We start from the raw sequence: 72,089 nt of genomic DNA, 5'->3' as shown, positions 1-72,089 counted from the left end.
AGTGTCAGGCACATGGCGATTATTTAATATGTGCTGCAATAAAGGAATAAAGTGGGTTTCCTCCTCATGGGTTAAATGATTAAAAATGAATTAAATGGATTAAAATGACAGATAAATCAATTATACTTTATAAGGATCATACGAGATGTTTTTATCAACATACAGTCACAGTTACATAATCACATCTGTTAGAAGGCCAGTTTCCCCTTCTTCATGGACCTCACATATGCTGTTCCCTCTGCTTAGAATACTCTTACTTTCTCTTCATGTCATTCCAGCGTAAATGTGTATTCCTTAAAGAAACTCTGATTGAGCACCTTTCCAATCTTTATCACACTAGTCTACGTCCCCTGTTATAAATCCCATGGCATCTATATGTTGTTTTCCATTTTATTTATATAAATTATAATTAGAAAATATTTAATTATTTATTTAGTAATTGTCTTATCTACAAAACATTAAGCTCCTTGAATGCAGGGGCTATATTTGTTCTATTCACCACTGTGTTCCCAGGCCTGGTATATTGCCTTGCCTATAGAGAGTATACAATAAATATTCCAAATAAGGAACTGAAAAAAAGTCCCTAAAGTAAGACATACTTCTGTTATCTACTTATATGCACACATTAAAAGGTTACATAACTATATCTCTTTTCAGAGATAAGCTGAAGTATACGTTTTCTTACATAACATTTCAAGGAACACACTGAAATCTCATCAGTTTGGACTAAAGAGAATAGGGGAAAGAAAGGTTCTTTTAAATATGTGGTAAATTTCAACTTCGGGCTTATTCCAGATCAGTTTAATTCAACATCTACTGAGCACCTACTTTGTGCCAGGCACTGTCCTAGACTCAACACAGGGACTATGAACATGAATACAACATGGCACCTGACTTTGAGATGCTTAAAGCCCTTTTATTCTGTCTCTAGCACAGTGACTGAGCCATAGGAGATGCTCAATGATTCTTGTTGTTGTTATAATGAATGAGTAAATGAATAAACTAGTGTTTTTAATTAGAGATCCTGCAAGACTATTTTTAATGGATTCTTTACAATTAGGAACACTCACCCTACAGAGATCTAGATCCTCAAAGTTCCTCAGTCTTTTTCCTCCAATCAACTAAGTTAAAGTTCCCCTCATATATTCGAGATTCCGTAAGATTTAGCCATATGAAGTTACCATTTTTGTGCATCAAAAATGACTATCAGCACTTCACATGTGTCAATCTAATACTTAGAAAATCCACTTGCTAAGGATGGTGCCAGACCATTAAAGTGTCTATATTTAAATGTTCCAGATTCCAAATGAAAGAACTGTTTTCCTTATCTTGGCCTGGGTCTCCCTGGCTTATACCTTCAGAGCTATTCAGAAGGGTCTGCTAAGCCCACTGCTTCTTACATTCTCCCTAAAATCATAAATTCTGAGAGTGCTATGCAGAAATAATATGTTTTAGGATCACTTATGAAAGTTTAGCATTTTATAGCAAATTAATAAAAACCCAGCACAAAGTAAATGTACACAAAATAAAGTAGATGTACATTCTTTGAATGAGAACTAAGCAGCACAGCAGGTATTATTCACATCACAAAGAAATCACCAGTTGGTAGGGATGTAGGAGCTTGTGGGATGGTGGTTGGTGAAGTCCCTTCATATCTGGAATAAGAGTCACCTGTTTGGCTCTTGTCCCTGGGTCTTTAACTCCACTGCCCTGCTCCTGTCCCATGGGGCCAATGCCCACAGGCCTGAGCTGTCCTCTGAACTGCCTAATCCACAGCCTCTAAGACTTTATTGCTCATGCCACCCTTACTCCATTTTCCAAGCAAAATGGTGTCACTAGCTCCCAGCGTCTTGCCTCAACTCCTGTCTATGGCGTAATTACACTGCTAAAAATCTCACAACCATATTTCTCTAGCAGGATTGCCCTAGATTTCCCTCCTTAAGAGAGACTGCATTTTCTCTGGTCACTCCGAATATCATCTCAGGATGTTGACAGAGCACTAGAGATCCAACCCCCAGCACTACCCCTATTTGTCTGATGTTGTGTATGTACCTCTCTGCTATTTCCCAGTCCCAGAGATGGGTGATTTTTGTCCCCACAAAAAAAACCTGGACAGAAATGGGGATGGGAACACAGGATCCTCTAAGTCAGGTTCAAAGGTCATCTAATATCATCATCAAACTTAGGCTCCATTCAACTCCCTCTTCACACTTCCTATTTCCCAGGCTTACTGGAAAGGTGGAGGAGAAGCCAGATGAGAGGGGGGAAGCCCAAGACCTTGGGTATTTTTATTAGGCAAGAGTCAAGACTGGCCTCGACAAACAGAAGGGTATTGTGTAGTTCAAGGCCACCACAGCTATAGAAGCCACTGTCACTTTAGCAAGAACTCTGACCTGGTTTCCAGGGAGAATTGTTTGTTGCTTTTCCCTATAGGTATTGTCCTTTTTTGTCCTCCAGAGAAATAAATCCCTGCTCCCATTGCACAGGATTTAACCTTCAGTTTGAGTCCTTGGTCTCTTCTCAGCTACCAGGTCCCACCTCCCTCTCAATCTTTCTTTTTCCTTGTTCTGTGACACTTGCTGAATGAGGCACACAGAGTTTGCAGTCACTGCAGTACACCTTGTGATTGTGAGGTAACTGGGTATTATTATCACCTCAGAAAGTCTTCAAAATTATCATGAGGAAGTGAGGCATTCCTCTCCTGGCAGGTATCTGTGTGGTCAGATAAGATGACTGCTACATTGCATTCCAACCATGTCATTCAGCCATTCTTCCATAGTGGGCACTTCCATGAAGACACTGAGGGATGTGACAGTCCAAAGCGCTCACCTAAAACAGAATTCCAAACAGAGAGTCTATACTTGGGTTTCTAATCATCAGTCCGTATGTAGTCCATCCACCATTAAGGGCTAGGTTTCCTCTCTCTTTTGTTTTTCTTCCTCCTGCCCTTCAGGAGTTTTAAGAAAGTCCGAGGCATCTTGTAGATGGTGACAAAAGTATTCATTATCAAAGAGAGTTCTTGTCACAAACCCATTTTGTCATACACAGTGTAAAGCACAAATATTAATATGCATGGCTTTATGAGCTAGATTGGTTGGGTATAAACCTCAGCTCTGCCAATTTTTAGCTTTTTAAACATGAATATGTTATTTAACCTCTCTATGCCTCAGTTTTTCATCTACAAGGTGAGAATTTTAACAGGATGTAACTCGCAGGTCACTGCGAAGACTAAACATACAGCACTTAGAACAATGCCTGGCAAAAGCTGACAAAAAATACATTCTAATACTATTGATAATAGTAGTAAAAATAGTATTTGCCTCAGAGTTTTCCTGCGGTGTTTCTCCTACGTGAGAACTCACTGAACCTCTTGAATATTACCCTGAACCCTCTGAGCTCTCTGGAACCCGAGGCTGGTTTAGCTGAAAGTGTCCCATACTGGAAGTCAGAAGACCTGGGACTTTTCGAGGCTACACACATACTATTCACGAACAACCTACCACGGGCCAGTCCTTGTGCTAGATTCTTCTCCTGTTATTTTATGTATTCTTCACACCGGTTTCACAAGGTCGCTATAATTTTCCCCATTTCACAGATGAGGAAAAAAGCTCAGAACAGTTTAACCACTGGGCCAATGTTACCAAGCCGAAAACACTGTTCTGTCAGGAACCATTATTAAAATCCCAGCACGTGGTTCTAAGGGAGAGTCACTCAACCTGTGACCCTTAACTTCTCCTGCCTGTAAAGCTGTCATTTCCCTGCCGTGTCCATCTCAACGGGGTGAGAATCCCAAGAGAAAGCGTTTATGCAAGTCGGCTGTAGGCCGTTAAAGTCAGCAGGAATCGGAACCAGTATTGTAAGCACAAACAAGCGCCTGGAAGAGTCAGCAGGCGACTCCAACGCCCGGGTAGACTCTGGATCCCACCTCCTGGCGGGACCCTGAGGGCGGGCACTCGATTGAGTGGCAGGAGTACAGGCCAATAGAGCTGCGGGAGGCGGCGGGGCGGGGCTGCCCCCGGGCCGCGCTCGGACTTGTGGGAGGGCAAGCGGGCCCGGGACCCGTCGCGGTCTTTAGCCCCGCGGAGCGTTTGCTGGACCCTGGTGTGTGGGGTTTTATCAAATACCCAGGCGCTCGCAGCCCGCGCTGAGAGGCCTGGCCTCAATGTGAGGAGACTGGCGAAATCTCGTTAGCGAGGACAGCAGGTTGCTGGCGAAGTCACGACGTGGTGCAGGTGGCCTCAGCTGGCTCTCGGGTTCTGGAATCCGGGTGTCTGGGCAATTGGTGGTTGTGATCAAGACCCAGGGGATCCCGGCCTTCTGCTTCCTCTGTCATTCCTGAATGTTCCAGGCCCTACTGGAAACTAGGGAAGGCTGGGGAAGGAGCGGGGATGATTTTTCCTACCGGAAACACATTTGCAGTCATCGTAGAAGGAGAAATGCGGGAACCGCATGATCTTGGTTGTCAACGTTCTGATACGATCCAGCCCCATTGCTTCTTACAGCTGCCACCACCATTCTCTCACGTGCTTTTTATCGCCATAATTCTGACTGGATTTTCCTGCTCCAAGATTTGCCTGTTACTGTCAGGCCCACCGGGGCCCACAGTGATTGGTGTTAAATGGTCAGGGCGTTCCCCTGCATAAAACCCCTCTGTCATTTCTCATTGCCCTCAGGATAAAGGCCTGATGTTGAACGTGGCTTTCAGCGCAATAGAGGTTCTGGCCTCCTGCCCCATCCCCCTCTCCAGATACTTTTCATTCCCTTTCCCCAGTTAAGCGTGTGTGAGATAAAGAAATGAATGAGTTATTTCTTGAACTGTCAGCAATATTGTCAGAAGAGAAATCCTCCATAATTTGAAAACTCATTGTGTTCAGTAATCACCTGAGTTGGAGAAGTCAGCTCTGCCCTGAAATCCAAGAAGCCTCAAATCTAGTTCTTGCTTATCTGCTCATTTTATTGTGTAATCTGCCACATATTTCTTCCAGTCTCTGTTACTTTATTTATAAAATCGAGCCAGTGAAGTAATGTGTCCTATTATTTTTACTTTTTCAAAGTACTTCAAAGATAAATCTAACAGTACATGGAAAAGGATTATAAATTCAGAGTATTGTTAATATATGTCCATTATACCCAGGTACATTCTATTAATTACTTTTAAATCTTTTTCTGGGTCATGTAGAATCTCTATATACATTGTGTAATACCTGAGGTTTATTTTTATATCAGGTATGGACTTAAAGCACCCCACAGGTACCTTTTCCTATGGCTGGATCTGAGGAGCGGGCCTGACTTGTAAGCCTTGTCCACTTGTGCTCACTAGTTATTGTACTTAACAGAAGGACCTAGAGAGAAAGTTAAGATAGAAGATGCCAGCTAAGGAATCCTGCCTGGATAAAGAAAAGATGGCTCTGTCTTAAGGAAACCTTGAAAATTAATTCCTTTTGTGCCACATATAATGATTGCCCTCAGAGGAACTGGAATAGCATGTAAAATATTAGAATGTGGGATCATGGGCTGTTGTAGGTCATTCTATATTCTTAATCACCTCATTGTCTCTGCCTTCAGTGCCCTTTCCCAATCTGGGGTTCCTCTCTCCTTTTCTTCCCCCAGCCTCCTAACATATATCTTTCACTTAGCTAACTCTCAGAAGGTATAATAAATACTGAATGAATCAATGAAGAAATGAAAGGGTGATGGATGGAGGGACGGGGGATGCATGGATGGACACCAGTGGACATGAAGCCAGAAGATCTGGGTTCTTATATGGATTAACACAATAACCTTATGAAATAAGTAGAGAGAAATTATTGGTCATATTTTACAAATGATGAAACTAAGGTTCAGAAAGTTACATGACTTGGCAGGGTACACACTGTTCAAAAGTGACAGAGCTGACCTTAATTTTTACATTTTTCTTCCCACAACATCATAATTCCCGAAGGTAAGAAAGACTTAAGTTCCACATTTTAGGCTGAGAACAAGCTGAGAAAAGAACATTGATATGCCTGTCTCCTTCACCTCCTCCTCCCCTAAGCAAGTGATTTCAGAGGCACGCCAGTACTTACAGGCTAATTTTAAAGACAGGTCTTTAAAGTGACACCTGTTAGGAACGTGGTAAAGAAGAACTAGACATAATGAGATTTCAGCCCATTTTTGCACCTCCTTCTAATGGAAGATTGAGTACAGTTCTCTGCTTATGAAAGGAACCTGTTTCCATGGCACAGGAGGAACTGAGGGAAGAAAAAGAGAAAAAAAATGGTAAAAGCATATTTTCTCAGAATCATTTCTCCAGATACACTAAACAATTCAAAAGGTAAAGGCAGTTCAGTGAGGAGTATGGCAGTACGTGAGTTCTGAGAAATAGAACAACTCTTTAGGTCTCATCCAAGGGACAAGATAAATGAGAAACTTGGGCTTGAAAATGTTTCATTGAGCTCATGAACCTGCCCTATTTCATTTACTGTGGCTCAAATCTCTTCATTTAGACCCTGAAACTAGACTTCCTGCGTTTTAAACCCCGGCTCCACCACTAAAGTAGCTCTTTAATCATGGGCATGATTCTTTCTGTCTATTCTCATCTATAAAATGGGTATAATAATAATGAACACCTTCCTTGCAGGTTGTTGTGAGAATTAATGAATTCGTTTATATGAATACCCTTTGATCAATGTCTAGTATATTGTAAGTGCTATTGTCACTAACATCATTACAGCTGCCTCTCGATAATTGAAGCGGGGCATATACTTTAAGGCTTTATTATCAATTGCATCAAAAATGGAGGAAAAATTAACAAGATTACCTGGAGCACTTTTACACATCTGGCCTTCCTCTCCATCTCCTATCTCCAACCTTCTGGAAATTCAAACTCAAGAGGTCTATGGTAAGACATACGGATCCATATTTTGAAAGAGCATATCTAAAATGCTTTCTTTCATCTTACAACCCAACCTAACACTCCACTGGAACCCCACTTTAAAGGATTTCTCTGGAGGATAAAAGATATTTTTGCTGCATGAGGATTATCCAGGTAATATAAACATGGGCAGGGCATGTACATATTAGTAAGTCCATCTCCCTAGCTAGATTGAAACCAACCTAAGTTAGGATTCAAACTTTTTCTGCAATATGATAAACCGATGAGCCTGCCTCAAACTCACAGATGATATTGTCATGATGATACTCTTTCTTAAGAAACTAAGCCCTGGTAATGTAAAGTTTGGTCATATAGTATTGTGTGCATTAGGCTGCAACCAATTTTTTTTTACTTATTGATCTATGTGGACATCCTTCCAGGTTCATGTATATGGATCTTATTCTTTTTAATAACTGCATAATATTCCAGGGTATATAATTTCCATGTTTTCTTTAGCCTTTCTCTATTGCCGGAGATGTGAATTGTCTGCTACCAGATCTTAACCACCAAATATTATGCTGCAGTAAACACCATCCTTACATACTTGGGCTTTTTCTTTCTTCTTAGAACAGAATCAGAAAATGTAATTGTTGGATCACAAAGTATGTACATTGTTAATTTTATTTTATTTTAAAGATTTTATTTATTTGAGAGAGAGCACACACACACACACACACACAAGCGGGGGCAGGGGCAGAGGGAGAAGCAGACTCTCTGCCGAGCAGGGAGCCCGAAGTGGGGCACAATCCCAGGACCCCGAGATCATGACCAGAGCTGAAGGCAGATGCTTAACCGACTGAGCCACCCAGGCGCCCCTACATGGTTAATTTTAGATGATATCACCAAAATGGTTGAAAGAGTTCACCCCTGCCCCTCCCATGAGCTTCTCCTGAGCATATTATGTGTACTGTGGGAAGGGGCAGGCTGACCTGGAATACCTTCAAATGGATGCAATTGTGAGTATAACAAGACTACGATTCATGGTTTGTGAGGTATTTTGGATTTTATGGATCTGCTAAAGCCTTATCAGATTACATGCCACCTTCCCTTTTCTGACCATAACTGAGTCTGGTGTGGCTAAATTTACCACCCACCATGGCATAGCCACAAGCATTGATCTACCTTTCATCCTTGTTCTTAGATTTATATGATATCTGCTTGAGGGAGAGAGGGAGTGGGTGGGAGCAGATGCAAAAAAAAAAAAAAAAAAAGAGTGCAGAGGCAGATAAAAGGAATTGTGGGAGCAGAAAATCAACCACAACCCAGAGACCACAGGAGAGAGGTCAGATGACAGGATAGAATCTATTTCCTTATTTTCATGCTCTCTTAGCTCAGAAACATTTTCAGCTTAATAGCCGCTGACATTGATAACACCCTCCTGTAATCTACCGCAAATCCAACGGACTCTGTTGTCACACTTCATCAGCTGTGTTATAATTCCCAATAACTGGCACACAATTGATGTGCTATCCCTGAAAAGCTGGCCCCAAAATAAATGGCTTCAGAGGGTTTAATGATAAATCAGAGGCATTCTGAATGGATTCTGAAAGTATTCTAAGTCAGTACAAATCCTCCCTGGGATCCAATTTGGCTGGTTCATTACCAGTTCTATCTGCTGCATGCAAAAAGATGATAAACAACATTGTAAAGATGTAGATGAGATTGGCTTTTGTGACCTAATGTTTCTGACGAAGAGAGAAGTACATGTTGTTAAAATGAGAAAAACGCACCACAGCCCACTGGCAACAGATTATTATAAGCTTCATTTTGAACAGGAATCATTTGTGATTTTATTACCTTGGAGACAAAGGCCTGGTTGCTTTTGCCTTTTATAGTGGCTTAATTAACCTTTGTGCACAGAGATCTGGTACACCTACTCCACGAACTAAAAGCCACTTTAAAAAATTGAAAGCCACCCGCTATTTCTGATAGACTCAGACAGAGATTCTGCAGGGGCATATAGTGGTGAAAGCCAAAGTTTCCAGGACCGGGCTCCCGGGGATGAATCCCAGCAAGTGCTTAACTTCTCTCTGTCTCAGTTTCTTCCATTTGGAAAATGGGCTAACAGGAATTCGTTCCTCATTTCTTTTAAGTGGCACTAAGAAGAACCAATAAATAACCCAAATGTGAAAGGGATAAATGACCAAATGCAAAGAGGGAAAGTTTAATTAATCAATCTAGCCTCAGAGAACTCATTAAGAATCATTAGAGTTTGGCTGTCACTTCAGGTTAAGAAATCTCCATGTAAGGTATTGGAATTGACAGTAGAGTCTCATGTTTCTGTTCATGGCCTTTGGAGGCAAGCTGACCTGGGTTTAAATTCTTGCTCTGCTACTTAGTACCTGGGTGACCTTGGTTTCCTCACTTACCCTATGGTGATTAACTGGAGGACTGTATGTCACCCAATGCATACCCAATACCATGTGAGGGCGTGATGCATGGCTCTGTGTGATTGATCAAAAACAAAGTAAAGATTTTGTTTCTATGGTACTGAGTTATCATTTCAAATTAAAGGTGATCTAGCTTAGAAGTGAGGCTCCTGGATCCTGGTCCTGACGTCCTAGTCAGCTCCCAGCTGTACCTTGTATATTAGGTGTAAACTTGGGGAATTCGCTGACCTTCCCTGTGCCTCAGTTTCCTTATCTGTAAGTGAGTACAGTTAGGGTACCCACCTTAAGCGATGTCCCAGAGGACTAAAAGGTGCCCAGCTCACAGTAAACACTAGGTAAGTGTTGGATGTTACCAGGCACTTCTGTGCATACAGGTGGAGAAAAGTTTGGGAACCAGGTAGAACAGTTGCTACATTTCTAAAACTAGAAATCCCTACCATCTGCTTTTTCCTTCTAATGTCATTACTTGCCTCTAAGAGTATTAAGCAAAGAATATTCTGGTTAACCGAGAACCAGAGTTATCAGGACACTCATGAATTGAGATTTTCTGTGTAATGTGCACTGCATTAGTAGATGTATAAAAGGGCAGACCCAACTCTGTGGGGACTGAAACTTACATAAAATGGGGGCCCTCTTGATGAAAGGAAACACAAAATCACAAACACAAAAATGGGCACAAAGGCGAATACTTAACAATGAGGAAAGAAAGCCCAACAAATCACTGGTTCAAGCTGGTCCTGCACGGGAGGCAGATGAAATGCAGATTGCGGAGGATGACCTGTGCATGGGGTGGTAGTCTAGGTGGTAAGAACAGCAGCTGCAGGAGTGGCAAAGTGGATGACCAAATTGACAGTCCTCTCCTGGAACAGAGGTCAATAAAATTAAATCCACCAGTCAATAAAGGCGATTTATTACATGTAAGCTAAAGGTAATTTATTTTCCTTTTTGAAGACTTCACAGTTAGGGGCACCTGGGGGGCTCCGTTGGTTGGGCATCTGACTCTTGGTTTCGGCTCAGGTCATGATCTCAGGGTCTTGAGATTGAGCCCTGGGGTAGGCTCTGCACTCTGCAGGGAGTCTGCTTGAGGTTCTCTCCCTCTGCCCCTTCCTGCCCACCCCCACAGGGATGCATGCATGTGCACTCTTTCTCTCTCTCAAATAAATAGATAAATCTTAAAAAAAAAAAAAGATTTCACAGATAAAGAAATTTATAGATGTGTCTGAACCAACATTCCAACATTCCAGTTTGGGATCAGGAAAATACAGTCCTGGGTTCCCTTTTAAGTTCTTAGACTTCATCTCAAAAATGATTCTCTTGCAGTTCTTACATGGATGGAAAGGGGAGTCTGGAAGTGAGTACTCAGGGCATGTCAAGACTGCAGTCCCTTTCCCTTCTCTTTCATTTCTCTCCTGTGCTTGAGTTTTCAAGTGCTCTGTGGCTGGGAGAGAAAACATGTGTTTAAGAATTTGTGTGGTGAGTCCTCCACGCCCCACCACCCCCACCCCACACACCACTTCTCAATATCGTCTGGACAATTTTGGAAGGGTTGAGGGTATTCTAGGAAGTATTATCCTATACCCACAACTACTGGAAGGGGGACAAAATCTGTCTCTATCTCTCTCATTTCTTTTTCTCTGTCTTCCTCACCTATGACTACATCCCCCACCATTCCAAAATCCTACACGGATACCAAGTTAAGAAATCACTTACTAACTAAGAGCTCTGGAATAACCCAAAACATAAATAACTAATGGTGAAATAATTTTGGATGCTGTGACAGGAAAGAGGAAGTCAATATGGGGGGCTGCAGGAAGGATCAGCTTCCAGGCACTTGCCAAATGACTCAAAAGCCATGCCTGCCCACTTCTTTTACTCACCAGGTCATTGCTGCTCTTGGAGATAAGCTGATCCCTATATTGGGCAGTGCAGCGGGTCAGCTCTGCCAGAACCAGTGAGGGTGACATGCCCACACCAGCCTGTCCACACGTCCTCCTCTGCCAGAAGCTACAGCACATTGAGGAGGGTTGTGGATTCCAGCGTGGGTCATCTCAGAACTAATGCTTCCTGAAGTTCAGGATTCATCTAAATAGTTCAGGGACAAGCAGAGAGGTAGGAACAAATTTGGCATCAGGTCCTTGATAATAAATAAAACTTGATTCTGCTGAGTGAGTCAGAGTTCCATCTTGTTAACAAATAGGTATAGTAGCCATTTATTCAAATAGTCATTCAACAAACAATTCTTAACACATGCCAGCATTTTATAGGTAAAAGTTACAAAGAAAAAGTTCACAAGTTTAATTATAAAAACGTACAAGTATACCAGAAACAATATAGTATAATGTGATTTTTGCTGTAATGGTAAATAAATGGAACTTCAGGGAAGCCAAGAAATAAGGATGATTGTGTTTGTATACATGGGCATGTGTATGTAGGGGGTTCTCAACCAAAGTAGGGAAACGTGATTTTGTTTCATATGTAACCCAAGGATCCATGAGTCTCCTGACAAGATAGCCCTTTTCCCCAGTGAGAACTAGCTTCCTCTTTCCCACCTTCCCATCAGGGTCACCTTCTAAGACACTTCCATAAATCCAGGTCACCCTGATGACTTTTCCTTTGAGAGGCTTCTGTCCTACACACCGAACAGCAGAAGTCATGCCATCATTGTTGTTAGAGCTTTTGTTTTTACCCCCTTAAAGGTGAGAGGTGGAATAAAATGGAGTCTTACAGATCTGAGTCTCTTATGGCGCCCACTTACCCAAGAAGGTGTGAGGTGCAATATGGAGACCAGGAAGACAGGTCCCAGGGAGTGATGGCCCACTTGGGTTGAAGTTTTGCACATCTGTCAGTCAGAGGGTGTGCCCTGGACAGATTCCTTGATTGGGTTGAAGTTTTGCACATCTGTCAGTCAGAGAGTGTGTCCTGGACAGATTCCTTGAATCCCACCTCCCTTAAGTGCCACAGGTTTCATGTTTTCTCTTTTACCTCAAGGTTGTGATTCTAAGCCATGAAAGAAGCCCTGAAAGGATCAAAAGGCTACTTCAATCATGCCAGTCTCCAGCTTCTATGTGAATGGCAGCACAGGTATGTGGGCATACCCCTTCTTTCCTTGCCAACGCAGCCGGGCCAAGTAACCTGGCCACAGTGCCTCAGATAATTCAGAATGAGAATTAATGAAGATAAACAAAAAAAGAAAAAGAAAAACTTGCTTTGGTTTAAATGATCTAAGCAATGTGAAAAAACAACTTTTAAATTTGAATTTTTTTTATTTAGATCATCCATGATTTAGGTCTTCTTGAATGCCTCCCAGTAATTTTTTTTTCTCCTGCTCTGAGAGATCATTTCTAGCCCATTCTGAGGGCCCCAGCAGCTCTGCCGATTGGGCTCCCTTGTTGTGCTGAGGCATCCACCCCTTTGCTTTCATTGTCCTCTCGTGGCAGATTTTTGTGAAGCTTTCTTGCTGGTCAGAATCCCCTTCCCCAGCACTTGGCAAGAAGGGGCTCTCCTCTGAGACAATGGTTGGGTTCCGACATAGTAGTCCCCTGGCTGCCGGCCTGGAGACTGTTACCACCACCACACAAGGCCAGGGACCACTCTACATTGAATGGGTAAGAATGTTCGTGGTGGTACTTAGCATCTGGACTGTAGTTCACCATCTGGGATAGAAAAATGAAACACAGCAGTCCTGAGCAGGAGGGCGCACATCCATGGAGACTCAGAATGTGTCAAACACGGCCTCTAAGGGAAAGGGGACAGGGAGATATGGGGAGCAAGGATGTTGTTGCTTATGAGCTTTAGGAATTCAGAGGGAAAGACACTGTTGGAGAAATGAGTGCAAAGAAGCCTAGGGATGCCTGAGTGGCCCAGTCGGTTAAGCATCTGCCATTGGCTCAAGTCATGATCTTGGGGTCCTGGGATGGAGCCCCACATCCGGCTCTCTATTCAGTGGGGAGTCTGCCTTTCCCTCTCCTTCTGTGAGCTCTCTTCCTCTCTCTCAAATAAATAAATAAAAATCTTTTAAAAAAAGAAAAAAGAAAAAACCAGCAAGAGGCAACGAACCCAAATTTCTGAGACTGATAGACAGCTACTTCTGACTTGAAGCCACCAGCCCTCACAGATCTCCCCTTTCCTGAACTCCTCTCACATTTTCCATCTTTATTACATGTTTTGGCATTTACACCATACTCTGTCTTATGTTGCTTCCCAACTGTGGTTTCATGTAAATACATGATTTCTCCCCAACGTGAATATAAACTCTTGGAGAGCAAGACCATGCCCAACAACTGTAAAAGGGATGAGTGAAACCAGCCTTTAAAACTTGCATATGTAAGAGACACAGTACAATTCAGTTGTATCATGCATGGAAATAAATAATAAGTATTGTAAAGAAGCCAACCAGCACTATAAAAAAGCATTCTTTATGTAATTTCCTGGCCCAGAAACTATTTTTTAAAGGATTTTAATAATTATAAATCCTAAACATACACTCAAGTAGAGAAAATAGTTTAGCCCTCATACAACCATTACCCAGAGTCCCAAATTTTCAAGTTTTCACCACTCTTGTTTCATTCATTCTCCCCTTTACCAGAGTAATTTAAAAATTTTAATCACAAATCCAGATATGTTACTTATCACTATGTACTTCAGTATGCATCTCTAAAACATATGAACACTTTCTTTCTTAACCACAATGCTTTCATCAACCTGATTAGCATCAATTTAAAATTAACAACAATGCCTGGATATCATCTCAACTTCCCTGATAGTTTCCAAAGAGTAAGAACATCATTTAAAAGAAGGCCTGTCTCTCACCCTATAACAGAAAGTCATGCTGGGAACTGACAAGAGAAGGCAGCAATTAAATTCAAGGTCAATTCTTGTTTGGCCATACTAGCCAAGTCTGACAATCATAGTCACCAGCTCAAGTAGGACTGGCTCAGAGTCCAGCTTTCTGGAAAGGGCCTGGTGGGTCCCAGACAGCTAATGCTGTGTAGAAATGTGTGTCCAGCATAGGGGCCATCTCTGGGGCATGGAATGGGAATAGAATTCAAGGGGATGTGATAGCATTCAGGGGGGCTATGAATTTAGATGAGAACCTTTAATGGAAATTCACAATTTCTTTCAACTATAAATATGGACAACAAACCACAGAAATATTAGTATCTATGACTTTGCCACCAACAGAAATGAAAATATTTTAATATTATATTAAGGTCGCAGATTTCATCAAATATTGTAAATACCCATTATGACTTTAAAACAATGTTAATTATTTTCCCACCTCTAGATCTTGCTATATTCGATAAGAAAGCACATATATTCCTATATCACAAATTTGGCTTATTTTGCTTTTTTATTATTTAGATAACTGCATTTTGATATACTTGATTGCCTTTGTAGTCCCCAGCATTTATACATTTTAAAACACTATTCTGGGAAGGAGTCCACAGGCTTCACCAGACAGACTAAGGAACCCATGGCACAAAGAGAAAGGTGAAGAAACCCAGAAAGCCTAAGAGCAGCGAAATGGAGCAATGCCACTTGCCACCTACCTCATGGAGTTTTAAGTCCATCCTCACGGTGTTATGTTAAATCCTAGGAGTGTCACATTATCATGGCATGAAAAACTCAACCAAGCTTTGCTAAAGGCAGAGGGTAAAAATAGCCAACCACTGCTGAGACCACATAGAACCATAGTCTTTATCTGCAAATTCACCAACCTTATTTGCTTCTCACTGGCTCATGAATATTAGCATTAGGCAGTGAACTGCATGTAACTGCCTTATACAGTAACCATCTCTTTAAATTTTTCAAGCAGCAAAAAAGCTCTTTTGCAATTGTGTTTGCTTCCGGTAGCCAGAGCAATTTATCGGCCTTTGAATTTCATATTTACATCTGGTGTAACTTTTGGCAGGAGTGTGTTAACAACCATCAAATGTTAAAAATGGCTGGCAACCATTCACATGAGCTCCAAACTGGAAATGACCCATATGTCCGTCAAGAGTAGAATGAATTCAGTAATTTTTGGTGCACGCTTACCAGGGCATACTATACAGCAGAGAGAATGAATGAACTATTGCTATTGGCAACCGCAACTATCACTCTCTCAAATATACGATTGAGGGAAAAAAGCCAGAGAGGAAAGAGTACATACTGTTCCATTTATAGAGTTTGTAAACGTGGGTCTGTGACAAAGCAAGCCCGGGGCATTAGAAGTCAGAACAGTGGCTGTCTGTGGAGAGCAAGTCGTGACTTCTTAGAAGACATGAAGGGATTTCTGGGAAGCTAGCACTAATTCTGTTTCTTGACTTGGGTGCTGATACTGGGATGTACTCATTTTGTGAAAATTTACTGACCGGTACACTTATAGTTTGTGTACTTTACTGTGTGTATGTCTTAAACTTCAACAAAAAATTAGACTTAAAAAAAGACATGAACAGGATCCCCCCCAATTTTTTTAATACACCTTCCTCCAGAACACATACCTTTTTTTTAGAGCATTGGTGATATTTTAAAATAATGTTAAGAGATCTGACATTCTTAATTGGGGTTTTTGGTAATATGCCAATCACCAGAAAATGAGCTATCCTGCCCACCTCCCCCAACTGGGTTATAATTCTTCCTACTGACATATTTGTTCATCTTAAATGATAGATGCCATGAAACCGGCTGTGATCCGTTCTAATGATTTGTTAAAGTGGCCTTATATAAAGTGAGCAATGATGAGGACAGCTTTACAGGAACTTTCTCCCTAGGAGGCAGGGGTGTGGTGTACTTTTGCCCTGGCAAGTCATCCAGCCAGGTTGATGCTCTGCATCCAGGGTAGTGCATGCAGCAGGAAGAAGACACTTCTAACTGGTCATCCCAGAGAGGGCTTTTTTCCTAATTGGTGGACCTAACTGGGTACTACTGTTTTGGAAGGAAGACGAAGCAGGGATGCAGCTCTGCTTCTGTCCCCTATAGCGCCCTTTCCTCTGCTCATCCCTGTGGATGCAGGGCACTTTCCCTCCCTTCCCCAATTGCTTACCTTCCTTTTTCCCTGTCTTTACATAGGAAATCACTGGGAACCATGTCTTTTCTCCTATCTCTCCCATCCCACCCCCCGACTCCAGAGCAGAACTGAAGTGCTTCAGTGTTCGCTTAACAGGGATAAAATGTGGGAGTCCTGTTTATGAGTCGCTGAAACCCAGTCCCTATCCCAAGGCTTGTTGTCTACTAAACACCTGTTAAAAAAAAGAACTGCAGATTCTTGGTATTTCTCTTGGCCTTTTTGCATTTTTGTCTTTCCCTTATTCTGGGCTATTCTGATTATCAGCGTGGTGCAGTGGAAAGGGAGCGGGTATCAGAGTTAGACAGATCCGATGCCAGAATCCTGCCAGTCAATTGTCACTTGTTAAACCCTGAGCGAGCAGTTCCCTCAACTGTAAAATAGGGATGATACTATCTTCCTTGCAAGGGCCTGGGGAGGATTATATAAATAAAATGTATGTGGCTCCTAGAACAATGTTTGCACATAGCATTGCACATTTACTCATTTCTCCATTCATGCATTTGATAAACAGAATCCTGGGGAGGGATGTATTTGTAATCAATAAATGTAAAAAAGCTTCTCTGTTACAGGATTATAATAGAAATATGTGCAGGGGTATCTATCTATCTATTCATCATTTAGCTGTTCAGGCATCCATTCTTCTGTCTTTACATGTTTGTGATTCTTCTATCTGTATCTGTTGTAATAATTTCAAGTACTATGTGTGTTTGTTATTATTATTAATGATAATATAACTGCACATACAGAGAAATATCTGCTATAAAAGATATAACTATATACACTGAGATGTTTACATTATAATTACTTCTGAGACATAAGATTTGAAGTGGGTTTTTCAATTTCTTCTTTCAACTTTTCTATATTGTTTGAAATCTTTAGCAGTAGCTAACATTTTCAAAAAAATTAAAACATTAACAGTTTTACGAGCTAAAAATTTGAAAACCTAGACAAAATGGAAAAAATATTCAGTGCCAAAACTGACATAAGAAACAGGGAACTGGAAGAGACCAACAGGTTTTAAAGAAATTAAATTACAATTGACAACTTCCCCTCTCAAAAAACTGTACGCCCAAATGGTTTTTCTGGTGAGTTCTATCAAAGTCTTGAGGAACAATAAATTTTTATCTGCATTATAAGTTATTCCAGAAGAGACAAAACCAAAAGCTCCAAGCTCTTTTCATAAAATGGGTATAATGAGATGAACACAGTTATAAAGGGAAAGGAAACTATATCTCTTTCTCTTATGCAAGTAGATGAAAAAATCTCAAATATTAGCTAATTGATCCCTACCATATATTTTAAAATAATACAGTTTGGCTAATTAATGGTTCATCATTAGGGATTCTGCCAACATAATACAGAAAATTAATAGATTAAAATTTTAAAACTCAGGATAATTTCAATTGATGCAGAAAAAGTATTCGACAAAGTCTTTACTTATTTATGATAAAAACTCTTAGCAAACTAAGAGTAGAAAAGGATTTCCTTAATTCCCTTAAATGGATGATGGTTATATTCCAAAACCATTTTTACTTAATGGAAAAATTTTAAGGTCATTCCTGCTAAGACTGGAACAAGAAAAATATTGTCAGAAATCACTACATATTACAACCAACACTGTAGTATTGGAAGCCCTGGCCAACACAGAAGGAAAGGAAGAAAGAAAAGAGTTGGAAAGAAAGAAACATAACTATCAGTTTTTGCAGGTGATATACTTACCTACTCAGAATAACCAATAGCATCAACAGGTAGACAGTAAGAACTTGTTGGGTATATGATCAAATTATGAGAGCATTTCCAATAGCAAACAACTAGAAAATGTTATCTTAAAAAGGCAAGATACCATTCATGTAGCAACAACTGAAAAATCTTGGATAATTAACCAAGAATACATACAGCCTTTTGAGAAAACTTAAACACTCTAATAAAGGACATAGCAAAACCCAAGTGAATGAGGCACATTCCTTATTCTTGAATCAGAAGACTTAAAATTGTAAAGATATCAACTCTCCTCACATTTACCTAGTAAATATATGTAATTGCACCAAAATTCCAGTTCAATCTTTGAGACACATGACAAATTTATTTTAAAATATGTCTGATGTTGATGCAGTAGAGGACTTTTTAGGCAAAAACTTCCAAAAACCATATGGGATAAAATTGATTAGAGAGTACATCACAGTTAAGGATGTCTTAACTTTGCAAAGGGAACATGGATAATGTTAGAAACATACTTCAAAATGGGAGAAGAGCCTTTACAATGTTTCAACTGGATAAGGGGTCCCTATCTAAAATATAGAAGAAGATAAATCAAATAAGAAATCAAATCAAACAAATCAATAAGAAAAAGACAGTGACCTCAATAGAAAAATGGGTGAAGTTTATTAACAGGCAATTTACAGAGCAATACACTCAGAAAGCTAACTCATCATGAATAACTCAGCAAACTGACATAACAATGAGCTATAATTTTATATCCATTTGAATGCAAAAATTTCAAAAACTGAATTGCACTCTGTGTGGGCTGGATACGAGCCTATGTCCTGCTCTTTACTTATGTAAGGACCCACACAACCATTGGGAAGCCCAACTTGTACTGTTCAGGCAAAGTTAGAATGCCCATGTACTATAGCCAGCAAGACTGAAAGGGGTTGGGGTAAGGAAATGAGAGTAAACAACAAGGTTTCTGGCCTAATTGACAGGGTAGATTCAGGTGATAGCACCCAAGATAGAGAAAGAAGAAGGAGAAGCTGGTTTGGGGATAAAGATGATGTTTTCCAATCTGGATCTGTTAAGAATTACGAACTTATGAGACACCTGATGGGAATAGTGGACACTCAATCAATATTAACTTCTCCCCCATCAAATAAATTCCCTTTTTCTTCTGTGTTTAGGAAAGATGGAATCTTTATTTTGTAATTTTTTCCAACTTAAATTCTATTAGTTTTTGTAGTCCAAGGACCAATATTTCTATTCACCCCTTGTCAATAATAAAAGAATGAATAGATAACACCTGATTTTTCAGGTCATCAAAACTTTGAAGCTGTCATTAGGAACTGAGCGGGAAAATATGCCTACTTTTTCCAGGTCACCAAATGCCAATGTTCTTGAACATATATTTACTTATTTAGTTTTTAAAGATTTTATTTATTTTATTTTAGAGAGAGAGAGAGCATGCGAGTGGGAGGAGGGACAGAGGGAGAGGGAAAGAATCTCAAGCAAACTCCATGCCCAGCATGGAGCCTGACACAGGGCTCAATCTCATGACCCTGAGTCAGGACCTGAGCCAAAATCAGGAGTCAGATGCTCAACCAACTTCGACACCCAGGTGCCCTTCTTGGGCATGGTCTTTAAAGTGAGGTAAAGAATGCTTAAGAGACATCATTTCAGACTGGAAAGCTCATGTGTTTTGGTGCCAGAAAACCTGAATTCAAATACCAGCTCTACCACTAGCAAGCCATGCACTTTTGGGGAAGACACTTAGCCTTTCAATAAATGGAACTAATAAAAATTACCTTTTGTAATGTTATCAGGGTTAAATAAAATCATATAAATCAAGTGTCAGACACAAAGTAGATGTGCCATGAAGGCTAGTATTATTATTTTATCATACCATTGTAGACTCTTATCTTCAATTATCTTATTAATTCTTTTTTTGTTTTTCAGTAGGCTCCATGCCCAGCGGGGAGTCCAGCATGAGGCTTGAACTCATGACCCCTAAGATCAAGACCTGAGCTGGGATCAAGAATCAGATGCTTAACCAGCTGAGCCATCTGGGTGACCCTCAATTATTTTATTAATCCTAAATTTCACAGAATAGCTTACATCACCACTGTCTAATAGGAACATAATGCAAGCCACGTATGTCATTTAAAATTTTTAGTAGCCATATTAAGAAAGTAAACAGAAACATTTTGATAATCTGTTTTAACTCAATATGTACAAAATATAATTTCAACATGTGACCAATATGAAAGTTATTAATAAGATATTTAAACTTTTATTTTTGTATTGTTTTCAAAATCTGTTGTGTATTTTATACATCAAACCTACCTCAATTTGGATGAGCTACATCTCAAGTGCATAAAAATCACATGTAACTTAGTGGCTACTGCATTAAACGGGTCTAGATACAATGCTTTAAATCCTGCATTATTTAGATGTTCTCTAAAAAATCAGTAAGTTCCTCTGTCTCGTTCTCAGACAATAAGAGTTTGTCTAACAAACAGCATGGCATTTTTTCCCACCTCAGTCATTAGCAATGGAGATTCTTTGGAACAATCATTAGGCAGTTAGTACTTCTGGCAAGAGGTCTTTGCAAATTCTCCCTCCTTTCCCTCCACTTTCTTGAGCCAGGCTCAATGGGACCTCGGAAGGCTTCCTTGAACCAACACACAGAGCAGTTTTGGCTGCACTTTGAGGGGCTACAGGTTTTCTGACTCTTCTCCTCGGGGTTCAGCATATGAATTCTAAAACAGATCTTATTCCCTCCCAGACCTGGGAAGATCCAAACCGCAGTAGCCATGAAACAAATGGGAAGGAGGGAGGAAACTTTTTCCATTTGGGGCTTACTCACGTTCCAGGGCAATCACGCAGACCATTTTTTCTGTTTGGAATTAATTTGGAATGAGACAGAGAGGAAAGAAATACAAATTATATAAACTTACGGTAACCACAAACTGGATAAGACAAGTATTACCAATACTCTAAACAAATGAAAATGTATGAAATTATTATCTTTTTCTGCAACATCTAATGGAATATCCTGTTTGGGGTGGGAGGGTGACCGGGTGGCTTCTCTCAGATCCATTTTACGTCTATTATTCTCTTGTTTTTGAAGTAATTATGTAGAGAACATTTTTTTTTGACTTGTGGTAAAAACACATAACATGAAATTTCCCATCTTAACCACTTTGAAGAGTACAGTTCAGTAGTGTTAAGTATATTCACATTATTATGAAACGAATCTACAGAAATTTTTCATCTTGTAAATCTGAAACTCTGTCCACATTAAACGACAACTCCCTTCCTCCCCACATCACTCTACTTTCTGTTTCTAGGAGTTTGCTGTTCTAGACACCTCATATAAATGGAATCAAACAGTATTTGTCTTCTGACTGGCTTATTTCACTTAGCATAATGTCCTTAGAGTTCATCCATGCTGTGGGAACATTCTTTTTAAGTTTAGTTTTCCAGATTTATTATCTTAAAAAATGCATTTGGCTTGATTTACCAAACTTTTACTAAGCAACAACTATATGCTACATGTTATACCTATTTTCTACGTCCCCCCCCTTATAAGTAGGCTCCATGTCCAGTGTGGAGCCCAACACAGGGCTTGACCTCACCACCCTGAGATCAAGATCCGAGCATAGATCAAGAGTCGGACACTTAACCCACTGAGCTACCCAGGTGCCCCACACCTATTTTCATATTTAGTGGCTGGAAAACTGGAATCTTCAGTCTCAAGTTAATGTAGCCATGGTTGGGACTTCCTTGAGGCTTACTCCAGGAAGCTCTGAGGAACACACCCAGGGACACATAGCATTGTGTCTGATTTAAATTCTATCCATGCTCCTCAGCTAGGCACTTCATTACTCTGTTTTCTCACTCTCCTAGGGGATGATTCAGGTCTACAGATCATGGGGAATATAGGTAAAAGTAAGCACAGAATATGTGTGTAGCCATGAATGAAGTGGAGATCAATTTGTAAGCTCATTATTTCATGCTCAGTGATTTGGATGGTTCACAGGCTGGCCATAGAGATGCTGTCCAATGGCAAAGAATCCCACATCACCAGACTCTGTCCCCACCTTCTGTCTCTCCCACTCCCAACACTTGACATCTCCAGAGCAGCAGGGAATGCAGCCCTGCCATGTATATCTTAGCTCAAAGAGAAAAAGCACAGAGCTCCTATTTGTGATTCCCAGCCTGAAAGGAACCAAGTGTCTTCTGATAAACAACACTTGAGAATTTTTTTTTATGAAGGCATTAAGCTGACCTTCTTTTGAAATGGGCTAGACAGGGTAAACAGGAGAGATCTTGTTTTCCCTTCATCCTGGAAAAATAACATTTCTCCCTTTCCAGCTCAGTACAGTTGACTGAATTGGAAAGGAATCTATTTTCTCTGGAAAGATTTATTTGCCCAACAGTCGTGTTTTTGTATATGTGTGTGTGTTGGCAAGAGGCGATAGATTTTCAGAACAAGGGTCGTCTTGTTCACAGTTTAAAGGGGCCCAGAAGTTGACTTAAGGAATTTAACGTTAGGGAAAGTTTTTGCAGCCTTTATTAATGCTATGTACAGACTCCAACACATCTCAAGTTGGCCTGGGTGTTAGGACAGGGAGGTGGGGTAGTAACTCTGTGGTACCACCGCACTCATCTGAGAACAGATAGAAACATCTCTACTTTCTTCACCTCAATCTCAAGGCTTGTGATAATCAGGGTCTGTAAGAAAGCATCTGCATTTCTAGTCGTTTCCAAAAATGTTAAACAATATTTAAGGGCTCCTGGGTGGCTCAGTCGGTTAAGCATCTGCCTTCTGCTCAGGTCATGATCCCAGGGTCCTGGGATTAAGCCCCGCGTCAGGCTCCCTCTCAGTGGGGAGTCTGTTTCTCCCTCTCCCTCTGCCTGCCACTCCCCCTGCTTGTGCTCTCTCTCTCTCTGTGTCAAATAAATAAATAAATAAATAAATAAATAAATAAATAAATAAAACCTTAAAAAAAAGTTAAACAATTTTTGAGTAATGCCATGTAGAAAAGCTAAGAGAATTCCCTCCTTTCTCCACAACCAGACTTCTTTCCCCACCTAAGAAGACATATCCCAGGATCAAGCAAAGGAGATATAAATTCCTTTCTGGCCCAGTTAGAGACAAGACTTACAGGAATCTCTAGCTGTCCCCATCTCCTGTCTCCTCTCCTACTCAGCTTCATGTAGGACCAGTATCACATTGAAAATTTTAGAGCAAATATGTTCTACTTTATGAAGAACGATTTCAGTACTTTTAATTTTCTCACATTGTGTGAGATATCATATAAAATAAACTTGTGTACTTGGGATATTTTTTCTTTACTTGGGATATTTTCTTGAGAACATTTCTTTGAAGGTGGATGACTTCTTGTCAATTCAAAAAAAAGTTGAATATTTATATATATTCTAACCCTAGAAATGCACTGTCCCTTAAGCTGCTGGTTCCTTCTCCTGATTTTTGTTTGTTTATGTCCAAGTCACTGCTTGCTGAACTCAACTGACAGCTCAGCTGGATTTTGCACAAGTGACTTTTTACTTGGCTGGTCTTTGCCTTGCCAGGTGTGGCTGGCCAACATAAAGGAAAGAAGGTGTTTTTCCTTTTAGCAGGAACATTAAAACTTTTACCACATTTTCCACCACCCAGTGTCTGTTTTCAAGGAAGCACAGATCAGCAGAAAACAGGAGTCTGAGATTTCTCCTTTATAGATGTTGGCTCTCTGCCTCTTAGCGCATTTAATTTAGCAGAAGTCCACATCATTAAATGAGGGGAAAATGTAATTTTTCTTTGATGGCAAAATAGTTTCCATGAGGAGAAACTGGCTGATGGCATGGAGTCTGGTGTTGCTGGAAGACTTGAGCGGAGCCAGGCACCGGCCCCAGGCACCCGGACCCTCGGCAATCCCAGGGGCTGGCAGCGCTCGCAGGGCTGAACGGCTTTCTACTTAGCAAGTATCCACCTCCTTGAGGCATTTTTAACTTTTACCAAGACATTCCCATTGTGTGCCAAAGTCCACGTAGCTGGCAGAATTAGAAATATCACTAATTCCTAGTGTGCTCCTTAACAGCCTGGTTTGAAGGTAGTTGGGACTGAATCTGAGCTACGTGGGTTTCGTACTTGTTTTCAAGTGGCCCAGCACAGCAGCTCCCAAAGAACCAGCTGGCTTCTCTGGGTAACATCCCTAAAGCTTTCCAGGGTAGGGTTCAGCTTTTCTTCTTAATCTCTTCTCCAGACATCTCCCCCATGCTTGGTGTTAAATAAATTTTAACTGGAAATGCTGACCCCAAGGTAACAGAGATAGAAGAGAGGAGAGAAAAAATGTCAGCTCGCTGCAGGTTAGCAAAGGATAAAACAGAAGTGATCATCCAGGAGACCTGGACCTGATTCTCAATCTCTAAGTTATTCTTGTAGGGCACATAGCCAAGAGAAGCTTCCAGGCCTCTCTCAGCCATGAACCCTTCTCTGACTTGCCTCCAGGGGTGCCCCCTCAATTCTGCCCAACTGTCCTCCATTAGCGCTCTTCCCTTCCCACCCCAAGGTGCTGAGAACCCAACACCGTGTGCCTCTCCTGTCTCGCATCCTATCTCTTCTCCTCTAGTCAACGACCTCAGGAGGGGGGATATAAGAAAAAGCTTCTCCGCCAAGGAGCAGGAAATCTCTGGGATGGAATGTTATGCGTCTGGATGAATCCTGCTCTTGGGGTTTCCACATGTAGGACAAGAGGCAGCTGCCTGGAGCGGGAAGAAGGAGATTTAAGGTGGGATCTTAGCACTTGGCACCTAGTTGTTAAGGTCGGCTGTCCTCAGAGATGCTTCCCCCCCGCCACCTTGGATTGTGGACAAGCTTAATGTAACAGAATAGGGTGAAAATGGACTATCTCAGCAGCTGGCTTCAAAATTTCTCCTATCTTGATGAGCTGGCCTGATGTAAACAGAAAAGTTATGGAAGGAAAAAATAGAACAGAGAGAGGGCTGAATTGCTCTATATGAAACAATGACACTGTAATACTTTTTGCAACTGAGGGTGGAGGTAAAAGGAGGGGAGATTGTAGAACTACCAGGTACTAGGTCTCAGTTGATGGAAGGAATGTTTATATAATATCATTTTTAATTATTTTATTTGTTTGCATCAGTATGATATAAACTCTATTTAAGTAAAGGGCATAAAATACATATAAATTATAATATATATATATTATATAAAGATGGTGTGTGTGTGTGTGTGTGTGTGTGTGTGTGTGTGTGTGTGTGTGTGTGTGAAAATCAAGGGATCCTTCTGGATTTTCTGCATCCAGATCCACTTGTTAGAGAAAGCCCACAGTGGACAATAAGATGACACACACAGAGTCAATATATCAATGGAACTATTGATATCAATATCAAAATGCACACCTTCCTTATGCATCCAGAATCCAGGATGCAGAAGGTGTGCAAGTTCCCTCAGGTGGGAATGAAAAGCAATTCATTTGAGACTCAAAAGACAGATTTTGTTTTTCACTGATGCCTTGGTTGAATAAAGAGCAAATTTAAAGTAGGGGGCAGGGGCTGGGCAGCTATTTACTGACTTGATTTGGGTTCAGCAGTATTATCTGGGAAAAGAGACAAATGAAAAGAAAATTTAAACTTCTATCTAGCACTTTGACTCTACTGAAAGAGATCCTTGCCTTCCTTCACAAAAATATAGGGATCATAGATATGTGGAATCATCCCAAAATGTTGTTATGAACCCAAATTTAATAAAAGCCATAAGACATATGCAACCAATCTCTGGACCCAGTTACCTGGACTTGACCCACCCCCCTTTACTTATAAGTGACCTTATGCAAATTTCTTAACCTCTCTGTGCCTCAGTTTCCTGTTCTCTAAAATGGGCATAATCATAGTCCCCAGGTCATCATAAGGTCCTTGAGAAGATGAAGTGAGTTAGGGTGTAGAAAGCACTTAGAATAATTCTGGCACATTCGGAGCTTTAATAACTCAGAACTGAATTATTATTATCTTGTCTTATCACAGGAAGCTTGGAAGGAGATTATGCTAGAAAATTCGGTACATATTTTATTCCTTCCAACAATTAATTTTCATAACAATGGGACATTATTTTCTCAGCTGAAGACCTGAGGCCAAGGAAGATAAGTAATTTTTCTAAGGTCACACAACTGGTTAGAAGCCCATGCCTTTGTGGGTCACTTGTCTTGTAAATTTACACAGCAAATTGTAATTATTGATTATAGTTCACACAGGGAATAGTGCAATATCTTATATGGCATTTAACTAGAGATGGAAATCAAAATAGGAAATAGCTATGTTAAGTGCACTAGCTCAGCCACACACCATTTTAAATGGGAAAGTGTGAAATGTAACGAAACTGTTACGGTTAATCTCCAAGCAGAAAGTATCATGGGATAAACAGTGTGACTGAGCTAGCGTGTCTGCAGAAGTTTGCATTTCTCAATTCCTGGTCTGCAGTTGCTTGGATTTTTTAAAACAATAGTAAGAGTAGGTTTAGCTAACATTTCATACACTAAATATATTTGTATTAGCTGAAAGAAAAATAATTTTTCTCCTTAAAGCTGTGTCTAAAGTCAAAGTCCCTTTTCCTCTTGGTAAGCAGTTTGGGCAAGCCTGGTTCACTGGTGGTTGGCTTTCACATCCCCCTTGTGGCTTCTTGCCTGATATTGATCTGGGTTCTGGGGGCAGGCTGGGAGACTGGACAGAATCCTTCTTCACGGGAGCACCTCCTACTGCCAGTGCCCCCCTGGACACTTGGCAACCCCCATCCCTTCCAGTTCTTACTTCCATCTTCTGAGGGTGGGGCTCTCATCTTTTTAGAGATGAGGAATCTGAGCCACAGAGAGGTTAGGTAACTGACGTGTTTTCTCGCAGCTATTACGTGGGGACATGAGGCTTCAAACCAAGGACTGGCTCCACAGCCCATGCTCCTATTATTCATAATTTGCCCCCAGATCCACATACACATTAAATCAAATGCCAGGTACATTATATGTTAATAATAATAAAAATTTAAATTTAAAAAAAGTTTTTTAAAAATCAAATGCTGGGCCAGGCTGAGTTGTAATACTCGAATCGTTCATGTACACATGCGTAAAAAAGAAGTAGTTCAGGTGCTTCCAAGCCATTGCTGGATGGACAAAAAGAACACAAAGGGCCCTTAGATCTCAACAGCGGATGAAGCCTATGATTAGGTCAGATTATTTCTTAATCTTTGACACTACTCAAAGAGATTCACAGCCTCTAATCTCTTAAACCAGTGGTTCTTTGGCTTTTCACATGTGAAATAAACAGTATGTTTTGTTCTGGTGAATGATACACTCCACTCCCCTGGGTGTCCTCAGAGCTGTGATAAATTTGCTACATTACTTTCTCCTCCACTTATGAAAACCTATCAGAATGCAAGTGAAGTGAATACTGTGTGCTTATTAGAGCCATAACTTTGAATCCATGCTCATTTATATAAAACAGCACATCATTTGCAAACCTCCACACTTCCACCATTATTTGTAATAAACTATATTAAAGGTACCAAAGAGCTGTTATTCAGACGTGCTTAAAATCTAAATGAAGCAAACATGGTGGGTGCCTATTTCAAAGCATCTCCAAAGGAACAATTCCACATGTTCCTCTCACTCTCTCTCTCTTTTTTTATCCTTTCTTTTTTTCTGTGATGCTCCATTCTGTGCTCTGTTTCCATCCGTAGAACTAACTTCCCTAGAGCCGTCCAGATTCATGTTCCACGACTTCTCTCAGGCCTGGTTCCTCTTCTCCATCCTTAGTTCAGGTAGTTACTTCTGGACCATCCCTTGTCAACTTGATTCCCTGCCTCTCTTCTCTTTTCTCTATAATAATCTATTCATTTCATTTCTGCCAGATGAATATCCCCAAAATACAGTTTAAATACTATCATTTCATTGTAACAGAACCTTAAAAAGCTACCTGATCCAGGGCGAACACCTCACTTGAGCCCCTGATAAGTCTTATGGTTTGATGCCAGCAAGCTTTCTACTATCTGTACCCGATGCCCAAGCTGCAATATAACTGGGGCCTGTGTTTCTCTTTGATCGTGCGTTCTGTATTTTATTAAAATGCTACCCATCCTTCAAGGTCCTATTCATCCTTCTCTAAAAACTTTTCTCCTGATTCTCTCAATCAACTGGAATCATTCTTCCTTTGGGCCCTCTCTCATAAAACAAGCAGAAATTTCTGTATCACACTGTGATTTCTATTATTATCTCTAGTTCTCTGGTCTTTTGCCCCCCACCCCATCCCCCACCTCCCCCCCATCCTCCAGTAAGTTATCATTTCCTTGGCAGTTGAGACTTTGTATCCCCTACAGTTCCAGTATGGTCTTTCCCATGCAGTGGTAATTGCAAACACGATGTTGTTGTTGCTAATGAAGGAGGAGGAGTGGGGGGAGAGGAAAAGATAGTTGAGCTCTTTTGTCTCTTTAGTCATCATAGTTGGACAGCTCTGATTGTTGAAAAGTTTTTCTCCGCATTCATCTGAAATCTGTCCCATTGAAATTTGCTTCCATAAATATTTATTGAGTGACTACTATGTGCAAATTGCACCATTTTAGGCACAAATCTCACTCACTGATTCCAATATAGCCTGTATGCTCACCTTCCCATGACCCGTCATCAGGGACATTCTTCTCACACATCAAGGAAGAAAAATGCTGTTCCCGAGTCCACACTCTTAGCAGCTTCTCCAAGCTTCTCTCACCTCTACCTTGGGTCCCTGCTCTCCAAGTCAGTTTCTTGAAATTATCTTTCTACACTCATGTCTGAGCTATAACATTGTATGAGGATGCATATCTGCTTGCTGAGAGATTCACTGGATTTTTTTTTATCATAATGTATAGCAAATCCCTTGGGGTCAGAGGCAGAAAGGCTTTTTCTTCCATTTACACACACAAAAAATGTATCTCAGCCTCATGGTGAAGTCTTAAAATATTTGAAGATCACTACCCTATTTCCCATAAATCTTCTTTGGAAAGATTTATTTACTTTGGAAATAAGGAGTGGAGGGATAAGTCAAGGTTCATAGTTAAAATGCCAGGAGAAGGGCTTAAAAGGGATGTATTTAGAAAGAGGAGTCATTTACCTAGGGTTGAGTAGATAAATGACAGTCCATAATTATAGAGTGGGGAAAGTTTTGTGAGTCGGAGTGTCTGATTAAATCAGCCTTTTGTGGTACTCCTACATAGCTGGTAGAGAAACAGACCTAACTTTGGTCTCGTAGGTAGATTGTGTGACTCAGACTTAGCTGTAGGTAGCCGCTATGTGGTGCACTATCTGATTTAACACTGGGACCAGCCAAATCCACTGATGTCCTCCTTTCCGTCACTGCTGCCTTCACCCTCATTGTCTCTCTCTCAGAACATGCAATAGAATGGCCTCCCAACCAGGATCCTTATTTCCAATTGCTCCTCCCCCCAAAGCATACCACCTGACCTAGTGAGGCCAATCTTGCTAAAATGCAGCTCTAATCATGTTGCTGGCCCAACAGTCCTGTTTCTTAAATCTTAAATCTTAAACTTCGATGCCCCCTCCTGCCTTGCCCCTAGAGGTGTTTCTAAGCTCCGTATAGAGTTGACTACCCCTACTTTTTAGCTATTATTTCTAATGTGGATTTCAGTCATAAATAAAGTGTCACCTGTGACACTTTCTTTTCATCTCTCTCCTACTTCCAAGACCGTAATTTTACATTTGTGCCTAGCATCCAATGAATGTCTAATATCTTGTCTCAGGAATGAATGCAGGAGAAAATCCAGCTCCCTGGTGTAGCACCCTAGGCATTCCATAATCCTGCCCCCTCCCTCACCCACCCGTACATCTGCTCATGACTGCAGCTTCTTTGCAAACCACAAAGCAAACCTGTCCCTTAACAAGGCTTGAACCGTCCCACTTTGATGGGAAAATTCTCTGTCCAGTCTGTTGCTTTCACCTGGATGGCCACTTTTATTCCCCTCTGCGTGTTGAAACCCTACTCATTTTCCAAGAGACAGTCCAGATGTCCCTTCTTCATGAGGCCTCCCTGTGCTCTAATCACACCTGGTTGATCTGTCTTTGACAGCATTGATCAGACACTTAATTCATGACGTCATTCACCTTCATGTTCACCACAGTCTTTAGAATTGGCAATTTCCAAATAGGTGCTAAGAAAATTGTGGGGAGTGAAAATAATATGGCTACATGCCTTACTCTAATAAGGCTCTGCTGAATTTGCTAAGCACACAGCCCTGTCCCACATGCCTAGATCTTGCTACTGAAAAAGTGCTAGAAAATGGCACTAAAGGCATAGTTAGAACATGATCAGGTCAAGGTCTTTTTCTCTCTTATGTTTCTCTGGAGGAGTAGTGAGCTGGGCTGCAGAGCCTAGGGCTTCCCAGCCTGTGTCCCCGCAGTGATGGGTTACACACAGGTGTATGGAGAGAAGTATTCTTCTCACCCTTCAGGGTATCTGGGCCAGGTTCCAAACACCCAAGCCTCTGGGCCTCTGGCTGTTAACCCAGTGTGCCTCACAAACACTGTATGTGTGTCCTGTTATGAAAAAAAGTTGGGGAGCACTGACCTTAGTCAAGGAGAGCAAAACCACGAACAGGTGGGCACGCATATACTGCAATGGGAAATGCCTCCATTTGGATTTAGTGTCCCATCTGTGGACAACAGGAAAAGCCAGGAACCTGGAGTCAGGAGCTGTATTCCAAACCCATCTCTTATGCATGTGTGACTTTAAGCAAATCATATACATTTTCTAGACTTCTATTTCCTGTAGGGCTTCTTTTTCTTCATGAATTTGTTTTCTTTTTAAGCTGACTTCCTTTGGCCTTAGGGGAAAGCCATGGACTAAGTGATGTCCACACTCTCTTTTAATGCTCATGTCCTCGGAGTCTATCCAAACCTGTTTCCTATCACTGTTGAAAGTCAGTAAATTAATACCCATTAGGCCACAACTATTTCATTCTTAAAGTAGGCTGTTTTTCTCCTCTGGTCACTGGATCATGTGGTTTTCTGAGAAAGTAGAGCCTCTGGGTGAGGTAAAAGTTTTCATGACATGGGTGTTAAATCTATCCAGTTAAAGGCAAAAACTATGGCTCCTTCTGGAAACGGAATGTGAATGTCCTTTAGGGCATCAAATACCATAGATTTCATTTTCAGGTGGCTTAATTCTCCACCTCCCAATTAAATATGACACAGCTGTGAGCTGACTTTAGAAAAATACAATCTGTAAGTTTTGTGTTATTCATTACTTCAACAAATAATTGCTGTGGTAACCATACCACTGTTTGCCTCAAAACAGTCCAGGTTGGACTTTTTGTGCATTAGGTGATTTCTGCTAATCATCTTGAACACTCCCTTTCACTCTGCATATGGAGCACCTTCTCTCTGCCAACAATCTGCCCCTCTGGGCTGGGTCCGTATAGATTCACACGACTCAGCTCATTCAAAACAGAGAACTGGGTCAAAATAACCTCCTGAAATCTGTTTCTGAACCTGAGCACTAAAGGATGGTGGATTCTGAATGCATTACAGAATTTGAAATCAAACTCTCAAGCCAAGCCCTGATTCCATCTTGGATATGAATTTTTAGAAGATTCTGAATTCATGCTTTCTCCTCTGTGTTTGCATAATTGTGGCTTATAAAAGTTTGGTTTTCCACATCAGGAATTTTGTTCTTGGTGTGGACACTCATCAGATCTTGACAACAGAAGCCTCTTGCTGTGACAGAAGCCAGTCCTTGAGGCAAGAATCACTTGGTGAATGAATACACCTTCTAGGTGCAAGGGATCTCCTTCACCACTCACAAGCATGATTTATTCACTCGTTTCCACACATTGGCTTCTGTCTTCATCCACGAGCTAAAAAAAGGGTCTTGTTTATATAAATGTGTTGTAAAATGAATCCATCCCCACAAGGCCTCCCCCTTTGCCACACGAAGGACTCCCAGACATGCCCCGCACTGTATAAACACACACTTTCATCAACACCGGGCGTACCTTCTCCATTTAGAGCCTGTGGATTCCCTTCCCTTATTCTGACCTACTAATGCTTCTTTCTTTACTTAAAAGTGTGATTGGGTTTCTGGCGTTTTCTCTCTATTAATGCTCTACCATGCCAGAGCATAATAAGGTCCTGTTTATATTTTTTATTATGTTATGTTAGTCACAGTACAGTACATCATTAGGGTTTTTTTTATGTTATGTTAATCACCATACATTACATCATTAGCTTTTGATGTAGTGTTTCATGATTCATTGTTTTTGTGTAACACCCAGTACTCCACGCAATATGTGCCCTCTTTAATACCCATCACCAGGCTAACCCATCCCCCCACCCCCTCTCCTCTAGAACCCTCAGTTTGTTTCTCAGAGTCCATCGTCTCTCATGGTTCGTCTCTCCCTCCAATTCCCGCCCCCTTCATTTTTCCCTTCCTTCTCCTAATGTCCTCCATACTATTCCTTATGTTCCACAAATAAGTGAGACCATATGATAATTGACTTTCTCTGCTTGACTTATTTCACTTAGCATAATCCCCTCCAGTTCCATCCATGTCGATGCAAATGGTGGGTATTCATCCTTTCAGATGGCTGAGTAATATTCCATTGTATATATGGACCACATCTTCTTTAACCATTCATCTGTTGAAGGGCATCTCGGCTCCTTCCACAGTTTGGCTATTGTGGACATTGCTGCTATGAACATTGGGGTGCATGTGCCCCTTCTTTTCACCACATCTGTATCTTTGGTGTAAATACCCAGAGTGCAATTGCTGGGTCATAGGGTAGTCCTATTTATAACTTTTTGAGGAACCTCCATACTGTTTTCCAAAGTGGCTGTACCAATTCCTGTTTAATCACAACCTTATCTAAAGCCTTCATTGACCACCCCCCCCCCCACTGTGGAAATAAGCTCTTCTTCCTCTCATTTCCTATGACATTTCTCCATAACCTTTCTTTTTGCATTTATCACTCTTAAAGTGATCAAAGATCTTCATATCTGCATCAGGGCTGAAACTGTGTAAGATAAGGGACTTGTGTCAGATGGAAAATTTAGGGGAGGGGGCCAAAAACCCAGTAAAAATAAATAATGTTGTAATGTGACATTAAAAAAACAAGAATTAGTGAAAAAAATCCATGATTTTTCCATGAACAAAACATCAAAATTTTTCATAAAGATGGGGTCAATATTTTTCCTTTTATTTTTCCTTTTCCTTCCAGATTTTTTCTTTTAAATCAGGCTCTGATATGGCCCAGTACTGTTACTGATTCTGTCTTTATTGGAAATTTTGGTATTTTGTTCATCATAGATTTTTGCATTCGTTTTGAGTTTTTAAAATACATTGCATTACCGTGTTATTTATCTTGATTTCTAAGTTTTTGGCATCCCCTTAAATGTTGTGCTTCAGGCCAGTGCCTCACTTGCCTTACCCTGACCCTGGCTCTGATCACCATAGCAACTAGCACAGGCCTTTGCCCCTTGATACGCACTCAGTTAATATTTCATGAATGAGTGAATGAATACTAGCAGAGATATTTTAGATGTTTTTTTCTAAAGGCAAAATGGCATCTACCCACGATTTAGCATCGACCATGACATCTAGATAGGCAATGACACAGGGAAGTTGTAATGGTCTCAAGTGGCTGCCTGTGGTAGCTGTCAGCATTGCTCCAGCCAATTAAAATCATTGATCCTGGACCTCTTTCATTGTCACAGAGAAATCCTCCCCCCACACCATCTTGCTTTATTTCATAAACAAATAATTCTCAAGAAGCAAAATAGTCACAGAGGTACAAAATCATCTTTCACCTTCCTCTAGTGAACTGTGAGCCACTGACAATAAAAGTAACTTCTTTGGAAGTCCAGAGTATTGAGAGCAGGAGCCTCAGTGCCTCCAGGGAGAAGAAGACAGAGGGCTAGAAGACCAAACGTGGTGGAGTCCGCCCCCTCAACCCTACTACCCAGCTTGGCAGAAAGTGGAATTTTGTTTCATTACAATAATACAGAAACACAGGAGAGGTTCCCATTTCTCAGGCGACAAAGACGCAGATCATGGAGGTGTTGAGTTTGAGTCTCACACAGGTCCCAAAGAGTAGAGCTGACTCCTCAGTGTATTCAACAACATTTATCTTTAAAAGACAAAAATCATCATTCACAAAATCATCTCTAGAAAGTTGGGCCTGTAATAACAAAATTATTTCTATGCCCTGGTAGAGTACCCATGAAAATAATGTTTTTGATTTAGTTACAGGGATTCTATTCAGCAAACAATGCTGTTAAAGTGTTTTCTCTGGGTTCTGTCCACATAATAGGCACTGTCCCTGGGAGGGTAGATTTTATTCTGTAATAGTTATGATGATTTACACTTTTGTCCAGTTATCAAATGATCATTAGCCTCTATTATCCCCACGGCTCCAACCTTAAGTAGTCCAACTGTAAAAACATTAACTGTATTAACTTCAAAAAAAAAAAAAACAAAACAAGAATAACTTAATCCCCCAAATCCAGGAAGAAAGAAAGAAATCTAGGAGAAAGAAAATGGTTCTTAGAGACTGCTTTTTTGTTTCTCTGACAGTCTTCAAATCATTTATTTTTCCATTTCATTTTTTGGCTGTTCCATGTGGAGTGACTGAAACTTCACTTCTGCTATACCTCTGGAAATTTGGGGACCCGAGACCCAGCGATGTGTTCATTTTAACAAAGCATTCTACTGTGAGAATGTTTAGACAGTTCCTGGAGTCTTGAGGGAGGCTCACTAACACGTTAGGTTTTGATTTCACATCTCCTGAGGTCCTAGTGTGTGTGGTAGCCACCATGCTCAGCAGCTTTCCCATGTTAATTTATTTGACATTTTGAAGAGTCTAGAGGGAGAACAGGTATGGTCAGGCTCATGCTAAAGAAATAAAAACCAAGGCTGTAAGAGGTTGTAATGTGCCCAGGGCTGCAAGACTAGTAAGGGGCAAGGCTGCGACTTGGCCCAGGTCCCCTGCTTGTCATATTACATACAACTGCCTGGTTATTGTCACAGAAGGGAAATATCGCACTGCCTCTTCTCCAAGAGATGCAGAGAATGTGTTTATCCAACCCAATTTGTCATGTGGTTAGTTTCCATGGTGAAATGAAATAATCCTAAGAGGCTTCAGACATTATTTTAACCTATTTGAAGAGACAAGCACCATCTGTCCAACTCTCTAGACCCTGTAGATACCTTCCCTGGTATTCCAGATTTTATGAGAGAAACTTCTCCCTTTTCAAAAAAGACTGTAACTTCCAAAGAGGCTTACAAGTATAGTTTCTAGATCACCCTGGAAGAATTGGTAAAATGATTGTGCATGAGAAAGAACAATTTGATCCTATGCAAAGGAAAATGCACCAAAGTTTATATGCCTGAATTTTGGGGGTATAAGTGGGCATAGTTGTATGTATGCTGGGGGTGGGGCAAGAACGTGTAGAACAGAAATTGAATGGTGCTGAAAAATACATTCTAATCACTCAGGACCATATTTTTGACAAACAAGCAATCAAGTATTCATGGCTACAACTATAATGGATAAAACGACTCAAGTTAAAAACAGTACAGGAGAAGTAAGAATAACACGGCACGGTCGTTAAACATGTGGGCTCTTAAAGTCACATGAGTTTATATTCCAGTTCTGCTGCTTCCTGGCTGTGTGACATTTGAAACGTCACATAAAAACAAACAAGCAAACCCTATGTGTTCAGTATTCCTACCTGTACAATGGACACAATAACAGTAAGTATGCATAAGGATATTGTGGAGATTAAATGAAAGTGCATATAAAATGTCTGACACTTCATGAAAGTGTGCTATTGTTAAAAGGGGTCTATAGATATACATATGTATATGTATATACGCATAGATATCGATATCTATATCTATATATAGCATTTTTTAGCTCCTTGTGGTAGAATAATCTATTTTTCAGGTTCAAGACATTGGGAAAGTGTTAATCATGACAGGAATTGTCATCAGACTTAGAGATAGAGCAGGTGATTTTAATAGTGGAAGTCAGTATGATCCCAGTAAGTTGGGAGCACAAGACCTACAAAGCATTGGGAAGAGGACATCCAACCAATAAGTAGTAATAATTGCAATATTATTGGCAGCTGAGCCCTCGGGGCATCTACATGTCTTTAACAATTAATAGGCAAATAACTCCGTTCACTGCCAGTGGATCTGCCCTAACCATACAAGAGGTGCCAGCCAAACTAGAAAAAATCCAGCAGATGCCCCTTGTAGGAAATTTAATTAAAGTAGAAAGGACTGTAATAACATTCCCATTGTGCTCTTGACTCAAATTGGAGAGGCAGAGCATTGTGTGAATTCTCCAGACCAGGAGGCTGGTGTGGAAACAGCTAAACACTGCAGGCCTCCTCAGATCCTGCCAAGGGGACCTGTGACTGTGTCAATTGATCATCACTTGTCCAAAGTCACAGGGCACTTGCAGATCAACACAATTCCGGGTCCTAAAACAGGTGGGAAGACACAGAGCTCTAGGTCCTTTATATGAAATTAAAGATTACATAGTCTGTAATGAAACACCCTTCTATCTCCTCATGGCCCCTATATTTAGTCACTGGTAACAGGGGAAACTCTTCAGAAATAATTCAAGGAGCTAGGAAATCAAGTCCCGCCCTTTTATGTTCTGGGGCATGAGCAATGGCTCCAACTCTTGAAAGATCTATTGATCTTTCTCCAAACTCTTGGAGCAATGGCTTCTACTCTTGAAAAATCTATTACACATCCTCAGCCTGTGATATTTTCCTGCAAATGTGTGAGACCCTAAATCTGGGAAGGTGGTAGGCTGTTCCACAGGGAGACCATGTAATGGGTGCCTGTCCTGGAATAGCAGTGTCTGGTTTCAAATATGGTCTCCACACAGCACTGGGCAAATTACTTCATTCTTAGTTTCCTCATTCACAAAACTGAGTAATAATAGTGTCTACCTCATGCAGTTCTTGTGCCTGGCGCACACTATAGGCACTAAATAATTGTCAGCTGTGCTGCCCACTCTTTCAAGCAGTTAACAATGGCCTCACTTATTGATGGTCTAGCAAATAATTTTTTGAAAAAAAATACAAACCAGGGGGTGGGGGGATGGGTTAGCCTGGTGATGGGTATTGAGGAGGGCACGTTCTGCACGGAGCACTGGGTGTTATGAACAAACAATGAATCATGGAACACTGCATCAAAAACTAATGATGTAATATATGGTGATTAACATAACAATAAAAAAATTAAAAAAAAATACAAACCAATAAATGCATATTTCTTATAACTAAAATAGCTAATAGGATATATACTCAGAAGTGTGATTGCTGGATCATATCATAGTTCTGCTTTTAATATTTTGAGAAATGTCCACAGTATTTTCCATAGTGGCTGCACCATTTTACGTTCCCACCAACAGTCTCAATTTCTCTATATCCTTGCCAATATTTATGTTGTTTTTTTTTATAATAGCTATTCAAATTGGTGTAAGATGATATATATCATTGTGGTTTGGTTTTGCTTTTTGTATATTAATTATATCTCAATAAAGTTGTTAAAAAATATCTTACACTGTTCCTTACACATTATAGGTTAGCTATTGACCCTTTGATTGCTGTAGGAAAAGATAACATGTCTTGCTTGTTCTCTGAGTGATATTTTCCTCCTTTGGTAACTCCACTGCTCTGACCTTTCCCAGTGGACCTGTTGAAAGGGTGACAAATATCTGCTTTTGGCAAGTGCTAACAGGGTTCATCCTAAATTACATACACCCACTAGGTGCTAAGAATAGAGAGGAGGGTGCACAGGAGGGTATGGATGAGGTCCCTCCTTCATGGAACTTAAATTCTGGTTAGACAAGTGGTAACGACAAAACCTGAGAATCGTTAGCATCAGAAACTCTGAGTGTGAGGGAGTCATGTGACAGGAAATCCTGGAAGGAGGAAGAAAAGACTTCCCTCATGAAGTAAAGTTAAAGCTGAAAACTGAAGGATTCTAGGGTTAGTTACACTTGAAGAAGTGCTCCAGGCAGGTGGAAGAAGAAGGCTCCATGACCTGGAAGGAAAAGAAGCGTGGAGCTGAGAGGAGCCATCTCCCCAGACCTCCCACGCCCCCACCCCACCCCCGCCCGCCTGAGGCCATAGGAGATAGCAAGGTGGACAGTGGCCGGATTCTGGTGCAGGCTTGTCAAAGGGTGAGGCTTGATCCTGGGAATGATGGGGAAATCACTGATGGGTTTCAAGTAGGGGAGTGAAATGATCCGACCTGAGATTAGAAGCATCATTCTGGCTGTTCCATGAGGCAAGGGGGAATGTGGGGATCCTGGTAGGAGGCATAGATGCCTCATCTCTTGATGATTCTGGCCCAGACTTGGATGGTTCGGAAGCAAAGTAATGGATAGATTTGAGAGAAATGTAAGTATTTGGCTTTGAACCAAAGCTACCACCTCCCACCACCACCGAGATAGGGATGGGATATGTAGAAACCTTAACCTTTAGCCTGCGCTTCTGCAAACAACACCCAGAACATATTTAGATTAGGAAAAAGAAGGGAACTGATATCCAAAGTGGAGCTAGGGGGTTGTCCATGTCAATTATCTGAGCTAATCTGCTTGACCCATTGCTTCAGCTAATGAAGGGCTGCTTGCCCTCCTTCCACCCCAATTAAGCTTATCATCTCGCTTAACATTGCAGAGCCCCAGAGAAGCCAGGAATAACTCAACACCAGTCCCTCTAGCCAAACAATCAGCAAACAAAGATAACTTTAAAGAGTGTCAAGCCCAACTTTATGACTCCCTCATAGGCACCAAGGGCATCGTCTCAACAGCCTAAGCCACCAGACAGGATAGCCCAGGACTGTTTGTGAATCCACCTGCTGGGACCAACAATGACTCATCTGTTTACAGCAGAGCAAAGGTAACTGGGGATGCAAAAGTTGACAGCTGCCTCCCTGGAGACCATCGCACCTGGAAACAAGGGCACTGGGTTTCAACTGGAAATGTTTGCATTGGCACAGACCCAGGCTGGATAAAGTGTGCCAGAGGAGAGGTCACGCCATGAGGAGATGAGTGAGCACACGCACGTATTTTAAAGAAATGGAGTCTTCACACCCGACTGGCTGTTTCAAGACACTCTTATGGCTGCCCTGAGCAGCTCAGAGGCAGATTTCTTTTCTTGGTGGAGGTAAGATTCAGGGCAGCAATAATGAAAGAGTAATAATGATATTGGCATCGTTTATTAATGGCATATTATATTCTGGAGGCATTATGTCATTCATGTTATATACCTTACCTCTACTTTGTCATCACAGCCTGATGCACATATGAGCTTTAAAATACTGATGCCCGGGCCCACCCTGCAAATGCTCTGATTTCATTGATCTGGGTGGAGCCCAGGTATTGGCGTTTTAGGGCTCCCCAGGGAATTCTGACGTGCAGCCAGGGTTGAGAACCAGAGCTTAATCATCATGACAGCCTTCAATGTGGGTTTTTTAGCTTTATTTTATAGATGAGAAAAAAAAAAATAGAGCTCAGAGAGAACAAGTAATTTGCCTAAGTGCAACCTTGAGTCTGTCTGGCCACCAACCCTCCCTCTGAAGGACTGCTCCACACACTGTGTAGGGAATCCTTGGATAAAGAGTAAGCAGGGAGAGCACACAGAGAGGAAAGGGCAGCTGAGGGTGGCAGCACCCCACAGGGACCTGGGAACTCTGAGCAGGAGGCTCCACCCCACCCTGAGCCAGCTGTGCACCCCGCACAGTGAGGATCCATAAAGGAGAGGAGCTGAGTGGGCAAACAACCCACCTTCATGGTTGCAGCAGCCCCTGGCCTCCCTCCAAGCCCCAGGGGATGGCACAGAGGGGACCCTTGGCAGAAAGTTGAACAGGGCATGGCCGGGCTGGACAAGCAGGCCCGTGCACACTCATTTACCCCTTGCCTTGTCATACCACTCAGGGAGATGAACCACCTTCCCCAGCTTCTGCCTCCCCACTCTCTGCTGCATCTGCTCTGGGTTGTGCTAGGTTCCCCAGCTACCTCTGACCTGTACTTCTGAAACCTGCTATTAACTAAAGGAGGTCACACTGACGGACACACTTTTGAATGGAAAGGAAACATCCTCTGATTCTTGTTTCCCAACCATGAGCACCCTTAGCCATAACTGCCTGAAACAAACATAATCAAGTGGGAATGTGAAGCTGCACTTTTCCTCCTCCCTGCTGGGAAGACCAGGTTTGGGCCCTCTGCTCGCACCCTGCTAGAATGAAGCATGGACATGAAGCAAGGAGCTGAGCTCCTCTGTACCGTGCCACTCCCTAGATGAAGGTGGATCTCCCAAAGTATTTCTGATATTGCTGGGAGTGGTTGGGAAAAGATCACACTCCGAGGGATAAAGGAAGGAGGGAAGAAGTTTCTGGAATCTGAGGTGGGCAGTGTCTGACCATCTCTGTACTTCAGGTCAGAACTCTGCTTTTATACTCCCCACAAACGCTTGGACTGGCCAGCTTCGTTCGTTTATTTACTCAACAGTTATTAAGGGTTTGTAGCACTGGGGATTCTTAAAGGGGGAAGATCGGTCTCCTTGACTTTAAGCAGCTCACAGTTTTAGCAGGGGAGAAGTCACATAAACAGCAACATCATGGCAGGGGGACACAGTGTGGGGTGGGGACACCAGGAGAGGCCCTGGGCCCAGTTAGAAGAGGGGGGTCCATGTCCTGGAGGGGTAACCCCTCTCTAGAGACTTACTACAAGCCTAGTAGGAGTTAGCCAGGAAGGGGGGCACTGGTTTTCTAAGTGAAGCGGGCCACTTCAGCAGGGGAGCTGAGATTCTGTCCCTGGCTTCAATGGAGGACATTCCTTGCTGGAAAGTCACATTGACTTAGCTGCCAGCACTCTTCCCTCTCTAGGGTGCAGGGATTTGGACTTCCTTCTCTACATCCAGGTCAAAGGGCTGAGTCCAAAGTGCAACTGAATTCCTCACTCAAAGTTTTTCTCAACAGAAGCAGGGAGTTCTGAAGGCCCACCAGCCACACCAAAGAGCTTCTCTAGAGAAGGCACAGGCCAGGGAGAGAGAGCGGTGCAAGGGGAGGAGTGTCCTGTTTTGGACCAGATAACACGTCTCAAATGAGGCTAACAATACACAAAGCACAGGCCCTGCCTAGAGTCACTTCCCCCTCTTAGGTTTCATCATAGTAACTGTCATAATAGGGCAGAGGAAGATCCATGGACAGAGGTGCCTGGATTTCAGTCCTGGCTCTGCCATGTAGGGTCTTGGATGACCTACTGCAGGCCTCTGAGCTTCCCAGTTTTTATACATAAAACAGGGCTTGAGATCCACCATGGAGGGGAGAATTGGGTGGGATGGCAGCGGGAGAGCCCGACTCGGCACAGAAGGGGTCTTAGCACTTGATGGCTGTGCTGCATGCACTCCTGCTGGGACCCTCTTCCTTCCAGACCACTCCCAAAAAGCCCCATTCCAAGTCTCTGAGTTCAGTAACCCAACCCTGGCCCTCAGAAATGTTTGCCTTTTTCCAAAAGTGATGATTCCATTTTTGATCCTTTGCTGCCTCTTGATACACCCCAATATATTCCTCCCCAGGCTCCTCCAAGGAGCTCCAATGAGTTGGATGCTCACTGACAGGCCTGTGTTCAGTCCCTGCACGCCGAGGGCAGGGAGGGTGGGGCGGGCTATGGTTCTGTGAGCAAGGGCGAAGCCTGCAGGGCTCCCAGGTCCAATTCTCTCTCCTCCTCGCCTGACAGAGCCACAGCCAATGCTCTTACAGGTCACTTAATTTCCCCATCACCGTGACCTTCGCTTACCCATTTTGGAACAATACACCCACTAATGTTAACAAGCGTTTGTTTCTTTCTGCTTGTGTGGAGCCTGTCTACCTTTGAAGAGAAATCACAAAAGTGGTCATAGTTCTGCTCTCTGCTTCCTGAGTGGAACAGCTCCAGTTCTGAAGTCATTTATAATTAATTATATCATATTAAGGATCTCTCTTTGATGGTGGTGGCAGAGGAGGGTTTGCTAATCCATTCCTTTACAATGTTTTAAAAATAAGCCCTCAGAACCACGTCCATTTTATTGTCTTCTACTTTTAAGTAGATTTTTTTTTTTTTTTTTAGTGCTCATCAAGTGAAAAGCTTATTTAAACACCTGTACTCTGTCATATAATGGTGATGGGAAAAAAATCCAAAAGAAGTGGAGGTCATAGAAATGTTTTAGAAGATAGTGCTTGAACATAAATCCCTTCCTTTCCATTCCCACGGATGCCCTCGAGGTGAGGCCTGATCAGCTCATATAGGACTGTTGCGAGAACTTCATACCTGCTCCCCAGACTCCGGGCTCTCTCCACTGTCCTCTGTGCTGCCTAAGTGTCTCAGGAGTCATGTCACATGCCAGCTCCAAGTGTCCCAGGAGCTTCTCCGTGATTGCAGGATAAATTCCATCCTTCTTACCCATTCGAGATGTTTTCCTATCAGGCTCCTCTTGACCTTCCAGGGCCCCCCACAGCTATCAACTCATTGTCCTCTGAGAGCCCTGGAATTGCTGCTTCACTTTGTGCCTAGAGTCATAGATCCCTCTGCAGCACCCCCTGTCGGAAATCCGTCCCCTCCTCCTTCATGTGGGCAAATCCTACCTATGTCCTCTGACTCCTGAGCTGAAAGCATAGTCCCCACTGAGATATGCATGTGGTTATTACTTCATGCTCTGCTTCCTTGTGCCCACACAGGGGTACCCCTTGTCCCTCACTCCTCCTTTCCCTTCAGCTACTTCACAACCTGCTGTCTTCACCAACCCAGAAAGGACTTGATGTCACTGAGGTATTACTCTCTGGGGCTCTCTATGTCCAAGCCCATTTTTATATGGTTTTATTGTCTTGTCTCTCACACTGTGCACCTGCCCCCCAGACACACCTGGGCAGGTAGGGAGAGCAGGAGCACTGGTGTCTGCTGCATATCTGCTGTGTGTTGAGCATGGACACATTAAGATACATTTAAATTTACCTACAAATTTGTCTGGAAGTGTTTTGAGCCACACTTTCAAATGAGGGAACTGAAGCTCAGAGGGAGTTAATGACTTTCTCAAGGACAGTTTGATACCAGATATGGTGCCACAGAAAAAAATAAAAATGTGGGATGGAGCCTGTTAAGGCAGGCTTCACGGATGTGGTAGGATCCGAGTCACAGCCTGGTCTGGTGGGCAGGATGAGAGAGCACTGGGAATGTGAACAGCATCACAAAGGCTTCAGACTCAACGTGAGAGTGTGATCATTTATGGCTTTTAGAGAGTGTACCTGATTTCCTTTAAGAATGAAGTATTTAAGTTAATTGCCTGGTTTTGAGCATGCAAATACGGAAATGTGCTAGAGGGCCAAAGTTCAGGGGTAACTGAACTTTCCTGCAGCATGGTAGGAACAGAATAAATGCTGACAAAGAAGCAGAGATTTTTACATTTTAACTGCAGGTCAAAAGAGGACTCTTCACAGAAGATGGCTGAAATTGAGCAAACACACAATCCCAGATGGTTTCAGACAGGGGGATAAAAATGAATAAACCAATATGGGTTCATCGAAGTTAACAAATGCACCACACTGTGTGAGTGTGTGTGTATGGCGAGGGGTAAGTAGGAACTCTGTATTTTCTGCTTAATTTTGCATAGACCTAAAACTCCTCTTAAATAAAGTCAACTTTAAAAAAAAATAAAATGAAATGAAACAACTTTAAAAAATCGTTTTAAATAAATGAGGCCAGGTCCCAAAGATGTCCCCTGAGGCATGAGGGGAGGGGAGTATGTGCCCTTCTCTTGGCATACTGGAGCACAGACACCTTGCCTAGCTGTGGTGAGTTTCATCATCTTTTATTTTTCTAGTTCATTTGCTAATGAGATGCTGATGAGCATCAAAGGCCGCAAAAAGAAAGATATGGAATATTAAAAAAGGAGAAAAAGGAAAATGAAGAGGAGGAATTGAAGGATGCTTTAAAAGCTTGCATATTAAAAAATAAAAAGGTGGCTGCATGTACCAGTTGCAAAAACTTAATGATTTAAGTGCCAAAGAAGAGGAGTTTTACAGAACATCCAATATATGGTAACACGCGGAGTGGGGCACTTGTCTAATTTTCCTTTGTCTCTTCTCTAAAATAGGGATAATGATACCTGCCTCCTATGCTTATGGTGAGGATTAAATGACATAATGTATATAACATTCTTAGTCCATGGGCGCCTGGGTGGCACAGTCAGTTGAGCTACCGACTCTTGGTTTCGGCTCAAGTCGTAATCTCAGGTGATGAGATCAAGCCCCAGGTCAGGCTCTGCACTCAGTGCAGTCTGTTTGAGTTTCTCTCTCCCTCTCCCTCTGCCCTCCTCTTTCTGTTTCTCTCTCAAATAAATAAATAAGTCTTTAAAAAATAAAATAAAATTCTTAGCCCCAAAGTCTGTACTTATTCATTAAAAATAGTTACTGAGTTGGTGATTTTGAGCTAGATACTAAGTTGAACAAAATGGATGTGATGCCTCCTGACTCACAACTGAGAAGGGGGAGCCAGATGTTAAACAAGGAAACATAAAGAAAATTAATTAAAAATTGTGAAGACTAGCACAGAGGAAAACGTCAGAGTGCTGTGAGAAAGTGAGAGGGCCTCTGAGTCCATGTTCAATAAACAGTAGTCATTTCAAGACAGACATTTCTTTGCAACTAGGATAGATGAGTTTCTATCAGACTAGACCCTTCCAGAAGGAATAATTGGGAAAAAAATAAAAAAAGAAATCTGTCTGAAGGACTACAAGAGCTGCCAAGGCAGCAAGGGCATTAGTAGACAAGATTCCAGAGCAAAGGTGTATGAGAAGAGGTCAGATTCATATGCAGCTCTACTTTCTCCTGGAAGTATGGGCAAGATCATAAGTGGCTGCAGAGAGTTTTCAGCAATCTCATGGGACAAAATTGGAGTTCATGGCCTGCTAAGGAGGAGGAGGGGCACTGAGAAACACCCAGCTTTCAGCTGGGAGCTGTCAAGGTCAACAGTCTAGGAGTAAGGCAAAGTAGGTACAGACCAGCTCTCACAAAAACCCAAGGCAGCTTCAGCTGAGGTTGGATTAAGGTGATTTGCTTGGCTTAACCACCTAGAAACTATCTCCTGTTAAGAAAGATAATGTCACCCAGAGCCTCAAATCATCCTATAATTTTCATACAATAATGTCCAATATTCAGAATTTTTAAAAAGTCTAGTATACCAGGAGACCATCCAATGATCAAAAAAAATTTGAAGATGGTAGAAACAGATCTGTAGATGATTCAGATGCTCTACAGACACTGGAGTTATCAGACACACATTTTAAATACTATGTTAAATATATTGAAGAAAACTGACAACAAGATGGAGAATTTCAAAAGGTTGCTATAAATCTATAGGTGAATCTATAAAAAAGAATAAGAAGGAAATTCTAGAACTGAAAAAGAAAATAAATAAAATTAAATTTTAATTAATTAGGAGCACATTGAACATAGCTGAGGAGAGAAATGATGAACCAGAATGTATGTAGGTTGGTAGAAAATATCCAGACTGAACCACAAAGAAAAGAAGGGATGCAAAATAGAGGAAAAAAAGGAAAGAGATATATGGGACACTGTAAATTATTATATATAGAGGTATAATTGTAGTGCCAGAAAGAGGAGAAAGAGAATGGGCAGAAGCAATATTTGAAGAGATTTTTCCAAAACTGATGAAAGGCATCAAGCCATATGCACAAGAAACCCTATGACTTCCATGATGGATAGACACAAGTAAACTATGGCAGGGTACACCATAATAAAGCTGTTGAAAACCAAAGACAAAGATAAAAATGTTAAAAGTGGTTAGAGGAAAAAGCATATTATCAAAACAACAAGACTTAATGCTGAATTCTTAAGACAAGGTATGGAAGCCAAAGACATTGGTGTACTGTTCTAAGGTGCAAAATACCCCTTCCAAGTGAATATTATAGTAATTGTCCTTCAATATTGAAGATAAAATTTACTAAATTTTAGTGTATTTTTCTTTTTCTTTTTATTATTAAATAAAACACAGACACAGAAACCACCCAAAACAAATGTAGAGTTTAATACATGATTTTTAAGACTGACATCTTTGTAACCACCATAAAGAAATACAACTCTACCAGCCCCTCAGAAACCTCATCTGTGTGCTATCCCAATCACAATGCACCATTTTCCCTAAAAGCAACCGTTACCCTTTAACACTTTTATTGTAATTGCTTTCTTGTATTTATACTTTGATTATCCAAATATGCATCCCTAGACACTATAGTGAAGTCTTGCCCACTTAAAAAAAATTGACATGTCACGGAACTCTCTTTTATCTACTGGAGCTCTTCCATTTTTTCTCCTAGACTTTCAACAAGTCCCTTTCTTCTCTGTTTTTTTTTTTGCAAATATTTAGCTGAATTCAGAGACTTGAACACTCTATTTTCTGGAAGAATTCATCATCGATACTTGAATTAAAGGAAATACACAAAAGAGGTCTTCAGACAGAAAAAAAGTGAAGCTAAATGACAGCAAAAATTATAGGAAAGAAAAAATAGTAAGGAAAAGATATGTGTAGGTAAATCTAAATAAATATTGACTACATAGGAACAATACTAACAATGTCATGGGGTTTTAAATATTGTAGAATTAAAATAAATGGCAATGATAGCACAAAATTCAGAATGAAGATAAGTAAAGTCAAAGTGTTTAAATGTCCTTTCATTGTACAGGAATTGATAAAAATATACTTTTATAAATTATACTTTAATAAAGTCAAGATTCATGTTGAATCTCTAAAGTAGCCTCTGAAAGAATGCCAAAAGGTTTTGTAACTGCCAAAACGTCAAAAAAATGGAGTAGTAAAACCTACTTGATAAACACAAAAGAAGGTAAGGGGGGTAAGGAACATAGAATAAGTGGTATAAATTGGAAAAGTAATAGTGGAGCACCTGGGTTGCTCAGTTGGTTAATCGACTGCCTTCGGCTCAGGTCGTGATCTTGGAGTCCTGGGATTGAGTCCCGCATCGGGCTCCCTGCTCGGTGGGGAGTCTGCTTCTCCCTCTGACCCTCCCCCCTCTCATGCTCTCTCTCATTCTCTCTCTCTCAAATAAATAAATAAAATCTTCAAAAAAAAAGAAAAGTAAATAGCAAGATGGTAAATTTAAACCCAAGTGTTTCAGCAATTATATTTGTTTAAATATAATTAACAATTGCAAACAGTTGATTTATATTGTCAGACTACATTAAAAATAACAAGACCCAGTAGTATATTACTTACATGAGAAGCATCTTAAGTGCAAAGATACGGAAAGAATAAGAGTAAAGAATAAGGAAAGACATATGCTACAAATCTTAACCAAAAGGACACTGGCATGGGTATACTAGTATCAAACAAAGTAAGTTGTACAGCAAATAGGGACCATTTAAAAGTTCTAAAAGGATTAATCTTCTAGGATGATAGAATAGTCGAATAGTCTTAAATTTGTAGCATTTAATAATGTAGGTTCAGAATACATAAGGAAAAACTGATAGACTTAAAGGAGAAATAAGCAAATCCACAGCCAGTGGAAGCTTTTAAGCATATTTCTCACTGAAACTGATAGAACAAAAAATGCAATTGTGAGAAAAATCAGACATGGTCTCTGTGGTATTGAACTTGAATTAGAGTAAGGGACACAAATAGTAATCAAATAAGCACAGGAATGAACGTAAAATTGCATATTGGCTGAGTGCTTTGCAGGAAAGGATGACAATTCTCTAACAATGAACATGACCTGAACTGAGGGAATTGAAAAGACTCTCCTAAAAAAGGGACACTTGATTTCAGATCTAAAAGATGTATAAGGGTGAATTAGGTGAGTAGAAATGGAAGTGTGAGGCAAAGAGTTGACACAGTGGGCATCACGTCATCTGCAGAAATTCCCCGGTAGGAGGAAGCAAGTGAGTCTGAGGAGCTGGAAGGAGGCCCAAGTGACTGAAGCACAGTGAATGAAGGAAAGTAGCTCAAAATCAAGCCTGTGAGGTGGGCGAAGCTGGAACGCTGAGTACTTTGTAGGCCATGTTATGGATCTTGGACTTTTTCCAGAGAGTAAGTGGAAAGCAATCAAGGGTGTTAAAGCAGGTTTATATTGTCATTGGATTTAAGTTTGGAAAAAGATTATTTTAGCTGTGGCATGAGAATGGATTGTAGAAGGTCAGAGTCAACAGAGAAGGCTAAACAACTCTGCATTCCTCAGATGAGCAATGATGGTGGAGACAGTGGAGGTGGAGAGGAGTCAAATTCAAGAGACATTTAAGAGGTAAAAAGCAACTGGACTTGGTGAAGGATTCTACATGGTGACTGGGAGCAAGGGAGACATCAAGAATGTCTTCTTGGGTTTTTGCTTGTGCAAATGTGTCCGACAGGGATGCCATCCTCAAGATAAGAATCAGGAAGAGGGCCAGGTTTTGGAGGGAAAACCATAAATTCCATTTTGAACATCTTGAGATTGAGGGCTTTTTTGTTAGAGATTATTCTGTAGAATGTCTCCTCAAGGCTCTTAATTGATTTTTCTTTGTGGTGTTCAGTTTGTTTTATCTGCTTGTCTTACCCCCTGCAGTCTACCATTTCAAAAATGCAATTCCAAGTCCTAACTGTGAATATTTATCATGTCACTGCATCAAAATATTGACATTTGCCTAATTTGAACCTTCCTAGGAAGTAATGCAAACAAGAGAAAAGATGGAAACTTTGTTGTGATCCCCAGGAGTGCTTGCAGGATGTTGGACCCTGACCACAGTTAGAGTCCAAATATGTCAGAGAACTTTCCTGGCTCTGGTTGTCAAAGGCCATTTAATGTGGCAGGATCATTTTTCTTAAAGATGCTGCACAAGGATGAGCAAGTCAAGTTTGGGAGAATTGGTTCTCAATATTTCAGGGCAATTTCAGAGAAACATTAATGAGCTCCGCCTTCATTGAAAATTAAATCTGTCAAGGATATGAATCAGGTGTCATGGGAAAGAGAGCCTGATCACCTCTTTCAAGGCAATTTCCTGTTAGAATTCCAGGATGGGAGATGCCATTTCCCTTGCTCCAAGGCAGCTGAGATCCTGTTGGCAAGTTGTTTTGAAATCTTTTCCATGAGAAAGAACACAGCGAAGATGACACCCTGTACAGTTAATTCACATCCAGAAAAATGAAATGTATATTCATGGCTATTTCTCTTTCTTTCTCTCTCTCTCTCTCTCAGCATTGACCACTAAACTTGTGAGGGCGTATCAAGCCTTTTTTTCAACACATTTTCCCCCTCCTTCCTCATCTGTCCTTTAATTCTTTTGAGGCTTAACTTAAAAGAAGAAATTGAACTTTATCTATTAAGGTCTGATAAGAAGTTTGGTTATGTATCTGATTGGAATAAGGTTAGTAGATTATATGAGATTTAAATTATGTATTCTTCTTTAAGGCAGCTTAAATTTTAAGGTTTTGTCCTAAATCATTATTATTGAGTCTGCCTACAGTTTCAACAGTTGTCAAACTGGAGGGAAGATCTGTTTCCTTGCGTGGAATAGAATCTTGAGCTTTGTGACTGAATGACGAAGTTAAGAGACCGATGATTTACAGCTGTTTCACAAACTATGAACATAAGCCAATTGCCCAAGATGGTAGATATTCAGGAACTTGTTATTTTATGTGGTTTTCTGTATTTCTGATTTGTTTGTGGATCATCATCTTAGGAATTTATAAAATAAAAGGCTATATACATGCAGCTTGGAACCAGGTCAAAGAGTCAATGACTTTTACCAATGCGGCTCAACCAAAAAGCACCATAGAATTTTGAAGCATAGAGGCACTTAAACCATCAGGTAGTCCAGGGCTTGCTGGAGGGTCTGTGATTTGGAATCCTGGTTTTAATCCTCCCCACCTCCTGTTACCCATAAAGGGAAAAAATCCAAAGATGGGAGGTGTCCTGGTTAAAGTCACACCACTTATATCTCAGAATTCACCTTCTTATCAATTTTCTTCTGACAAAAGAAGCAAGAGCTTGAGCCAGTCCTTATTTCAACAGACTGATTAGGCATATTACAAATAGGAAGTCTCAAATGATAGCACGGGGAAGAACTATCCTACATGAGGTCCTTTTCTGGGGGTCCTGGGCTTTGGATGTACTTAGGCCATTTTACTTCTGTTTTGTTTTCCTCTAGACTCTGTAATTTGAAGGAAGCCATCAGGTTCTTGGATAATTGCTGAGTGGAATTGATGGAAATGAGAGGAGGGAAGATTTTCAGAGCATGTTTGAACTTGTTCCTTGCTTTGGACCCCTCGTACACACTGACAACTGAATATGGATTTCATGAGCTGATAAACAAGGGTATTGGACTTGAGTGTTTTGCTTTCTTGTTTGCAAGCTTTGTGTTTGTTTCCTTTTCTCTAAGAGAACAGTTGCTTACTCCCCTTATGGCCCCCAACCACATATTGGGAAATATGGGCCAAGTTTACCTTTTAATCATTTATCATGTTGTTGCTTATTCTTGAATTTGATGGATGAAATAAATGACCCAGAGTTTGTAATTAATAGAACCCCATCACCACTCCAACCCCAACTCATGAACCAATGACTTCTACTTGTGCCTGTCATATTAACAAATATGTTAGAGGCCTAAATTTAAATCTGGAGCTAAGCTGATGATCTCAGTTGAAATACTCTGATTCATTCTGAACAATCATTTGATAGAATAGTCTTAGTTTTTCCATCTGTAAAATGAATTCAATGTTGGTAACTCTGGTGTTAAATTAAAATAACTTTAAGAAAATTGCTGAAGGCTGTGACATACGACCCAGGATATTATTATTTTATAAAGGAGAGTTTTACCTACCAAAGAGAAATGCTATCAGCTTCGCTTGGCATTGCTGGTAATTTATTATTAATGATTTCTAAAAATTCCAGCATTGCAGGAAGCTTCAAGCATCACTACTACATTATGACGTTTTGCTTTTGTGTTAATGGACAGCCATTTCTCACTGTCACTTTCACGGATAGGAGAAAGCACAGATGAAAAATTTTCACAAATGTAGGGCAGTACAAGACATATTCCAGGCTCTGTTCCTTATTATTAATTCAATTATCAAATTCAGCTTTATCAGAAGCGAGAATTTTCTAGATGTGGACAGTAACCCATATACTTCCTTCTCCTCTCAGTTCCTCCATATATCACATCCACTCAGAGGCAAGGGTTGAGAAATACTGAATTTAGTTAGCATTTTCATGCTTGAAGAATTAGAAATCCACATCATCGATTTTTTGTTTTTTCATAATTGAGAAGAAAAAAGTCATAGTTTAATTCCAGGCAGTGGAGAAGCTCCCATTCAATTCAACTTCTCTACAGATTAGAGTAAGGAAGTTCTTTTGATGTCACCAAAGAGATTTCCCCTTCTAGAAGGAGGAGAGGGTTTTTGGCTTTGAAGACAGCTCTTGGAGGTAAGGACTCCCTGCTTCCACAATCTGGAATAATCTAAGTCAAGCTCCGTTAACATACTATACAAGCAAAACTATGCTAACCCCTGATGTTACAAAGGGAAGCAATTCCTTTCCTGCTAAATCACATTGTACATCTCCAGCTTGTAATTTGTCTTTCTTCAAATGTTTGTGCTCTTGGGATGGCTGTATCTGAAGGTGCTAACAATTAGCAAGAACAAGGACATCAGGGGTCTTGTTCTGTCTCCTCTTCTTTTCCATGCCTGCCCTTTGGTTAGTTGGTGCTGTGTGAACAAACAAATTTGAATGGCATATTTTCAAAGGGATGAAGACAATAGCTCTCTGCAAATGTAATGCAATTAGCAGATGTAAAAAGTGGAGGAAGGAGATACTTAGCATGTATACACTCATTATTAATAGCTTACAGCTAAGCAATTTCATATTTTGTTTTGATATCTTCTGACTTCATAGAGTTTTCCTTTATGCAGTCCAAGCATGTACAGCAAATACTTTTTCATCCAATTACAGATGGCAGTGTAATTTTCCCAATTAGCAAAGTGCTTGAGTGTGTGGTAACAGAAGAAATAAGGACATCAGGGTCTCGTTCTTCTCTCTGATTTTCCAGGCCTGCTCTTTGTTGTTTGGCTTTAGGTTATTTTGCCAAGAAACAGCTCTAGATGCGTCGTATTTCCACCCATTAGTCAATGCTAATCCAAAGAAGCATGAGGCATGGACAGGGAAGGTCGCTTGCCTTCCCTTACAAAACAAATCAGTGTTTATACTTGGAGTCTGTTCTAGACAAATTAAAGGATAAAAGAGAATGCCTTGTCCATTAAACACCATGACAACCTGGCTGTAAAAACTCACAATTTGTTCAGAGCCAGTAAATGGATATTATGATATTTGTAACCTGTATTATGCTCCAGTGAAGTATTTCCGAAAAGGAATTTCAGGGAAGAGAAATTCCTAGAGATGCTTCAGAGAAGGGATTCTGGAATTCAGTAAGTTTGGGGAATGTGTCACACAAGATTTCCCTTTTTGAGACTCACAATGCATAACAGAATTTTACAGCTTTGACAACTCCTCCCATTAAAAACAAAACAGAGAAGCAAAACTATTGTACTTTGGATAACCTAGCATTTTAAAAACTCATTTGATCAGAGATCACATTTTTTAAACTCATTTTTTGGAATAATACTTATTCATATCTGAAAGCAGCAAGCGAAGTAAGTGATCTATAAGCTATAGTTTGGAAGCAGATCAGTATTTTTAATCAAAAGATAAAGTTTCAAATTCAAGGTCTGCTACTGATTTTTAGTACATCACAAATCGCCATTATATCCTGCTATACCCCAACACTAATTTTCACTTTTAAATGAAAATAATAATGTAAGTGAAAATTTATTAAATTCTTATGATGTGTCAGGCACTCTACTGAGTGCTTGAGATGCCTTATCTCATTTATTCCTTTAAACTTGTATTTATTTTTTAAGTAAACCAAAGTAGTGAAAGAATATATTCTCACTTTTTAAAAGTAGAAAAAACCTACAAAAAATTCCTTTTGTTTTAGCTTGTAAACATCTATATCTTTTTCTGTTCATTTAACAAAAAGTGTTTCCTTGCAAAAGCATATACAGTTCTTATTTTTTACATAACCAGAATCATATTACGCATATTGTTGTACACTAGCTTTTTTTTTAATTTAAAGTTTGTGTTAGAGATATTTCTATGTCAGTATATGCACATCTATGACATTTCATGTAGTGCTTCATGACATTTATGGTGTATACATACCTCCAATTTTTTAACGGTAGATATTCAGCTTATTCTCAAATTTTTCACAAATGTAAACAATTATTTTTATTTCTATTTATGGTAGTATGGGAGATAGGTAAACTTGAATGATGCCCTACTTGAAATAACCAGAATGTTGGAGAAAATACAAGATGTATCAACTTGTACATAAAGAAGGACTACTCAGGGCTTAAAAGACAAAGTGCAAACATGTATCCTGTGGAGCAAGAGATGGCCAAACTTGTCTTTCTCTCTGAGTTTTCTTCTACCAAACCCTGGAAAATTTGAGTTACTGCTTGATGAAATGTAAGAGCCAGGAAGTAAAATTTAACGTTCATACAAGGAGCTAAAGCCAATAGAAAATACCAGCACTGGGTGTTATACATAACAAATGAATCATTGAACACTACATCAAAAACTATTGATGCACTATACAGTGGCTAACTGAACATAATAAAAAGAAAAGTACCATCTAATGTTTAAATAATTAAAAAATAAAGACATTACACACTGAAAAAAAAAAAAACACTCAACATAAAGCCAGCATCCAAAGCACTATACCTTCAGTGTGACAGTGCCCCCAGAAGGGACCATTCACCTGGCTAATCTGGGTGTTAGGTAAGAGATAAGGGTAATCTCTCTTGAGAGTTTAAAGCCACAAGCCTGATGTCATGTGGGTTTGAGAAATCTAGTTCATGATATCTTTGTGTTTTAAAAAACATCAAGTTGAAAATATATAGTTGATCCTTGAACAACCCAGGTTGCATGGATCCGCTTATATATGGATTTTTTTCAATAAATATACATACAGTACCATAAATGTATTTTCTCTTACTTATAATTTTCTTAGTAACATTTTCTTTTCTCTAGCTTACTTAGTTGCAAGAATACGGTATACAATACATATAACATACAAAATATGTGTTAAAATAAAGCTTCCAGTCAGCAGTAGACTATTAGTAGTTAAGTTTGGGGGGAGCCAAAGTTATACACAGATTTTCAACTGTGCCAGGAAGTCAGCTCCCCTAACCCCCGCATTGTTCAAGGGTCAACTAGAGGAATTTCAATCCAGCTTTCAAGAACTCCCACTGAAACAGTATAAGAAAAATGATGAGACTAGAGTCAAAGTTCACAAGACACACAGGAACCAAGACACTGTGAGTGAAAACCAGCAGAAACAAACAGGAGACTCAAACTTGCAAAGACTTCATATATTGGAATTATCAGGCACTAAATATAAAAAAGAAACAACTGTATTTAATGTTTTGGGAAATAGAAGAAAGTTTGAGGATATGAACAAGAATAAGAATTTTTTTTTAAAAGATTTTATTTATTTATTTGACACAGAGAGAGAGAAAGAGATCACAAGTAGGCAGGCAGGCAGAGGGAGAGGGAGAAGCAGGCTCCCTGCTGAGCATGGAGCCCGATGCGGGGCTCGATCCCAGGACCCAGGATCATGACCTGAGCCAAAGGCAGGTGCTTAACTGACTGAGCCACCCAGGCGCCCCAAGAATAAGAAATTTTAAAAGAAGAACTAAATATATTTGCAAAAAAATTACTAGAAAACTTCAAGAATTCTAGAAGTCATAAATATACAGATTGAAATTAATAAGGCAATATAAACAGCAGATGAGACAGACACAGATAAAGAAGAAGTCAATTAGAAGACATAGCTAAAGAAGCTACACAGAATACAGCCCAGAGAGATGAAGAGATAGACAATATGAAAGAGAGGTTAAAGACATGGAGGACAGAGTAGGGATGTCTGACATACATTAATTAAAGTTTCAGATGGCAATAATCAAGGTAATGGGGGAAAAAGCAGTACTTGAAGAGATAATGGCTGAGAATTTTCTCTAATTGCTGAGAGACTTTGATACCCATTTTCAAGAAGGCCAATGAGTCACAAGTATGATAAACAAGAGAAATGTATTTTGTTGTTTTTTAAAGGTTTTATTTACTTATTTATTTGAGAGAGAAAGTACACAGTGGGAGGAGCAGAGGGAGAGGAACAAGCTGACTCCACATTCAGCAGGGAGTCTGACATGGGGCTCAATCCCAGGACCCCGAGATCATGATCTGAGCCAAAATTAAGAGTTAGACTGCTTAACCGACTGAGCCACCCAGGCATCCCAACAAGAGAAATGTTTATATCTAAGGAGATTTTTAAAAAAAGAAAAAGCAGTCAGCAAGAAGGCACTACAAAGTAAAAGCAATTAGAGCAGTGGCTAACTTCTCAAAAGCAACAATGGCAATAATCATCTGTTTGAGCTGAGAATATAAATGTTAATTTAGAATCCCATACTAAGGAAACATCTTTCAAGACTGAGGTGAAGTAAAGATATTTTCCATCCTTTCACTTAGCCATTCTTACTCTGTGCTATTTACCTTTCCACAGAATGGTCGCTTCACCTCTGAGCATTGCCCCTGTGTTCTGGTAAGAAAAAGGGAAACAGCCAAAGGCAAAAAATAAAATGGGCCAGTTACTCTGTTCCTCTTTTCCTGGAAGTCGCATCCACACTTCCACTGACATCTTGGCCAGAACTCCAATACACACCCTCACTAACCAGCCAGGAAGCCTGAGATGCATTGCCTCCCCCAGCGAAATTTAGTTTCTAGTTGTGAAATGGAGAAGTAGCTTGGATATAAGATAAGCCACCAATATAGTGATTTCCATTGTAATCAAGAATAAAACATGATTTCTGTCCTCAAAGAATTCACAATCTGGTGAGAAAGACGGACCTATAAGAAAGGTAAATGTGGAATTCCAGACATCCATTTCTTTAGTTCTTTCTATAAGTTCAATGGGGAGGATATTTACTACTATTATTTTGCATCTTTGCTTATGTATCATTCCATCAGCAAACCAACCAGCTGACTTTAGGAAGCAGGCTCTCATGCTAGGAATTACACTAGATCAGCCGTACACATAATAATCAAATATGGTTCCCACTCTGTAAAGACTTACAACCTTGCGGGAGATGTCAGATAGAAAAAAAATACACTCGTGCAAAAAATTATTACAACACAAATAGGAGAAAAGGAATAAAAGAGGATATTATAAGTTGAATTGTGTCCTCCAAAATTTATATGTTGAAGTCTTAACCCCAACTATCTTAGAATGTGACCTTATTTGGAGTTAGAGTCTTTACAGAGGTAATCAAATTAAAATGAGGTCATTAGGATAGGTTCTAATCCAATATGACTGGTGACCTTGTAAGAAGGGAAAGTTTGGACGCAGACACATGTAGAGGAAAAGCAGTGTGGGGAGACAGGGGGAAAAGAACAAGGAGAGAGGTCTGGGACAGATCTGTCCTCACAGCCGTCAGAAGGAGCCTACCCTGCCAGCACCTTGATTCTGGACTTCTGCCTCCAGACCTGTGAGACAATCAGTTACAGTTGCTTAAGCCCCCAAGGCTGTGGTACTTTTTGTCACGGCAGCCTTAGCAGACGACTACAGAGGGAGTGGTACATTCTCCTGGGGGCATAGAGAGGAAAAATGTTTCAGAAAGGCCTTCATGGCTTACCTGAAGGTTGAGTTGTAGGATGAATAGACATTTGCCAGGCAGAGCTGGAGAAGGAGGAGCCATAGGAATTCCATTTCAAAAGGATGTCGTGAATCGAGAATGAGCAGTGTGTTGAAGCGTGACAAGACTGAGAAAACACTAAAGTAGGGACATAGGTTAGGGGTACGATGCCTTGAGGGAGGAGGCTAGAGTAGCAGGATGCTCACATTAAGAAGGACCTTTGATTTCACACTCAAAAATATCCCTTTGAAAAATAAATATGAAGCAGAGAAGCCTTTGTAGCTAGTTTTGTACTGGATTGAGTCTGTTTCTGATTTATATGATGCCGTTTCAATGAGCCTACTTCATGAGTTAAAACTGATGCTCAGATAAAATGTGCACCCTCCAGCGCACATCTCCCGTGCATTATGCACAGTACCCAGTACACTTCCAGGCACATCCGTGTTGAACAAATAGCTCCTGATGGAAATATAGGTACTCAGTGCTCTAGACTCAGTGAGCATTGAAGCTACACAGCTTGACATCCTTTCATGAAGTCAAGGTTGTATTCTTAATATAAATGTGTTGTTTTGATTCCTTTAGGACAGCTTAAGAATTGGACCTTTGCTTAAAAACAGGAAATCACTTAATGTAGAAGATTATGTCTCAGGATAGGTTAATATAAAACTGCTACAATTATGTCTCTTCAAATAATTGTGATATCCTCGTACCTATCTAATTTGAAATCTCTGCTTTGTTATACTAAATTTAATAAAATCAAGTATATGCAGGAAACATTAGAGGAGCAACAGATCATAAGCCTTGCATGTTCAAAACCAGATAACAGAAAACTCTTGTGTGTTTTAAAATAGAAACTTTTTCTTCTTCTTTTTTTAGAGAGAGAGAGTGTGTGAATGGGGGTGGGGTGGCGGGGAGAGGCACAAAGAAAGGCAGAGCACTGGGTGTTATACGCAAACAATGAATCATGGAACGCTAGATCAAAAACTAATGATGTAATGTATGGTGATTAACATAACATAATAAAAAAAAGGCAGAGAAAGAATCTTTTTTTTTAAAGATTTTATTTATTTATTTGAGATAGAGAATGAGAGATAGAGAGCACGAGAGGGAAGAGGGTCAGAGGGAGAAGCAGACTCCCCGCTCAGCAGGGAGCCCGATGTGGGACTCGATCCCAGGACTCCAGGATCATGACCTGAGCCGAAGGCAGTCGCTTAAACTGACTGAGCCACCCAGGCGTCCAGGCAGAGAAAGAATCTTAAGCAGGTTACATGCTCAGCATGGATCCCGATGCAGGGCTTGATCGCATGACCCTGAGATGATGACCTGAGCCGAAATCAAGAGTTGGATGCTTAACTGACTGAATCACCCAGGTGCCCCATAGAAACTTTTTCAATTAAACCAACTCCTTCCTGCCAATAAAATCCATATAAGTCAAATTTGACGCCAGGACTTCCTAACTGTAATAAATGACTGTAAATAGCATAATCTTTACTATAATATTTGTCACACCTTGAATCAAGGTTCTCAAAAGGGCTGTTTTATAAAAGACAACAGCCATTCATTACTGACTTTTGTTATGCCTATGTTCTAAACCAACAGTCCATCTTCCATATAGAAATTAAATTTTAAAAGCAATTAAGTAAAACAATATATCATAAATCTTTAAAAGGTATTATATATCAGGAAAGTCTAAATAACACAGCAACTGGGTTCCATTTGAGAAATCTGCTATCCATTCATTGTGAAGCTTGGGTAAACCCTTCATCACTAGGGTACTTCTGCTTTTTCATCTGTAATATAAAAATAGGAGAAATAGATGCCCACTCATCCAAGTGAAGCATGTTGGGATCAAAGCATTAATATTCCAGTAGTCCTTGCTTAAATGTATCCAAAAAGTATTACAGAAAAATAAGCATTTTTCCTTGAAATGACTAAAGCAATTTATAGCCAATGTTGAAAGACAATGCTTAGACAGAAAGATAGATTAACACAAACTTTGCTTATGCAGAGATGAATTTTTTTTTCTTCAGTGTAATTTATGAAAAAGGAGAAACAGCCAAGTAAATAAAATTCTTTAGAAGAATACCGATATTAATTGAATATGAAAATTGATATCACTGAAGTTGAGCACTCTGGCTGCTTTGGGGACCGAATGTGAAAGAATTAGAGTTCATAAAAAGGACTTCATACCAATTCTCACATCAGAGTAGAATCAGGAACAGATTTACAAATAGACAATGACAGCTAAAGGGGATTTAGTTTTTCAAATGCAAATGGAGACAGACATTTGATTTTTATTTATTAACTAAAGTTCTGTTTGGCATAAAATAATTGCTGGCCACCCTGAATTTTACACACTTTTCTTATAATCTCATATTTAAAAATGGACTAGATGATTAGGATGATCAGTAGGGAGGTGGGACACTCCTAGGACCCAATGAATGGAAATAATTCCCTGAGTCTCCAGAGTCCCTTGTTACCATTGCCCTTCCCTGACATCAGTCCATTTTTGCCACAAATTGAAAGGTGCTACACTTTTTATTTGTTAAAACATGAGTTCGAAAATCTACCAGCACTCTCAGTCTAAAAGATTTTTAAAAGATTAGAAAATTGTCTTCAGTTTTTATAATAGTGCGGATTGATTTTTTAAAAATAGGTTTTCTATACTGTTTTTGGCATCAAGATCATGTAACTAGGGAGCATTTACAAGCATCTTTTTTCAAGTTTTCTCTCTACTGCTCATACTTCCCTCAAAAGCAATTAATTTTTCATTCCTCATTAAAATAAGTGTGTTCATGTTTTTAAATACCAGCTAGCTTGCTTACTATCAGCCACTTGTCGTGGTAGAAATGGTAAGCAATTTTGGATCATTCATCTTTTTCATAGGAAAAAGTAAGTCATCTTCAAATTTAATAGCTCTTTTAAATACCTCGCTGTGAGCAAACCAGGGAGCCTCTGCATCGGACAAAAGAACATTACAGTCATGGGCACAGACATGTGTCAACTGCAAAATGTCAGAATATGCTGAAAATGAACAAATGCCGAAGATGTAAACTACAACAGAAAAATAAGACACTTGGGTTTTGTGAGTTGTTTGGTGTCTACTAACAATTTCTCTTAAAGTAAAAGAAATAAAGAAAAAAAGGGAAAAGTATAAGAGGTAAAAGGAGACACCTTCTCCCTCTGTGTTAAGATTTTAAAGATTTATTTTAGAGAGAAAGAGAGAGGGAGAGCACTAGCAGGGGGCAAGCAGAGGAAGAGGGAGAGAGAATTTCAAGCAGACCCCTACTGAGTGCAGATTCCCAAAGCCCGACTTGGGGCTTGAACTCATGACCCCGAGTTCATGACCTGAGCCAAAATCAAGAGTCGGATGCTTAACCAATGGAGCCATCCAGATGCCTCTGTGTTAAGATTTTAGTTCCCAGTGTTTGAACCTAGTGCCTCCAGTGCAAAGTCAAATAGTGTCCTGAAACTTCGTTCAAGTGGCTACTGGCTCTTAATTCAGATTTTAAATATGCAGAATCCAAAGAAGTTTAATTTTTCATCTGTATAGCTAGTTTCCTTAAATCGACATCAGCTATATCTCAGACAAAACTACAAACTTTAACACTTTCACCTGTAGCAAAAGTAAAATGTATTTATTCTGACTTTATTACTTTGTAACTTTTAATCATTCTATGTTCATCACCTTTAGACTAGTAATTATACTTTTGACATTCAATAGTGAGAATGTGCTAATAAAAACTTAATATAACTTAAAATAGCATAATGTTTTATGCAATCTAAAATAACCACTTGCAGGAGATAGTTACATAGCCAACGTTATCTGTTGACAAAATATTATGTAGATATGAAAGGTTATATTTATAAAGCACTTTATAACATGAAAAAATCCTATGTTCTGAATTACATATAAAGTATAAATGCAACCAAGCCAAACATTATGTGTAGAAAAATTACCGGAAAGAAATATTTCTCAGTGTTATCTTTGTGTGTGGTTGCTACAGTTATGGGATTTTCTTTCCTTTTCATGCTTTTTCCCCCTAAATTATTTTTATTGTAGTGTATACTCCCAAGCTGCTATCATCTCCTGCCTGGATTATCGCAAGAGCTCTCTAGCCAACCTCTCCACTTTCATTATTAAATGTTTTTTTTTCATTACCCAAATATTAGCCAGAGCGATCTTCTTAAATAAGTTGGACCCTTCTTAAAGTAAGTTGGCTTTCTATTTCAATTAGAATACAATCCAAAATCTTTAACCTGTTGACAATAAACTGCTTGATCAGACCTGGTATATAGGTTTTGTTTTATTGAAAGGATTTCCCATTTCTCCTGAAATTCATCATTCTCTTCCTGAAATAAAACTTGCATCTGATCTATGCTCTTTAGTTCAGTAAATTTCACCCAAATCACTGACTATGAATTATATTTCACACACACAGCTTAGCCAACTTGATAATTTCAGCAACTTTTACTAAGAGAACATAGGTGTATTTCACATTCCACCCATATAAATAATAGGTGCAAATATATATAAATATAAGGTATAAATAAAAAACGCTGCTAGTAATAGACGCTGAAGTAAGGGAGTATGAATGAATGATTGACAAGATGAATTCATATTAAGCGGCTTTTGCCTTACTGATTATATAGGAAGGGTGTGCTTTAAGTAGCAAAAACTATGCTTGTTTAAGAGAGATTAAATCATTTGCTCTAGGAAAGGAGAACTGAGTTAATATTTAATGAGTTCCTACCTGTGGTAGATAATTAATATTTGTCATCTCACTTAAGGCTGGAAGTGTTAGTAAATACCTGATGCAAGGAAAACAAAGATTGCCAAATAGCAATCTGAAGTAAGCTGAATCTTTTTCTTAGTTCCAGTTCAGTGGGTCTCCCTGGGTAGAAATTAAAAGAGCTAGATCAGTGTTGTCTAATAGAAAAATAAGCCATGCAGGTAATTTTAAATTTTCTAGTAGCTATATTACAAAAGTAAAAATGAAACAGGTGAAATTAATGTTAATAATATATTTTATGTAACCAAATGTACCTAAAATATCAATTTTTTTAAAAGGATGTTAGCATTTTATTTTTTTAAGATTTTATTTATTTATTTGAGAGAGAGAGAATGAGAGATAGAGAACAAGAGAGGGAAGAGGGTCAGAGGGAGAAGCAGACTCCCCGCTGAGCAGGGAGCCCTATGTGGGACTCGATCCCAGGACTCCAGGATCATGACCTGAGCTGAAGGCAGTCACTTAACCAACTGAGCCACCCAGGCACCCTAAAATATCAATATTTTAATATCTAATCAATATCAAAATTATTAATTAGATATTTTACCTTTTTTGTACTAAGTCCCCAAATTCCACCGTGCATTTCATACTTAGAACCATCCCAGTCTGAACTAGCCCATTTCAAGCACTCAACAGCCATCTCTGGCTAGGGGCCACCATATTGGACAGCATATGGTTCAATAATAATCCAAAAGGAGAAAGTAACCAAGTAAGAGTCTAAGTTTAGTTTTCTGGGTGGCTCATGAGGCAAATTGTAATGCTTCTCTGGGATTGGTTGCCTTCAGTTTTTGAGACACCAAAGCTGGGAAGTCTGGATTCAAATAGTCTGAAATGGGTTGTCCAAGATCCCAGGCAGCCAAAGTTCAATCAGTAGATGTGCTTGGTTGCACATCATTGAAACTTGGCAAGATTTCTCTTTGCCATCCAAACAAGTCTGCAATCCACCACAGATGAAAACACGAGTCTTTTATTGCTTCATCAACCACACTGATCTTTAGTTAGGATGACATTATGATTGATTATTTAAACAGGGATACTTTTGAGAGAGAAAAGAGGTGATCTTAATAATTACTTTGGGACAATAGGCATAATAGGAGACTGTCCCTGCTGACAGATCAGGACACATGGTCACGCTACCTTTACTCAGCATTTCTACCCCTCAAAACAACCTGAGTTACCGCCAGTAGGTACACACATCTTCAGGATCTATGTAACTCTATGAAGAGGAGCCAGTTCCCACAGGAGTCCTGCACACAAAGCCCTAAATCACCCCCTATAGAACTCTAGGTCTCATCCCAAGAACCAGCATCATAAAGGGTCTTTCACTCACATGTCTAATAGCATTGCTTTGATGCAGTTTGCCAACTTCCTGTTTTGCAATTTTCCACTCTGGCTCTTGCTTAAATTGGGGGTTTATGAGAAATGGCTGTTGTCAGCTAAATGAAGCTTCTTCATTTAGAAGAAAGAACAAGAAACTAGAGGACCAGTAAACAAAGCTGTGCATGCGGGTGGCCAGCAGAGGTTGGGTTTTGTGTGTGTGTGTGCGTGTGTGTGTGTGTGTTTGGCTCTTTTCTCTCCTTTTCTTTTTTCTTTTCTTTTCTCTTCTTTTCTTTCTTTTTCTCCTTTTATAAAAAAAGAAATGGAACAATCAGCAATGACAGCTGAGGGAAATGTTCCACGCAAAGTAACAGATGGCTCAAAGCCACCTTCATTTCTGAGTGAGAGGGAGAAGGCCTGTGGGCCCAGAAAATTGAAGGTTTGGAAACTAATTTTGTTTGACTCTTTAATCCATTTCAAACATGGGCCCCAAAATGAAAGATTAAAGGATTTTACTTTTGTTGCTGAGTATATTCAGCTTGGAAGGGTAAAAGACATAGAAATAGGATGTCTGTGGATAGAACAGCAGGAGGTTGAACAGGAGGAACTTACCTTTATTAGCCCCATGGTAGTTGGATAAAATTCTCAAATTAGAATTTTGTTATTGTTGTTGTTTATGTTAAGACTGAAGTGTTTTACACTGGGTTACCATATGAGGCTATGTTTTATATAGAAACTACAGGCCAGATTACTCAGAACAAAAAGTCATAAAGTAAGATTTAAAGGTTGGTTAGTATAATCAACATAGCAAAAGTAATGAAAAGCACAAAAGATGCAAGCCCATTCATTTATTCATCAAATATTTATTGAGTACCTACTCTGTGGCAGGCAGTGTTCCATTTTAGGTTTGAGGATCAGCTGTGAACAAGGTGGAGAAGTACTCTGTCCTCTACATTACAGCAGCAAGAAATTGACAATAGAGAAGTAAAGAAATAGTAAGATAATTTTGGGAATGCATAAACATGTGAAAGAATGTAAAAGGGTATTATTGGGAGAAAAATAAGAAGGATGAAATGGGGGGTACTTTAAATTGTGTGGCCAGGGAAGACCTCTCTGAGGAGGTGGTATTTAACCTGAAACCTGAATAGTGAGAAGGAGACTTCCAGATGGCAGGAATAGTGTGTGCAAAGGCAACTTGGCCTACTACGTGCCAGGCATCATTCTAGCTACTAGGGATATAGCGTGAAGAAATCAGGCACAATTCTTGCCCTTCTAAAGCTTACCTTTTTGTACGGGTAGAAAATTAAGTAAGGGCTAAATAGAAGAACTTAGCTGGGGGTGCTAGGTAGAAAAATCAATCAGAGAAGGCAATAGGTTATGGCTCAGAGAAGGTTTCACTGAGAAGTTGACATTTGAGCAAGGACTTATGGAGGCAAGGGAATGAGCCCTGCAAATGTATGGGGGAAGGCAAATGTTCTGGACAGAGGGATCAGCCAGTGCAAAGGCCTTAGGCAAGAATCTGTGCAGCTTATTTGAGTAACAGCAAGGAGGCCAATGTAGCTAGAGTTTACCCCTGAAAAGGACAAGAGTAATTTTTACTTACTAGTTAATATCAGATGGGTGCCTTCCAGGTGGAGAGTGTTTATAGCCCAGAACTATCATACTTCCCGCATAGGGAAGCTCTCTCTCTGATGGAGGAAGGCCTATGTCTGGCTCTGGGGAGATAATACTCACTTTGAGTAATATCCTTTCATTTTCTTATTTTCCTCCCATTCTTCAAATTCCACAATGCTTTCCAGATATTTTAAACTCTACAATTTAAAATATGTGTTCAGAAGTAGTTTGCTTCAATATTTTCTAACTTGATTGTTTTAGTTGTAAGGAAAAATTAAAGATTCCCTGGACAAAATACAAATCAAAATCACAATGAGATATCGCCTTACACCTGTCAGAATGGCTAAAATTAACAATACAAGAAACAACAAGTATTGGCGAGGTGGCAGGAAAGGGGAACCCTCCTATACTGTTGGTGGGAATGCAAGCTGGTGCAGCCACTCTGGATAACAGTATGGAGGTTCCTCAAAAAGTTAAAAATAGAACTACCTACCCTATGATCCAGCAACTGCACTACTAAGTATTTACCCAAAGGACACAAAAATAGATCCGAAGGGGTACATGTACCCTGATGTTTATAGCAGCATTATCAACAATAGCCAAACTATGGAGAGAGCCCAAATGTTCATCATCTGATGAATGGATAAAGAAGATGTGGTGTATCTATATACAATGGAATATTACTCAGCCATCAAAAATGAAATCTTGCGATTGGCAATGACATGGATGGAACTAGGGTGTATTATGCTAAGTGAAAGAAGTCAGAGAAAGACAGTTATCATATGACTTCACTCACATGTGGAATTTAAGAAAAAAACAGATAAAAATATTGGGGGGGAGAGGGAGAAACAAATCATAAAAGACTCTTAGAGAACAAACTGAGGTGTGATGGGGGAGGTGGGTGGGGGATGGGCTAGATGGGTGATGGGCATTAAGGTGATGGGCTAGATGGGTGATGGGCACTTGATATGATGAGCACTGGGTGTCGTAAGTGATGAATCACTGAATTCTACTCCTGAAACCAATATTGCACTGTATGTTAACCAAATAGAATTTAAAAACTTGAAAAGAAAAAAAAAGATACCCTGGCCAATAATATAAAACTTTAGGATTTCATCAATTATTAGTATGTTGTTTAATCTTCAGTTCTCAAGGACAACTTACAGATAACTTTCTGTTATTAATTTTTGTTTTAATTCATTGTAGGCAGAGAACTTACTTTGCATGATGTAGACTATTTTCCCAATACTGAGATGTGTTCAACAGTGCTCAGTGTGATCATAGTGATTGTTCCGTGCATACTTGGAAAGAGTGTGTATTCTGCTGTTGGGTAGAAGTTCTACATATGTCAATTGTATCAGCTGGTTGATAGTGTTGTTCAATCTCCTATATTTTTAAGATTTTCTGTCTAGTTTTAGTCCACCAGTTAGTGAAGGAAATGTGTTAAATCTCCAACTACAAGTGGATATGTTCATTTCTCTTTGAGTTCTCTCAGCTATCTCCTTATATATCTTGAAGCTCTATAACAGAGGCAGAAACATTTATAATTGCTATGCTCTCCTAATCAGTTTGTTAATCATTATGAAATGCATTATTTTATTCCAGATAATAGGTCTTGAAATAAACTTTATCTGATGTTAATATAAGTGAGTTCGTTTTTTTGTCCAATCTAACAATTTCTACCTTCCAATTGGAGCATTTAAACAATTTAAATTTCATGTAATTTTTTATACAGTTGAATTTAAATCTACCATTTGATATTTAATTTCTATTTTTCAGTTGATTCTTTGTTTTCTTTTACTCTTTTCCTGCTATCTTTTGGAATGAACACTTTTCATGATTCCATGTTCTATCCACTATTGTCTTCTTAACTATATTCTTTTTATATTTTTTAGCAATTATTCTTGGGGTTATAATATTCATTTCTAAATTATCACTTTCTACCTTTAAATAATGGAGTGCTACCTAATGTATAAAAACCTTACAACAGGGGCACCTGGGTGGCTCAGTCATTGTCTGCCTTCAGCTCAGGTCATGATCCCAGGGTCCTGGCATTGAGCCCCGCATCGGGCTCCCTGCTCAGCGGGAAAGGCTGCTTTTCCCTCTCCCAGTCCCCCTGCTTGTGTTCCCTCTCTCGCTGTGTCTCTCTCTGTCAAATAAATAAATAAAATCTTTAAAAAAAATAAAAACCTTACAACAGAGTACTTTCTCTTCTCATCTTCTGTGTTATGCTGTGGTCAATTTTTCTTCTACATATTGTAAACCCCACAAAACACTGCTACTAATTTTGCTTAAATAGTCAATTACCTCAAATAGAAAAACATGAGAAAAAATGTTTTATATTTACCCCCATAATAACCATTTCTGACACTTTTCTTTTTTAATGGAGATCCAAATTTTCAACTAATTCCATTTCTTTCACTTCTCTTTCTTATACCATAGATCCCCTGGCACTAAATTTTTTCAACTTTTCCTTTAAAAATTTTTTTTTATTTTACCTTAATTTTTCAAAGATGTATTCCTGGATATAGAATTCTAATTAGACAACTTTTAAGTTTTTTTCTTTTGGTGTTTCAATCCGTTGTCTACTGGCTTGTATAGATACTAAAAACAGTTCTATAATTCTTACATCTGACCTTCTGTACATAACGTCTCCCTCCTCTTGCTGCTTTTAAGATTTTCTTTGATTATTGATGTTCTGAAATTTAACTACAGTATGACTGTGTGGTCTTTTTTTATGTTATTCCTTGTAATCACCAAGCTTCTTTTTTCATCTTCTTATTTTTTAAATTAATCCACCATTTCTTAATTTCTCATCTCTTACCCTTTTTTTTGGAGTAATCAAGTATTTTTATCATTTGATTTCCCCCATTAGTTTGTTAGTTATTATTCTAGTGATTAGATATTACAATATGCACACTAAACTTATTACTGTCTATAATAAAATTAGCATTTTTTAGCACTTCCCAGATAATACAAAGAACTTAGAATACTTTTTTTTTTAGATTTTATTTATTTATTTAACAGAGAGAGTGAAAGAGCACGAGCAGGGGGAGCAGCAGAGGGAGAGGAAGAAGCAGGCCCCCTTCTGAGCAGGGAGCCCGATGCGGAACTCGATCCCAGGACCCTGGGATCATGACCTGAGCCGAAGGCAGATGCTTAACCATCTGAGCCACCCAGGCGCCCAAACTTAGAATACTTTAAACTCATTTACTCCCTACTGTCTTTTGTGCTGTTGTCATGTGTGTTAATTCTGCATGCATTTTCAACCCCAGAAGATATTATCTTTATATTATTGCTTTATTTTATTGTTTTATACAAGCCAATATATTTACTCACATATTCACCTTTCTAGCACTCTTCCCATCTTTGTGCACTTCTGTGATTTCACTTAAAATCATTTTTCTTTTTCCTGAAGAATTATTTTAAATATTTTTTATTGTGTAGTTTTGCTGGTACTTAATTAGTTTTTGTTTGTATGAAAACATCTTTATTTCCCCTTCATTTCTGAATAACATTTTCATTCAAAATAGTGTTCTAGGTTGCCAGGTTTTTATTTCAGCACTTTTTAGATGCTACCAAATTGTCTTCTGACTTCTGTTATTTTCTGTTGAGAAGTAATCAATTTGTAATTGCTACTTTGAAAGTAATGTCTTTTTTTCCCCTCAGCTACTTTTAAACTATTTTAGTTTTTGTTTTTATTTACAGCAGTTTGACTACATTGTACATTGTACTACACTGATGGTTTTCTTTGTATTTAATAATTTTAGGGTTCTTAGAGTTTTTTGAATATAGGTTGGTGTGTTTCATCAGGTTTGGTAAATTCTCGGTCATTATCTCTTCAAATACTGTCCCCTGTCCTCTTTCTCTTTCCTCTATTTTTGTAAACCCCATCACAGGTGTTAGCCCCTTTTTCCCCACTATATTTCAGCATGATACATACATACATACATACATACATACCCTTATGTACTCTCTGTATTTTTGGTCTTTTCTCTCTGTGGTTCAAGCTGAATTTTCCTTCACGTACCTATTTTCTAGTTCACTAATTCCTTCTTCTGCTGTAATTTTCTACTAAACCCATCTATTGAGTTATCAATCTAAGATACTGTTATCTTTCAGTTGTACAATTTCTATTGAATTCTTTACTTAAAGACTCCAGTTTCCTTTTCTCCAGCTTGTATCGGTTTTCTCAAAACTACTAATTACAGTTAATCGGAGGTTTCCTTCAAATAATTCCAATATCTTGGTTGCCTGTAGACCCATTTCTTTTTTTTTTTTAAAGATTTTATTTATTTATTTGACAGAGAGAGACACAGCGAGAGAGGGAACACAAGCAGGGGGAGTGGGAGAGGGAGAAGCAGGCTTCCCACGGAGCCGGGAGCCCGATGTGGGCCTTGATCCCAGGACCCCGGGATCATGACCTGAGCCGAAGGCAGACGCTTAACGACTGAGCCACCCAGGCGCCCTGTAGACCCATTTCTATCACTTTCTTTTTATCTTGTGACTTCCAGTTATTTGGTCTCCAGGCATGCCCAGGGATTTTTAATTGCTCAAATGAGTATTACCTATGAAAAACTGTAGAGGATCTTGCGACATTGTTTTCTTCCATAAAACGTTAACTTTTCTTCTGGCAGGCAATTAGAGTAGGAACATGCAACCTTGATTCAATGGGCTATCGGGAGAAATCAGGTTGAATTTCATATTTTGTGAGGGCTTGTCTATTTCCAGTTTGCCTTTACTTTCCACGGGTAGTTCTTCATGGGTCTCAACTAAAAGAGTAGAATGTTTACCATTGCAGCTCATCCTTGGTTGGGACATGAACTCCCATTTGTGTCTCCCCAGCACCATGATAGCAACAAAAGTTTGCTCGGCTCTTAACCTCTTTTGTGTGTCATTATGTTTGTCTTCTAATTTTTTCACCCTCCACAGCTTTGCAATGGCAAAATGTCTCCAGGGGGAAAAGCAACAGAGAATGTCAAATTGTCTCATTGCATTTTCTTCCTTTTCAGAATATTTATCCCTACTCCTTTCCCCCTTGATTGTTCTCTAGTGCCTTCACATAGCTACATTTTAGTATTTGTCCAGCTTTCACTGAGGTTATCAGAGGGAGAGTTGATTTGATATAAGCTATTCTGATTCTCAAATATGTAGATTAAAGTATTTTAAATTTTTTCACTTCTAAATATCCCTTTGATGAAAAAAATATTTAGATATCAAAGAATCATTATATTTCTGCCAAGTAAAATAACAACATGAAGTTAGGACACCTATTACCTGACAACCACATTTTTAAAGGATGACTACATTGTAATCATGCTGGAAACCAAGTGATAGGAGGAAAGAAATAAACCATGAGATCATATTACCAGCAAGATGTTAGTTGAAACCAAAGGGAAAGATACTGGAAAACAAGTTCTGCAATGTCAGTGTGGGTGTATATAGGAAGAGGAGAACCATTAATAGCTTATTTATTTTTAGAATGTATCTTTTTCATTCTAAAAATATTATCATTTATCAGGTAGCACTATGGTCTTTCAGTGTAACTTGTTCAAAGATGTTGATTGAAAGGCAGGTGCTATTAATTATCTTGTGTCTGCTGAAATTTTGAAAATAAGGTGGCAGAACTGAGTGTCCCCCTTTCCTCAGCTATTAAAAAATCACAGCTGCATCAGTTATATGAGAGACCGCATCACATGGTAGCACTGATGGAAAAGTGCTATTCTGTGCTCAATCTATAGTAAGAGCAGTTATGGAAATGAGTGGATGAGGGGAAAAAATGAACAAACACAACCTCCGGACCATTTATTTGGGTTATCAACATCCAGCAAACTACCCACCTGCCCTCATACAACAAAAATGCTCAACCACTGGAGAGTGATGTTACAGTTCACCAAACAGGTGATATGAGGAGGAATGAGAAGGGATCTTGGAATCATAGTAACCAAGGTTCAAATTCCTGGCTTCTGTCACTTCTTACCTATGTGGTCTTAGTCACATTGCCCGAGTCTCTGATTTTTCATTTGTAAAATGAGGATCATGATACCTACTTGCAATGCTGTTGCATAGGTTAGAAATATCCTAGCAAGGCGTGCCTGGGTGGCTCAGTAGGTTAGGTGTCTGCCTTCTGCTCAGGTCGTGATCCTGGGGTCCTGGGATCAAGCCCTGCTTCAGGCTCCCTGCTCAGTGGGGAGTCTGCTTCATCCTCTCTCTCTGCCCCTCCTCCCCCCATGCTCTCTCACACACCATCTCTCTCAAAAAATAAATAAAATCTTAAAAAAAAAGAAATATCCTAGCAAAATAACAGACATAAATAGGGTCTCAATAAGTAACTGGTATTCTTGTAATCTCTTTCTCAAAATCATCAGGATAATAATGTCTATTTAGTTACTTACTATCATGTAACATTTACGTGGAAGACAATTTGCCTTAGAGGTTCCTTCAGAACGAACTTTCAATTTTTATATCAAAAGAGTCATGTAAAATTAACAAAGGGTTAGATGATGATTTCATTAAGAGTTCATAATCATCATCCCAGGAGCTATTAGTAATTTCTCATGGAGAAAAGAACCAAACTCTATAAGGTTGAGAAAAAAGGAAATCAAATGAGGGCTTTTGTAATTATGATTTGTATTCCATTTATCACTTGAATACAATGAGACTCCAATACAGCCTTCCTTGTTCTCAGCGATTGGAAAGACAGAACTAATTTGTGGCACAATGACCATGACATTGATCAGTGTACTCTTTATGGCACCACAACTTTGGCGATAATTCATAAGCAAGAACATCTACTTTATTGACCTTACCACCACTGTTCATCATCTCATTCATGTCCTCAGCTTACCGCCTCACTGGGTTTAGGATTCCTGGTCCATAATTATAATCACTCTATCTCCTACTCAATTTCCTTGCTCCTTCCCCCTCCACGATGAAGGCACAGCAAAACACCAACTGTCTCACTATGACCCATTCCTCTTTATAGAGAAACTTGAGTGTTGTGTGCTTGTTCTTCCTACCCCCGCTGCACCCATTCCCTCTTAAGCCTACCCCAGCCGATCAGACTTGTGAACACCCATCCTCTCAGATTATTCTTATCAAAGGCATTAAACCCTGTAGTCAACACATCTCCATCTTACTTAGCAGCGTTTGATGTTGGTGATAATTCCCTACTTTTTAAAAAAAACCTTCTTTAATTGGCTGTAGGACACAATAATTGTTTACTTTGTTTCAGACTTCACAGATTGTTACTCCTTAGACTCCTCTGAGACACCTCTCCTTCCTCCTTCCTTCCTTTTCTTGATTTCTGGATGTTGCAGTCCACTGGAGCAAGTCTTCGGACTCCTCTTTATCCATATTCACTTTCTTGATCATCTCGTCCAGACTGTGGCTTTAAATAGTATCTGCAGGGGCACCTGCATGGCTCAGTGGGTTAAGAGTCTGCCTT

The 72,089-nt window shown here is 39.9% G+C and overlaps 1 long non-coding RNA gene across 1 annotated transcript; it reads left to right on the top strand.

Moving 5' to 3' along the window:
• The first annotated feature begins 38,983 nt into the window (after window positions 1-38,983).
• LOC141373061 (uncharacterized) lies at window positions 38,984-50,943 on the top strand. Its single transcript, XR_012378692.1, has 3 exons — window positions 38,984-39,309; window positions 43,594-43,748; window positions 50,330-50,943. It is a non-coding gene; the product is annotated as an uncharacterized lncRNA (long non-coding RNA).
• Window positions 50,944-72,089: the final 21,146 nt, after the last annotated feature.

Source organism: Callorhinus ursinus, unplaced genomic scaffold (genome assembly GCF_003265705.2).
Source record: "Callorhinus ursinus isolate GAN/ISIS: 27379988/994484 unplaced genomic scaffold, GSC_fseal_2.0 scaffold7, whole genome shotgun sequence".
Classification (NCBI taxonomy): Eukaryota; Metazoa; Chordata; class Mammalia; order Carnivora; family Otariidae; genus Callorhinus; species Callorhinus ursinus.
This window is presented reverse-complemented; position numbering and strand designations above follow the sequence as displayed.